Source organism: Danio aesculapii, chromosome 16 (assembly GCF_903798145.1).
Source record: "Danio aesculapii chromosome 16, fDanAes4.1, whole genome shotgun sequence".
Classification (NCBI taxonomy): Eukaryota; Metazoa; Chordata; class Actinopteri; order Cypriniformes; family Danionidae; genus Danio; species Danio aesculapii.
The window spans coordinates 28,735,868-28,807,956 of record NC_079450.1 but is presented as its reverse complement, the minus strand read 5'-3'; the positions used below and the strand labels follow the sequence as shown (position 1 = coordinate 28,807,956).

The 72,089-nt window shown below is 36.4% G+C and overlaps 3 protein-coding genes across 6 annotated transcripts in view; 2 read left to right on the top strand and 1 right to left on the bottom strand.

The window, feature by feature from the left end:
• Window positions 1–20,432, top strand: part of stx17 (syntaxin 17) — a 22,367-nt gene extending 1,935 nt beyond the window's left edge. Inside the window, exons 4-8 of the mRNA XM_056476041.1 lie at window positions 5,967–6,168; window positions 6,256–6,365; window positions 7,260–7,310; window positions 13,495–13,581; window positions 18,832–20,432. Coding sequence (XP_056332016.1) covers window positions 5,967–6,168; window positions 6,256–6,365; window positions 7,260–7,310; window positions 13,495–13,581; window positions 18,832–19,068 — 687 coding nt within the window. The 3' untranslated portion in view covers window positions 19,069–20,432. The remainder of the gene's footprint in view (window positions 1–5,966; window positions 6,169–6,255; window positions 6,366–7,259; window positions 7,311–13,494; window positions 13,582–18,831) is intronic.
• Window positions 20,433–29,986: 9,554 nt separating this feature from the next.
• Window positions 29,987–56,418, bottom strand: erp44 (endoplasmic reticulum protein 44). Of its 3 annotated transcripts, none has more exons than XM_056475450.1 (11): window positions 56,272–56,418; window positions 45,774–45,846; window positions 45,629–45,668; window positions 44,330–44,445; window positions 41,425–41,609; window positions 41,207–41,322; window positions 38,783–38,957; window positions 38,163–38,274; window positions 36,856–36,997; window positions 34,036–34,138; window positions 29,987–30,841 (listed from the first exon to the last, which is right to left on the bottom strand). In XM_056475450.1, the coding sequence occupies exons 1-11, from the start codon at window positions 56,326–56,328 to the stop codon at window positions 30,734–30,736; spliced, it is 1,227 nt and encodes a 408-aa protein (XP_056331425.1). In that variant the 5' UTR covers window positions 56,329–56,418; the 3' UTR covers window positions 29,987–30,733. The 3 variants fall into 3 exon arrangements, with proteins under 3 accessions (XP_056331425.1, XP_056331423.1, XP_056331424.1); XM_056475448.1 differs by having other exon boundaries at window positions 29,987–30,838; window positions 36,856–37,009; window positions 56,272–56,404; XM_056475449.1 differs by having other exon boundaries at window positions 29,987–30,838; window positions 56,272–56,404.
• A 2,782-nt stretch (window positions 56,419–59,200) lies between these two features.
• The window catches only part of invs (inversin), a 52,624-nt gene continuing 39,735 nt past the window's right edge, over window positions 59,201–72,089 (top strand). For both annotated transcript variants that reach the window (XM_056475991.1, XM_056475990.1), the window contains exon 1: window positions 59,201–59,303. In XM_056475991.1, the coding sequence (XP_056331966.1) occupies window positions 59,301–59,303 (3 nt within the window). In that variant the 5' untranslated portion in view covers window positions 59,201–59,300. The remainder of the gene's footprint in view (window positions 59,304–72,089) is intronic.

Sequence of the window (72,089 nt, the reverse complement as noted above, 5' to 3'; positions counted from 1 at the left end):
GACACAAAGAAAATATTTCAGAACCCTGGTTGCTGGGACCTAATGATTTCAATAGTAGCAAAAAACAATACTATAGAGGTCAATGAATTCCCAGCAACCAGCAGGTTTGAACAAGTGATGGGAGAGTAAATGATGACAATTTTTATTATTGGGTGAACTATCCATTTAAATGAAACCAAACTAATAAACTAAAAAGACCCAAAATAATGGCCCATTTAGAGCTCTATTTTAACAATCTAGGCGCAAAGTGTAAAACGCATGGCACAAAAGCATTAAGGGTGTGTCCAAATCCACTTTTGCTATTTTAAGGATGGTTTGCGCCGTGGCGCATGGTCTAACAGGGTTGTGCTTATTCTCTTAATGAGTTATGGGTGTGTTTTGAGAATAATGTGCATTAAACCAACCAGAGTCTCATCTCCCATTCCCTTAAAAAGTCATTTGCTTTGTGCCATGGCGCATTTGCTATTCACATGGCGGACTTAGTTGGAGGAAAAAAGCGAATGCTTCCCTAGCGAGAAAATAGTTAAACAAACCATCTGCAGCTTGAGGATAAAGAACGAGCCTCCTCCATTTGGCCTGTTTACTTTTTCTTTACCTTACTTTTACTCTTTAATTGACTCCTTTACTTTCGTGGATAGGGAAACGGTGTTGTACGCACTCCACTGAAGACGTTCATTAGCCTACATAATTAGTTTTGAAACGAATCTTTGCGCTTAACAAACAAATTTTTTTCTAAATTCAGTTCCAATTTCCAGCAGATGAATAAATGAACAATGATTTATTATCTCCAAACACACATACTATTTTTATGCCCCATACAAATCAAATCTAAACTTGTTTTTAAACAAATCTAAACTTGTTTTTATTAAAAGAAATATAAATATGCATATAATAAATACTGCTAATTATAATAATATTATACAAATTCAAATTGTCATGAATAAACTGAAAAAAAACGACATGAAGAAGTAATGGAGGTAATTTTGTAACATTTGAATCCTTGAATTTTTTTCATATGTAAAGATATTTACACATTAAACAATGTGTAAGCATTTTAGACTTGCACAGGTGCATAACTAACGTGCTCTGCGCTGGACTTTAGACCAGGTTTTAGTTGGTCAATGGCACACTGTATTTTAGTTCTTCAAAATACTGTAGCAACGCGCCAACAATGTGCCTTTACACACCTCCTTTTTAGACCGGAACACCCATGAATCCACAAATCCACAAAGTGGCGCACATGGATTTGCTATTTAAACAATGTGATGCAAAACGTGACAATTTTTGTTGTATAAATCGTGCCAAACATGTCTTGTGCCTTATTGCGCCGGGTGTATGGTAGGGCTCTTAAAGTGAGAACAATCACCATAATGGTATCAATTTATAAATATAAGATATAGTTTTTAAAAACATTCTAAATGTCATTCATTCATTTTCTTTTCGGCTTAGTCCCTTTATTAATCTGGGTTGCCACAGCGGAATGAATCGCCAACTTATCCAGCATATGTTTTACGCAGCGGATACCCTTCCAGCCACAACCCATCACTGGGAAACATGCATACACACTCATTCACACACATACACTATGGACAAATTTAGCTTACCCAATTCACCTGTACCACATGTCTTTGGACTGTGAGGGAAACCAGAGCACCCGGAGGAAACCCACGCGAACACGGGGGTAACATGCAAACTTCACACAGAAACGCCAACTGTACCAGCCAGAGCTTGAACCAGCGACCTTCTTGCTGTGAGGCGATCATGCTACCCACTGTGCCACCGTGCAGCCCATTCTAAATGTAATAAAACAAAACTTCACGCACTGCCTTCAAATCCAATCTTTCCAGCCAATATACGATAAAAACATTGCCAATCACCAAAATTGCAGTGCACACAAAAATAAACTGAACGATATCATCCTCTGATATGGATGCTAATATAGTTATTGTAGTCATCATGCTTGACATGACCACCCCTTTAATCTGTGCTTTCACAAATTTCCCATACCTTCACCTGTTGTGATTGAGCTGTGAGATGTGTCTATATATATTAAGTAATGTTTGACTCAGGCCTCTGGTGCACTGCATGGTGTACGTGTGATGTCTTTTCTCTACCTAATGGCCAGACAAGCGTGTAACCTGTGTGTTAATGTCTCTGAGAGTGTGTCCAGGGCTCTCGCGGGACAGCCCTGGGAGTGTGTTATGCACCGCGAGTGTGTGTGTGTGACCTCAGCACCCAGGTCTCGTTCCTCCAGAGACGCCAGAGAGCTTTCCTGTGTCCGGCACTGCAGAGAGTGAACGAAAGCCTGCAAGTGTTTCTGTGTCAGCGAGATGTGGGCGACTGACAATAGATGGAAACAAGACAGACATTGTTAAAGTAGCTCCCCGGGGATGGAGAGAAGGAGAGCAAGTGATCAAAAACCCTTAAGACTGCTCTTATAACACACCCATAGAAGGGGATTGAGAGGGGGAGAGGAGTGTGTGTTGACTAGTGCTGGGCAAAAAAAAGAGATAGTGATAATTAATACGATTTAAACTGTTGAATGCTTGATTCTGATTAGCTCATGTACATTCTAAGGTGTGTTAATATTTTCAGGGAACCACACAGATGAAGTAGCTCCAAGCAGGTCTTTACTGCATGTCAGTTCCATATCACTATGCTGAATTATATCAGTTACTTTACAGCCTACAACAGTCTAAAATGTAAGTAAACCTAAACAAAAGGCTTTAGATGAGATGCGAAAGAAACTAGTTCTACACACAGGATTGATTTGAGGACAGAAAGCTGACAAATGTCTTGAAATATAGCATCTTTAGGTATGGTAACCATTGTATAGACCATTTTGAGGGATGTAAACAAAAACAATGGTCCCAACTTATTTCCTGTTGGACATTTTTAATTTCTAAAGCTTCCGAGAATCCAAAAAGAGACACATATAAATAAATAAATAAATAAATAAATAAGCTGTTTTAACATTAATTTATGATTGAATTGCCTGTGGAGAACGATGGATGTCCATCGTGTAGAAGCTGCAGGTGTGAATAGGTCACCGGCGGATGTCCAGGCTGGCCCACAGGATCAATGTGGAGACTCCTCTGTCACTGGGGTCTTTTAGGAATCAGTCTAATGCTCTCCCCTCCTCCATAACCACCACAGCATCTGCTCAGGATATGGCCTGGTCCAGGATTATTGGAGAGCTTGCGATACGGAAAATCAGACTAACATAAGCGTAGATGCATTTCAAGTTATAATAACCGGTTGCCCACCGGTTGCCCTAATTAATGCAGTCTAACAATCCTTTAGAGGATTTGGATTTCAAAAGCAGTTGTTTTTATGTGTATGCTAATGCAAAGAGATGTGTCTTTCATTTAGTTTTAAACTGACAGAGTGTGTCTGCCTCCCAAACTGTGCTCGGAAGGCTGTTCCAGAGTTTAGGTCCCAGATATAAGATCTACCACCAGTTGATTTCGATTTTCTGGGAATAATCAATTGTCCAGAATTAATTGAGCATAATGGACATGAGGGGCTGTAATACACCTCAATGACCCATCATCAAATATTCCTTTCATACAACAAAAGGGTTCAATAAATGTTCAATATAATATTTATGTTTTAAAGCAGAACTAGACACTGTTTTTGCAAATGAAGACTATCTAGACTATCTGTTTTTGCAAATGAACTCATCAAATATTTATGGGTATTAATATTGTACCTTGTATTTGGGAATTAACAATTATCTGATTGGTTTCCACTACTTGCGCTCGGGATTAAAAATCTCTTTTTAAACTTTAAAGAAACATGAGTCATGATCATCAATTAATGATATCGTCTGATATGAAACAAAAGTCCAATAATTTGTTTAGACATCCACTCCAGCCCTACTGTTGTTGACCCAGATTTATATTATTTATATTTACCTTTGAGATCCTTAGTGCCTTCATTCTCATTGAAAAGCTAACTTCTAGTAATGTCTTTTGTGTTTTCTTTTTCTCTCTCTCTCTCTCTCTCTCTCTCTCTCTCTCTCTCTCTCTCTCTCTCTCTCTCTCTCTCTCTCTCTCTCTCTCTCTGTGCGTGTGTGTGTGATTTAGTTATGAAGGATGATTTTATGAATATGATTATTCAAAGTGTGAAATGAGTGCAGTCATGTGGAACACTTTGATTGGCTGCCTGTTAACTCTGACCTCTTTGTTCAATATGTATGAATTGATCTGTAATGACTTATAGATGTTTGCTTCTGGACATGAGTCAACAGGACCTGACAACGCACCTGTTTTTTATCTATAACTTCTGGTTCTCGTCAAGGTCTGGTTTGTAATTAATAAGAAAATAAATCATTATAGTGCTCTTCTGTGCGTAGACAACCAAGTTTTAACAGGCAATTTTCAAAAGATGATATCCAGAACTGTAACATTTATGGAATTGTAAAAAGTTCTGGGAATAATCTTGTGTGTTTTAGATTTAATTTCTTCAACTTTAAAAACAGTAGATAATTTTTTTAGGGCTGCCTGATAGTGGGAAAGCATGCAATATGCAATATTATTGTTGCATGTTGCGATATTTCTTACGATATTACTAACTTTAAGTTAAAGGGGATAAAGATAGTAAGGTCCCATCTGATTGGTTAGATTTATATAAACAACCTATCCATGCAACACACAAATGCTTGGCACATCAAATTAATTAAATTTATTGAACATCGCTGAGATATGGATATCGCATATGCTATTATCTCGATAACGATAATTTTCGATATATTGTGCAACCCTAGTTTCTATTATTAAATATCCAACAAACAATCTGACAAATTTAATGACATATTTAAATAATTTTGGGTTTCACATCTTTCTATTTTATGTTTAGGAAGTCATTTAACTTTAGAAATTTGTATTTAAAAATTTACAAAAATATACAAAAAGGCGGCAACACCAAAGCTCCAAAAATATGAATTTATTAGCTTAAAAGACTCACATTTTTATTTATTTATTTATTTTTTAGTTTAAATGGGTAAGTTCATATTTTTGGAGCTTTGGTGTTGCCGCCTTTTTGTATATTTTTGTACTTTTTTTTTTTTTGGCTGAGCACTCTTCAGATTAGAGATCTTTTATTTTTTTAGCTTTCAAAAATTTGTCTTTTTTTTTTTTTTACATTCTCTTTATTAATTTTTTCACATCAGTACAAATGAAATCTTTTACATATGTATACATTTTTTTTATTTTAAACAAGAAATTGTAAAATCATGTTAATATTATATGTAAAAGAGAACAATAAATACAGAGGAAAAAAAGGAGGGGGGGGGTTAAAACAAAAACAAAAAAATATGAGGGGGGGATTTGAGTTGTTTCTACTAGGGTGCTCTCTACTCAATCTCTGCTCTCTTGTTAAAATTCTCAATAAATAGATTCCATATTACATAGAAATTCTTAGTTTTATTTTTGAGGGAAAGTTTGAGCTTCTCAAGACATGACTGACATGACATGACATTTTTTTATCAGTGTGGAGCAACGGGGGGATCTTTTTGTTTTCAATTCAGTGAAATCAATCTGCGTGCCAAAAGAGTTATAAATCTAATCACTGTTCTTTGATTTTTAGATAGTTCTGCATCATTATTAACACCAAATAGCTAAAATAGGCCCGTGGTATATTTGTGATGTGCAAGCTTTTGTGCATATTTTCTTTGTTTAAAAATGTAGACATTTATTTAGAAATTTGTAAATGTGACAATATAGAGTTCATTTTTATAAACAGGGTCAACTAAGATTAAAATCAGAAGAGTATTTATATTTAGACTGCAGGTGCTGATTTAGACATTTGACAGTGCTAGGCCAAAATCTTTGGGTCTTTGAGTTATGCCAGAATCATTCAGAATATTCAGTCCAGTTTGTACCGAAGAAAAAATACTACATAGAGGTTTTGAATATAATCATAGATCCAGTTATAATGAAGATGTTAAATGTTTGTCCCCGCAGCAGCTGCAATCTAACCTGCGGGAGATGGAGAAGTTGTGTGGACGAGTTCGCAGCATTGATGCTGAAGCTCTGGAGAAACTCGTTCAGCCAATCAGAGATCGAGCCTCTGCTGCCGTTCAAGTGTTTCTCCAGATTCACTCGGACGCTGTCAACAGGCAAAACTTTAACGAAGCTATTACCACTGCTGCAGAAACATCACACAGTATGTGTCTCTGCTTTATGAGGATAATCAGTATGTACTTTTTAAATTTGATTTGGCAAGCATTTTGACTTTGATGTAATGGTTCAGGTAAGGATGACACAGGTGTCCCTGGTTCCCCTGTCACTCAAACACAGCTGCTCCTGCCTGAAATCCCTCCAGAACAGAACGCCGCGGAGTCCTGGGACTCTTTAGCTGAGGTAATACACGCAAACAGATATTTGGGTACTTTTACATTCACCTGTTCATTTTAACAGCTTGGTGTTTATTTTATTTTTCATTCAAATTTAAAGAAAATATACATCTTGGGTGTTTATTTTGTTACACTTTATTTGTGTCTATAAATTTCAATTACGATGCAAAATTTTAAGGCAGTTATTGAGATTTTCTCTTGTACTGAGCCTTGAATCTTCACTTGAGCAGCATTTACATACATAAAACATTACAGTTTGTTTCATATCTGTGTTCTAAATGGGATGAGTTCATACATAATTTGCCTCATTATATACAACGCTATGTTTCTGTCTGTTTAAAGTATTAACTGAATTTTGCACTTCAGAAAGCCAAAATCCCCTTTGTAAAATCCATTAACTTTAAATTAGAAAAAATGAAAATGAATATTCTGTTATTATTACTCATGCTCACGTCATTCTAATTATCTGAGACCTTCATTCATCTTCAGAACACAAATTAAGATATCTTACATGAAATCTGAGAGCTCTCTCATTCTCCATAGACAGCAATAATCCTAAGAAAATGAACTGAAAATATTGTCAAAGCATTCTAAAATGTTTTGACAATGTTTTTAGTTACTTGTCTCAACATCTCGGGACCATTTCTGTCTATGGAGGAAGAGAAATCTCTTGAATTTCATCTAAAATATCTTCACTTGCGTTGTGTAGATAATTGAAGGACTTAAATATAATAACATTATGGTCAGTAATTAATAACAGACATTTCATTTTTTGGTGAACTAACCCTTTAATGTGATCAATCATTCATATAAGTATGGTGATAACTTTTATTTCTACATTTACTGCTTGCATTTCCCTACCTGCAGTGTCTTGCATGATTGTTGTGGTTTGTTTGTTTAGGACCTGCTTGAACTGAATGGTTTAGTGAACGAGTTCTCCACTATTGTTCATGTAAGTATCCCACATCTATGGAAACAATTCATTCTTTGTTTTTTTTTTTTTAAAGAAAGACACAGCAAGGAAGTATTTATGGTGTACATGTGTTTTATAAAGGGTGGTGACCAAAGCCCTTAGGTTTGGCAGAGCTGTCAGACAAATGGCTTTGTCTCTTGAGAGCCAACAAGGTGGTATTGATCTAATCTGTGTGTATGTGTGTGAGTGTGTATATGTGTGTGTATGTGTGTGATTGAGAAGACATACAGAGATTGGTGACAGTCTGTCAGCCATGTGCTAACCAGCCAGGATTAATGAGAATCCATGCCTTATAACAGCCATTATTAGTACAGCATGCAGTTGGAAGCCAGGTGGAAAAGAGGAGATCAAGCGTATCTTCAGATTTATTTTGGATTGTATTTTAGACATACACATTGCCGGTCAAAAGTTTGGGGTCAGTGGGATTTTTAAATGTTTTAAAATAGCTTTTCCTGCTCACCAAGACTGCATTCATTTCATAAATAATACAGTACAAATGGTAAAATTGTGAAATGTTATTGAACTATAAAAGAACTGTTCAAAAGTAGTTCATAATTTCATTTAATCATTTATTCCAGTGATTTTTCAGCCTCATTGCTCCAGTCTTCAGAGTCACGTGATCCTTCAGAAATCACTGTAATATTAATTATTCGTTCATTCATTTATTTTCTTTTTGGCTTAGTCCCTTCATTAATCAGGGGTCGCCACAGCGGAATGAACCACTTATCCAGCACATGTTTTTATACAGCGGATGCCTTTCCGGCCGCAACCCGTCACTGGGAAACATGTGATGGGTTAAATGACGTTAAACAGAGCAAGGAAATTTTCACAGCATGTCTGATAATATTTTTTCTTCTGGAGAAAGTCTTATTTGTTTTATTTCGGCTAGAATAAAAGCAGTTTTAAATTTTTAAAAGCCATTTTAAGGTCAATATTATTAGCCCCTTTAAGCTATTTTTTTTTTCAATTGTCAACAAAACAAACCATCGTTATACAATAACTTGCCTAATTACCCTAACCTGCCTAGTTAACCTGATTAACCTAGTTAAGTCCCTTAAATGCCACTTTAAGCTGTATGGAAGTGTCTTGAAAAATACCTAATAAAATATTATTTACTGTCATCATGGCAAAGAAAAAATAAATCAGTTATTAGAAATGAGTTATTAAAACTATTATGTTTAGAAATGTGTTGAAAAAAATCTTCTCTCTGTTAAACAGAAATTGGGGAAAAAATAAACATCGGGGCTAATAATTCAGGGAGGCAAATAATTCTGATTTCAACTATACATAGAAACAATAGTCTATCCATCTGTTTATCTCCATCCATTCAGCTCATTCAGGCCCGCAAATACAAAAGCTTAATATCAGTAACGATTGATCTTGTCCGTCTCTATTCACTTGACACCCTGTTGCGTAGCGATGATGGGATGTGGATGATGGTAAGTATAATATGATGACAGCCAGCCTTATTAGCGCTCTCCTCTCAGTAGAGGACACCCACGGTATAGTTTATTCGGTTAACACTGAGCCTCAGATGAGCCCAGGAGGTCTGCTTGTGTGACTGTGTGCTCTCAAGGGTCTCCATGCAGCTTGTGAGCAGACGGTGCTGATTACCGTCTACTCCTGAGGGAAGGAGACAGAGAAAAGAAAGCCATCAATAGCTTTCGTAGCCGGTCATTAGTGAGCGGCTTAAAATAGCCTGTTTACAGGGTGTTTGTGGAGGACTAATGCATAAATGCTTATAGGATTCTGATTAGTTATGAGTGTTTTGGCTTGTGTTTTTTTCTGACTGAAGATTATTTCACCAACAGAAACAGCTGCTTAATTGGACTTGACATAATAATAGTAATATTGTAACACAAAAACAAGTTTCTGTCTATCCGTCTGTTTGTCCACCTTTCTGTTCTGTCTAGCTAAATATCGTTCCAGCCATTCATCCAAATATATTGTTCTATTTGTTGTTATATCTTTCTGTCATTCTGTCCAGTTAGCTTTTGATCCATCCATCCATCCATCCATATATTGGTCTATCTGTTCGATCTTTTATTCTATCCATTTAACCTTTGGTTAATTTATCTATCAATAATTCTATTATTCAATCCATCTTTTTTTCATTCATTCATACTTCCATCCATTAATTCATCCATCCATCCATGTATAGGTCTATGTTGTTCTATCTTTCATTTGCTTTATTCAATCTGTCCATCCATCTGTCTCTCTACCTAGCTATTATACTGTCTGTCCGTCCATCTGTCCTTCCATTCATCCATCCATTCGTCCACCCATATATTGTTCCATCTGTTGTTCTATTTTTCATTCTATCCATTTAACCTTTGCTCAGTTCATCAATCAATCAATCAATCAATCTGTCTTTCTTTCTGTCTAGCTGTTATTCTATCCATCCATCTATCCATCCATCCGTCCAGCCATATATTGGTCTATCCTTTGTTCTATCTTTTATTCTGTCCATTTAGCCTTTTTCATCTATCGATAAATCTATAATTCCATCCGTCCATCCATCTGTCTTTCCATCCATCTATCCATACATTCATCCATATATAGGTCTATATGTTGTTCTATTTTTCTGTCTTCATCTGTCTTTCTGCCTAGCTAATGTTATGTCTGTCCGTCCATCCGTCTGTCTTTCCATCCATCCATCCATGGATCCATATATTGGTTTATCTGTTGTTCTATCTTTTATTCTATCCATTTAACATTTGGCCAGTTCATGAATCGATCAATCTATTATCCCATCCATCCATCCATCCATCCATCCATCCATCCATCCATCCATCCATTTTTTTAAATCTTTCATTCTATCCAGTTTGCTTTTGGCTAGTCTATCTATCCATCTGTCTTTCTACCTAGCTACTTATTCTGTCTGTCCGTCCATCAGTCTGTCTTTCCATCCACTGATCCATCCATCCATCCATATATATATTGGTTTATCTGTTGTTCTATCTTTTATTCTATCCATCGATAAATGTACTATTCCATCCATCCCTCTGTCTCCATCTATCCATCCATCCATCCATCCATGCATGTATAGCTCTATCTTTCATTCTATTCAGTTTGCTTTTGGTCAATCTATCGATCCATCTGTTATACAGCCTAGCTATTATTCTGTCCTTTAATCCATCTGTCCGTCCATCCATCCATCCATACATCTATTGTTCTGTCTTTCATTCTATCCATTTACCCTTTGGTCAGTTCATCAATCGATCTGTATGTCTTTCTGTCTAGCTATTATTTCATCCATCTATCCATCCATTCATAAATAGGTCTATCTGTTGTTTTATCTTTCATTCTATCCAGTTCTCTTTTGGTCAGTTCATCAATCGATCAGTCTGTCTGTCTTTCTGTGTAGCTATTATTCCATTCATTCATACAAAATCCATCAGTCCATCCATCCATAGGTCTATCTGTTGTTCTAAGTATCTTTCATTCTATCCAGTTTTTCTATTAGTCAACCCATCCATCCAAGTGTTCATCCGTCCATCCATCTTTCTAGCCAACTATCTATCTATCATTATGTGGTTCTATCTTGGTAGTCATTCATCCTTGAGAAGTTCAACTAAACTGATTGTATATTTTCCTCCCATCCTTTCTGATACTTTCACGATTATGACAAATCAGTCTCGAAATCTATTAACATCAACATTTGTCTACATAACATTTGGTGACGTTTATATCTGCGTAGTTCACATCAGCCATGTCCAATAAATCTCCACAAAATCCACAAGACATAAGAACATGTACAGAAGATCAACACATGTAAGATTTATTGCAGTGCAGCACTGGTCAGATGAAGACGGTTTATCAACTGACCTGAAACCCTCATACATTGGCTCTGGGCCAGCAGGCCATCCTTATTGTTGAGTCCTGAGAAAGCACACTCAGGACACATGTACATACTCACAAATTATTTCAAAATGAACAGGAAGAGGAACTCCAACTTTACAGTCGCCATGAGCTGCAAAGAGCAATGCAAAAAAACAGATTTCTTTTTTACATTAACATATGCTATACAGGAGCAGGTGCCAGGCTCATGTAACTCTTTGCTGGAGAGTTAAAGAAGATTTTTCCAGCAGTCTCTATTGTGTGTGTGTTTACGTGTGCATGTGTGTGTAGTGATTACTTTGAGCTCACACTGATTTAGACAGAGAGACAGCTGCCACTCTTTGAATATTTCATAAGCTTCCGACAGACCACCCTGGTACCCCCTGACATCCAGACCCCTCCCATCAACCCTTCTGCCCCAGCACTCAAACCCCCAGCTACCCACTACCAAGATTACTGAGCTTGTCTTTGTCCACTTTTTACCATTTAAGAAGTGTTTGTGAATTCATTGGGTTAGGAATTCCATTTGTTTTGGCATTAAATCATTGTGGACACATATATGGGCATTTGATAGGATCTCACAGTTCTTTCATGCAGTTTGAATTGACATAGAAAATGATTGTAAACAGCATTTTTAAAAATGATTGTATTTAATTGTACTTATCTAGAATTTTTAATTGATAAACTACTTGGAACATTTTCATCTAAATTTAATTGTGACCACCTTCAACTTCTTTTTTTTTTCTTCTCATATATCTAAATTGCGAAATATGTTTACATTTAACTAATTAACTAATGAAATCTTTGGTTTTAATTTTTTTTTTAGTTCTGTTTTGTTTAACAGCATACATTCATTGGCCACTTTATTAGGTACGACTGTACAACTGCTTATTAATGCAAATTTCTAATCAGCCAATCACATGGCAGCAACTCAATGCATTTAGTCATGTAGACACGGTCAAGATGATGTGCTGCAGTTCAAACCAAGCATCAGAATGAAGAAGAAAGATGATTTAAGTGACTTTGAATGTGGCATGGTTATTGGTGTCAGATGGGCTGGTTTGAGTATTTCAGAAACTGCCGATCTACTGGGATTTTCACGCACCACCATATTTAGGGTTTACAGAGAATGATCCGAAAAAGAGAAAATATGCAGTGAGCGGCAGTTCTAAGGGGTGCAAATGCCTTGTTGATGCCAGAATGGTCAGACTGGTTTGAGCTAATAGAAAGACAACAGTAACTCAAATAACCACTCGTTACTACCGAGGTATGCAGAAAATCATCTCTGAACACCCAGCACGTCAAACCTTGAGGCAGATGGGCTACAGCAGCAGAAGACCACACTAGGTGCCACTCCTGTCAGCTAAGAACAGGAAGCTGAGGCTACAATTTTGGGCAATATTGGACAATTTTGGACAATAGAAGATTGCAAAAATGTTGCCTGGTCTGATGAGTCTCAATTTCTGTTGAGACATTCGGATGGTAGGTTCAGAATTTGGCATCGACAATATAAAAGCATGGATCCATCCTGCCTTGTATCAATAGTTCAGGCTGGTGGTGGTGGTGTAATTGTGTGGGGGATGTTTTCTTGGCACACTTTGGGCCCAGTTGTACCAATTGAGCATAATGTCAATGCCACAGCCTATTGTTGAATATTGTTGCTGATCATGTCCATCTCTTTATAACCACGGTGTACCCATTTTCTGATGTACTCAAAAGGCCTCCACAGTCACCAGATCTCAATTCAGTAGATGACCTATAGGATGTGGTGGAACGGGAGATTCACATCATGGTTGTGCAGTCGACAAATCTGCAGTAACTCCGTGATGCTATCATGTCAATATGGACCAAAATCTCTGAGGAATATTTTTAGTATCTTGTTGTATCTATGCCACGAAGGATTAAGGCAGTGCTGAAGGGAAAAGAGGGTCCAACACAGTACTAGTAAGGTGCACCTAATAAAGTGGCCACTGAGTGTACAAACACTTTGTTTACATACTGTAAAAGCGTATTTTAAATTATAATATTATATAATATAATATAATATATAAAATTAAAAGTTAAAAATTAAATTTCTCTAAATTTACCAGATCATTAATAATTATTTTATGCTAACAAGGTCTGATAAAATTAACAAAAACATGTGTGAAAACATGGCACTTTTTTTTCGAAATGAATAAATGTTAATAATAATACTTAATGTTAATTCTCTTGATCCATTTGTCAGTTACCCACACACATCTAAATACACATAACTGTCTGGAGTGCTATGGAGTTTCTATATGTGTGTGAACAGTCTGTAACTGGTGTCTTTCCATCTTAGGCTCAGCAGGAGAAGATTGACAGCATCGAAGCAAACGTTAGCATAGCAGCTGCAAATGTGGAGGAGGGGACCCAGAGCCTGGGGAAGGTAAGGGGAGAGGGGACACTCCTGCTAGGGGATCGATTCCACTCTACCCCCCTGCTTCACTCGGCCTACCCCACCATCAGCCCATTGATCCATCTCAGAGCGCAAGGAAACCACAATTAAGAGAGGGAAGAGAGAGGTGGCGATGGTGGCGGAAGGCATGGAGCGGAGAGGGATCGATGTGTGTTGGTTTGCCCCTCGCAGGGAGTCGATGTGTGTGTGAGTGCAGGGAAGTCTAAAGAGTGTAAAAGAGAGTCTATAAACAGCATTCGAGCTCCTGCTGCGGGTTCAATACATATACACACACACATACACATGCCGCAGAGCACCAACTTTTGACAGAAAAGCAAAGGCAAGGGTGCAACGTGGAGGCCTTGCGAGTGTGTGTTTGCGTGCGAACGAGGGGTTTGTATGTGTTTTATTGATCGAGGCTCAATTGAAATGTTTCTCTTTTTTGGAGTCGAGAGTTAATGCAGTTCTATTGAGCATTTTGTCTGATGCCCGTGTAGAAAGTGGACCCACCTCTGAGACTGCTGAAAAGGACAGAGGGTGGTCAACACACACACACACACACACACACACGCACACACACGCGCACACACACACACACACACAGCTGAAGACTAATAATAATATATTTTGACACACAGTCATAGTGATGCGCCGATCTTCAATTTTCATGGCGAATTCCGATTGCCGATATTTTAATGTTTTTATATTATTATTTTTTTAACTAGCAAATTTTTTCACTTAATTATTATTAATTGATAAAAAAATAGAAATAAATTATTATATAATTTTTATAAAAAAAAAATTAAAATAAAAAATATTTGACATAAGCTTCTTTTACACAGTAATACTGGTAAATTACTGTAAAATCACCAGAATGGTGTTACCATTAATTAAAAAGCAACTACGTTAACATCCAAAATATCGGTAAATTATTAAAATATGTAGCATCATTATACACTAATGACCCCTAAATGGCTGCGCTTGTATCTGTAAACAGGGAGGGAGTCAATTTTTTTGTTGTTGTTATTTACAGTTGGAAATTTGGCACAAAAAACTATCATTTTGACCCATACATTGTATTTTGGCTGTTGTCCTACAATACAGTCTGGTTTTGCGATCACACGAATACGTCAGACCGGAAACGCAGGGTCATGCGTTAAGTTTCGCAGGTTGCTGCGGTGCAAAGTTCAAGCTTGGTGAACTCTAACCTGCGAAATCGCATCACTTGACTGCATGAGACCAATAGAGGATCAAAACATGACCTCTCTGGACAGAAATTTAAAACATGAAGCAATCGCTGGCTTTTTAAATATCTAATCATCTTGTTTAATCCCGCCCCTTTTCGCAGCACCGCACGACAGAATTTCGCACACACAAAGCCGAGTGTGACCGTAGCTTCAGAATGAGGAAGAAATGTGATTTAAGTGATTTTGAATGGCATGGTAATTGGTGCCAGATGGGCTGGTCTGAGTATTTCAGAAACTGCTGCTCTACTGGGATTTTCACGCACAACCAAAAAAAATAGAAATAAATTATTATATAATTTTTATAAAAAAAAAATTAAAATAAAAAATATTTGACATAAGCTTCTTTTACACAGTAATACTGGTAAATTACTGTAAAATCACCAGAATGGTGTTACCATTAATTAAAAAGCAACTACGTTAACATCCAAAATATCGGTAAATTATTAAAATATGTAGCATCATTATACACTAATGACCCCTAAATGGCTGCGCTTGTATCTGTAAACAGGGAGGGAGTCAATTTTTTTGTTGTTGTTATTTACAGTTGGAAATTTGGCACAAAAAACTATCATTTTGACCCATACATTGTATTTTGGCTGTTGTCCTACAATACAGTCTGGTTTTGCGATCCAGGATCACATATACACTCACCGGCCACTTTATTAGGTACACATGTCCAACTGCTCATTAAATCAAATTCCTAATCAGCCAATCACATGGCAGCAACTCAATGCATTTAGGTATGTAGACGTGGTCAAGACGGTCTGCTGCAGCTTAAACTGAGCATCAAGCTGCAGTCACACTTGGCTTTTCCTCCCATAGACTTCCATTCATACGCACACGAATACGTCAGACCGGAAACGCAGGGTCATGCGTTAAGTTTCGCAGGTTGCTGCGGTGCAAAGTTCAAGCTTGGTGAACTCTAACCTGCGAAATCGCATCACTTGACTGCATGAGACCAATAGAGGATCAAAACATGACCTCTCTGGACAGAAATTTAAAACATGAAGCAATCGCTGGCTTTTTAAATATCTAATCATCTTGTTTAATCCCGCCCCTTTTCGCAGCACCGCACGACAGAATTTCGCACACACAAAGCCGAGTGTGACCGTAGCTTCAGAATGAGGAAGAAATGTGATTTAAGTGATTTTGAATGGCATGGTAATTGGTGCCAGATGGGCTGGTCTGAGTATTTCAGAAACTGCTGCTCTACTGGGATTTTCACGCACAACCATTACAGAGTTTACAGAGAATGGTCAGAAAAAGAGAAAATATCCAGTGAGCGGCAGTTCTGTGGGCGCAAATGCCTTGGTAATGCCAGAGGTCAGAGGAGAATGGTCAAACTGGTTTGAGCTGACAGAAAGGCAACAGTAACTCAAATAATCACTCGTTACAACCACAGAAGAGCATCTCTGAACGCACAACACGTTGAACCTTGAGGCGGATAGGCTACAGCAGCAGAAGACCACACGGGGTGCCACTCCTGTCAGCTAAGAACAGGAAACTGAGGCTCAATTTCTGCTGCGACATTTGGATGGTAGGTCAGAGTTTGATGCCGGCCTTAATGGTGTGGGGGATATTTTCTTGCCACACTTGGGCCCATTAGTACCAATTGAGCATCGTGTCAACGCCACAGCCTACCTGAGTATTGTTGCTGACCATGTCCATCCCTTTATGACCAAAGTGTGCCCATCTCTTAATGGCTACTTCCAGCAGGATAACGCACCATGAAGCGCGAATCATCTCAGGTTCTTGAACATAACAATGAGTTCACTGTACTCAAATGGCCTCCACAATCACCAGATCTCAATCCAATAGAGCACCTTTGGCATGTGGTGGAAAGGGAGATTCGTATAATGGATGAGCCGCCGACAAATCTGCAGCAACTGTGTGATGCTATCATGTCAATGTGGACCAAAATCTCTGAGGAATATTTCCAGTACCTTGTTGAATTTGTACAACAAAGGTTTAAGGGGGTCCAAGTAAGGTGTACCTAATAAAGTGTCCGTTGAGCCCAACCCAACCCTCACAGGAAACAATCCTGCGTTTCTGGATAATTTATGAATCGTTTTTCCTCAAAGAGGTCCAAGTTCAAAATTTACTGGTATTTCTATACTTATGGGGACAATTCGTTCCCACAGGGTATACGAGGTACACAGTCAAAGTGCATGTCTGAATAGCAGGAGGTGATAGTTCCTCAATCTCTCTCTCTCTCTCCAAGCATAATTAACTGTTCAGTTAACGGTTAACCCTGACTTGTGAAGATGATTAGATGACAGAGGAGGAGAGCTTGAGAAGGGCTGAAGAAGAGATGAGAAGAGAGGAAAGGTGGCATTCGATGGACGACCCTGCCTTTAAAGTTTACATATCTTCAGTGAAATTAAATCATGTGCGCGCACCGAGGGGCTTGTTACCTTGTGTTAATTAAAGAATAATCTGACTAAGGGAGTTTCTCTTTTTACCCGATATCAATTAATTTACCAGTTGTGGTTTGATCTGTGCGTTCAATTTCATCATGTTTTTTCACCCTAGATCTCTGATTATTTTGTGTTTATATATGACTCTGGGTATGTTTCTATTTCTGCTGGAAACTGGACATGAAAGAGTTTATAATTGTTTGGTTATCAGGAAAACAGCACATGAAAAGTATTAGTTCAAACGCTGTTTTGGGACATTGATGCTGCATAAATCATTCATTTCTCACCTGTCTGATGTTTTTATGCACACACACACACACACACACACTGCATGTGGGTCAGTGACACAAGGATTCTTTTTCTATACGATGTTTCAAATATATATGAGAAGAAACTACAAACGTTGACTTGGGATGCACTTTGATATGATAATCATGTTTTTTACTTTTTGGATTTTTATTTATTTATTAATACAATATTTGAATTTATTCATTTATTATCATTCTTTTTTTAAGTGTGAAGTAAAAATATCAGAATGATAACTACTGATAGAGCAGAAAAAACATTAACGTCTTAATTTCTTTTGGCTTTTATCGATTTTTTTTGGGAGTTTTTTTTAAACAGATGTTTTAAAATGCTGAATTAAAATAAAAAGATATGTTTATATTAAATAAATAAAAAACATTTATTAAAAAATGAAAAGTATGACCAGTCAAAAAATGATCTGAAGAGGATAATAATAATAATAATAATAATAATAATAATAATAATAAGCCATTGTAATTATTAAACTATAAAATGTATATAAAACTGAATTCTATCATAGTAAGATAATAATAACATTGTTTTATAACAATCGTAAATGAATTTAACATTATATAATATAACATTATTATTATATTATTGTTTTTATTCATAGTAATAGTATTTATGTTGTGTATTAAACATAAATATTAAGGATTGTGTATTAAATAGAATAACCTGTACAGTGAACATTTTCATTGACCTATGCATGTATAAATGATGTACAGTATACAGCATATATAAGTACACCCCTCACAAATCTATCTTTTAAATTCATATTTTTAATAGGAAGCTATACAATATTATATTTGTGCTTATACATTAGATTAGTCAGTACTGAAGCCAAATCTGGAGCTTATCTAACAAAATAACTTACGATAACAGTCTAAAAACTAGTACCCCCAATTTATATGTTATAGAAAAATATTAAATACAAATTTTAAATAAGAGGAAAAATCAGGAAAGAAAAAAAAATTGGAAAAAAATGTAGAAATTTTGTAGGTTGTATTTTTTTTTCAATATTTTGCTTGAATTTAATTGTATTATCTTTCAATTTCTAAATATGTTTGGTGACTAAAATATTATTTTAACAAATATATCTGTTCAATAAATCTGTTTTGTTTAAATGAACCAAAATACATTGCCTATATTCACTGAGAAATGAAGAAAAATATTCAGTTTCTAAATGGGCTGTACTCAATTATGCTGAGCACTGTATATCATTGTATATCATGATGTATATCTATCTTTAAATGTGCTCTATTTCTGTGCAGGCGGCCCGTGCGAAGCTAGCAGTGTTGCCTGTGGCAGGAGCGATGGTCGGGGGAGTGTTAGGGGGGCCGCTGGGACTCTTAGCAGGGTTTAAAGTGGCGGGGGTCGCCGCTGCCTTTGGAGGTGGACTGCTTGGTTTTGCCGGCGGAAACTTGATCCAACGCAAGAGGAAAGAAAGAATCGACTTGCAGCTACAAGAGCTTCACAGCAACAACAACAGTAAGAACGACACTCAGTGACACGTTTGTTTTCATGGAGGAATCCGCGAGACGGCAGACTTAGACGACCCACGCGTGTTCTCAAATAAACAGCAGACGCTCATGAACGTACATGCAGAAATCAACCACATCTGCACAGTAACTCCTACATGCAGTGCAAACATGCACATGCAAGTGGACCTGCTAATTTCCCTTTTGCCTTAATTCACTATGTAGTTCTATGCCAAAGCAAACAGGCCCATCTCATGTGCTGCTAAACAGCTGAGTGACCTTTGGAGCTGTAATAGAAGTGTTAGAAGTGGTTAGAGATTCTAGGTTATAGATGGTTGTACAAGGCGGGTACGATTGTGAGATTCTCATTTTAAAGTATTGTACAGTTTGATCTATGGTGAGCATCTGTGGTAGGTGACATACTCCTGTTTACAGTTATTATGTAGATTTTGTTGTGCTTAAATGATATTATCATGTATAATTCCATTATAAAACACATACAATTGTGACATAAGGCTGGGATTTTCTTTTACTTGTGTTAATGGTTATGAATAGATGATGATGGGTACTTTATAAGGTCTTATAACACTTGCCAATGCACAGTAGTGAGAAACACTTTAAGAATTAATATTATAAACTATAAACAATCATTAATAGAAATTATAAAATGAAAAATAACATTGTTTCCAGAACCTGTTGAGCCTATTGTACTCATAACGTTATATTTACTTTGCCTTAATGATATTTTGATAGATTAAACATTTCAGATAATCTCTCAGGCTGCTTTAAATCAATACAATTTCAATGTGACTTCAATGCCTTGTGATAACACTTTATAGTATATCATACTGGATAACTATAGAGAAATCAAATTATTTGTTTATATATTATTGTTATTCAATTTTGTGGCAAAACTTTCAGTTTAAGGTTACTTCAGTTATAATTGCACATTGAAGAAAACATTTCACCTCTTGGGTAATTGTTTGCGGTATCTTACTGTAACTGTGGAAATGCAAACAAAAACCTTCTTTATTTTTTATGGTCTTTTTTATTTTAAAGCAATTAATATGTATGATCCAGATGTTTCTGTTCAACATCCTTCTACGCTGGGTTTACGTGGGCTGTTTGTGTCTTTCTATGTTCTGCTGGGGTTTCTGATAGATTTAGGTGAGGTTTCCCTTTAAGGCTTTGATAACACAAGTCTCTGAGAAGCAAATCTAATACTGAAATCAATGCACTGTGAGACCTCCTTCAGCACAAACAACATTTGAATGTTATTTGATTATGGTCCCGAAGAACAGACAGAAAAGAACAATAGCCTTTTATGGTTTATTGATCCTTATTTTAGTTTGGTCAAAATGAAAAGAAGGAAATAAAATATTGTCTGTTTCAAAGTTGTTCAGTTCTTCTGCATTTGCATAGTTTTCTATCAGATCTTTTCAGTTGTCTTAGTAATGTTGTACTAGCAGCTATTAGAGTATTCGCTTATTGTCATAAACTCTATTTTGATGGTGCACAAACAGATATTATGCTGATTGTAAGTAACTTTATTAATGAAGGTCAACTTATTTTACTAGCCCTTAACCTAACCCGAACACTCTACTAGTACAAATAAGAGTTAGTTGAAATGTTATTGCAAATTTACTTTCAGTAAACAGAATGTAAATTCATGTTCACACTGGGCACACAAATATCTATAATATAATATAAGTGGTGAGGTTTGACATCTCTTTGTTGTGTCTTTTAAAACAAACAAAAAAAAAACAACAACAATAACAATCTAACATCTCATACATCTTGAATGTTGGGGTTGGGCAATTAATCAAAGGTGATTTTCATGTGCATTTTGTCAGTTAAGCTGGCTCTAGTATAACTCAAGCACATGCTTTCAGATGGAGCGGCATTTAAACTATCAAGCTATGCAAAATCATGTTTATAATTGAAATACATTTTATTGAAAGATAAGGAAATCAAGATAATGTTTTTTGCGATGATAACAATTGTTTGCATTGCTTCTCAGTGAAATATTGCCGTTGAAATAAATCCTTCTGAGATGATTCCATAGTTGTGTGTTTATTGAATCAAATGATAGCAGTTAAATCTTCTATTTATAATGCAACATTATGAGGTTTTCCTGGGTTTTTCAGGTTTGGAGTTTTTGCAAGAGAGCACCCTCTGGCCTTCGGAGATTTACTACTGAACACACAACTGTGAATCATACAAATATAGTGTTTGTAGCAAAATATGAAGGGTAACATGTATTATCACAACACCTGCTCTGTTTAGCTTCCAAAATCAGACATGCTCAGTGTGGTTGTAAACATACTAAACTGTAGACAGGTTTTTTAGTCTCGCTACTTATAGTAAGCTGCATCCAAATTCACTACTTAAGTTGGTAGTACATTTGTATATATGTATATATTTACAATATGATTGTTAGAAAAGTATGTTCTTTAAATGAATATGAATAGTATGAATGGAATGGAACTATATTCGCCAGGTTGTCATCATCACATGACCTACCCGTGTCAGTTGCGTCACTTCACTTTCATTCATAAACTCTCCTGCGTGGCCACATGGGATAGTGTAGCATCCATTGGATGTGCACTTCAAAATCTCACTGGAAGTAATAGTTCATCCAGGTACTTCTCATCTACAAACCCGATTCCAAAAAACTTTTGGACACTGTACAAATTGTGAATAAAAAAGGAAAGCAATAATTTACAAATCTCATAAATTTTTATTTTATTTACAATAGAATATAGATAACATATCAAATGTTAAAAGTGAGAAATGTTTCAATTTCAGGTCGAATGTTGGCTCATTTTGGATTTCAAGACAGCTACACATTCCAAAAAAGTTTGGACAGGTAGCAATAACAGGCTAGAAAAGTCAAATGAACATATTAGGAACAGCTGGAGGAGCAATTTTCCTCTTATTAGGTCAACTGGCAACATGATTGTGTATAAAAAGAGCCTCTTAGATTGGCAGTGTCTCCTAGAGGTCAAGATAGGCAGAGGATCACCAATTTCCCCAATACTGCGCCAAAAAAAGTGGAGCAATATTAGAAAGGAGTTTCTCAGCGAAAAATTACAAAGAGTTTGAAGTTATGACCATCTACCTGTGCATAATATCATCCAAAGATTCAGAGAATCTGGAACAATCTCTGTGCCAAGGCTGGAAAGGAAAGGGTCAAGGCTGGAAAACCATACTGAATGCCTGTGATCTTCGAGCCCTAAGACAGCACTGCATCACAAACAGGAATGCTACTATAATGGAAATCACAATATGGGCTCAGGACTGTATCCAGAAAACGTTGTCAGTGAACACAATCCACCGTGCCATTCGCCGTTACTGGCTAAAAGTCTTTAGGTCAAAAAATAAGCCATATTTAAACATGATCCAGAAGCGCAGGCGTTTTCTCTGGGCCAAGGCTCATTTAAAATGGACTGTGGGAAAGTGGACAACTGTTCTGTGGTCAGACGAATCAAGATCTGAAGTTCTTTTTGGAAAACTGGGACGCCATGTCATCCGGACTAAAGAGGACAGAGACAACCCAAGTTGTTATCAGCGCTCAGTTCAGAAGCCCGCATCTCTGATGGTATGGGGTTGCATGAGTGCGTGTGGCATGGGCAGCTTACACATCTGGAAAGGCACCATTAATGCTGAAAGGTATATCCAAGTTCTATAACAACATATGCTCCCATCCAGACGTTGTCTCTTTCAGGGAAGACCTTGCATTTTCGAACATGACAATGCCAGACCACATACTGCAGCAATTACATCATGGATGTTTTAGTAATGGTCACTAGACCTACACCAACCCTAAACCCAAACTCATGGTAACCAGTTGTTTAGGTAATGTCCACTAGACCTACACCTACCCTAAACCCAACCTCACTGTAACCTGTTGTGTTTTAGTAATGTCCACTAGACCTACACCAACACTAAACCCAACCTCACAGTAACCTGTTGTTTAAGTAATGTTCACTAGACCTACACCCACCCTAAACCCAACCTCACTGTAACCTGTTGTGTTTCATTAATGTCTACTACACCTTCACCAACCTTGAACCCAAACTCACGTTAACTAGTTGTGTTTTAGTAATGGCCACTAGACCTACACCCACCCTAAACCCAACCTCACAGTAATCAGTTGTGTTTTATTAATGTCTACTACACCTACACCAACCCTAAACCCAACCTCACAGTAACCTGTTGTGTTTTATTAATGTCTACTACACCTACACCAACACTAAACCCAACCTCACAGTAACCTGTTGTTTAAGTAATGTTCACTAGACCTACACCCACCCTAAACCCAACCTCACTGTAACCTGTTGTGTTTCATTAATGTCTACTACACCTTCACCAACCTTGAACCCAAACTCACGTTAACTAGTTGTGTTTTAGTAATGGCCACTAGACCTACACCCACCCTAAACCCAACCTCACAGTAATCAGTTGTGTTTTATTAATGTCTACTACACCTACACCAACCCTAAACCCAACCTCACAGTAACCTGTTGTGTTTTATTAATGTCTACTACACCTACACCAACACTAAACCCAACCTCACAGTAACCTGTTGTGTTTTAGTAAAGTCCATTAGACCTACACCAACCCTAAACCCAATCACACAGTAGCCTGTTGTGTTTTATTGTCTACTACACCTACCCCGACACTAAATTCAACCTCACAGTAACCAGTTTTTTTTAAACATCTAATACATCTACACCAAACCTGAACCCAACCTACATGTGGTGTAAGTCCCTCCCACTTGTAGGTCACCCCGCCTACTTGCGGTGTAATCCCTCCCACTCTGAGGTCTCCGGGCTGCAGCGATACCTACTTGAATTAGAATGCAGCATAAATCATTGACTATTGGTCGATCTCACACGACTGTCAAGTTGTGCCAGCACACACATCATCAGAGGGAGGGGGAGTTATTTTGATAAACTATAACAAGGGCACAAGGTTTAAATAATTGATGCTCACTGATAAATCATTTATAATAAACAAGCACTGTTCCATTTAAAATAATAAGAAGAACAATTGACAATATTTTCGAAAACAGAAAACTATTTTAGACGTCAACACTGCCCCCGGTCTCACGGGCTGTTTTTGGGGTGAGCAGGGGGATCCCCTTCAAAACACGGAGCCCGGTCTGAGGCCCCCACGCCTTCCTCATAACAAAACACACTGGACTTCCCCTACGAAGGGGTGAACAAACGTCTCCTGAAGCACATGCAAGCCACCGTGTGTGTGTGATGCACGAGTGAGATAGGCTGACTGCTGAGCTCTGCATGTGTTCGGCTGCGCTGGAGGGAAAGTCCCACGCGACTGACCCGCACACAGCGGCCCGGAGTGGCAGACACGCTGCACTTTCCATATTCTGAGTCTTCACACTCGCACTTAAATGGAAAATATGGCAGGCCATCTGTGGTGTGCTGTGATGTAATCTCCATAGGTGCTGTGATGTCATGGGTTCCTGCAGTGGGCGGGAAGATGTAACCTGACATCAGAGACCCTCTTTCGTGTGTCTCCTTTAAACGCCCACTTCAGATCATTTCCATTTTACTATAAAGAGGCAACTACAGATAAAAGTCATCTTTGATGTCTGGAGATAAGAGGAGGGCAGGGGGAAACCATACTCGCACTCTGTCACTAGAAGTTACAGCAAGACTCCAGTTAAAAATAAATAGGTGTAATTAAATGCTATTATAAAAAATATATAGTAAAAAAATTTGCTCTGTTATTCGAATGATGTTTTTATATAGAGCCAAATCAGTCTCAAAAATAATACATTTACAAAATATAATTCATTCATCCACAATATAATCCAAAAATATAATTCATTCATCACATTTACAAAATCCAATTTGTCAGTTCAAAACACAATTCGTAAATACACAAATCCAGTTTGTAAATTAAAACATGATTCAAAAGTGCACAAATCCAACTTGTGAATTAAAACATGATCCAAAAGTTCACAAATCCTTTTCGTAAATTCAAAACACAATTAAAAAACGCACAAATCCAATTAGGAAAATTCAAAACACAATTAAAAAAAACCTGAAATTTAATTCGTAAATTCAAAACACAATTCAAAAATACAATAGTAATGACTTGTCAATCCTGTAAGATAAATGTCAAGTTGTTCCGTTAAATCCTGTAAATCTTTGCTAAAACTTGTGATATTTGATCGTTGCTTTGACCTGTTTACGGACAGCTGCTTAATGGCCGTTGCGAGTGTGAGTTCAGCTACAACTAACATCAATTCAAAGACCAATGGTTGTGCCGAATCTGACATCAAAACTGATGTTTTTTTTCTGGTTTTATTATTGAGGCACATTGTGAGCAAAATTACAGCCATGTATTTTTACGTTTGGCACGTTGTATCATTTCAGAAATTCAAAACGTGTTTAAAATTGGTGCGTCAACCCAGTCAAACTGTGCGCATTGAGGATACATATTTAAAATTGGTATCTTAATGCGGTCGCGCATGTTCAGAAATGACGAATGTTCATCTGCACAGTTATGTACACTAGAAACAAGCTTTAAAATTCATGAATCAGTTGTCAAACTGTGCAGGATTATATTAACAAAAGAAATATTAAAGTTGGCATTAAACAGTATTTTTTCCTTATTGTGAAATATACAAATACAAATTGTATATTCAAAACACAATTCAAAAAAACAGAAATTTAATTCGTAAATTCAAAACACGATTCAAAAACACACAAATCCCATTCGTAAATTCAAAGCAAAATTCAAAAATACACAAATCCAACTCGTAAATTCAACAAAATTCGTAATATACACAAATTCAATTCATTCGGCAAAAACATTCATGATTATTACTTGCAATTTCACAGATTGTGTGTTGTATTTATGAATTATGTTTTGAATTTACAAATAGGACTTTGTAGATGTGAATTGTGTTGTACATGTATTTGTAAATATACATGCATTATTTCGTAAATGTGTTTGCTTTGGGACTGATCTGGCTCCATAATTTTTATACACCCTCTTCTCTTTTTCTGTATATACAGAAACTGTTTACTTGTTGAAAATGAGCTGAAACAACAAAATTCCTGAGGTTTTTTTGGTACAGCTTAAAGGTGCAGTATGTGATTGTCTTCAGAAACATTTTTGCTGTGCTGGTTGAAAGTCTCTTCACATTCCAATAGTAATGATTAAAGTAAATATTTATATGTATTTTTATATTCTGGCTAAGACATAAGACTAAAAATGTATATCCAATTAAAATTTGTCTGGTGATAATTCCCATAATTCTGATAAGTAGCCCAAACGGTCTGTCAACAAATGTAGATTTGTACATCTGTGCACCCCTGTTCATGCAGAGCCGCCGTTTGCACTTGCACGTATTATGAAATGTTTAATGATGCATTACAGGTAACAATATTTGATGATTGTAATGTTCAGAAATGTTAAAACCGCATTCTGAAACTGGTTGAATAGAATCCATTGATATGCACTTGATTGATAGTGTTAAAAATGAAACTTTGAGTTATACTATACACCAATGTAGCCCTAAATTGAGTTGTGTTTATGTGCATTCTGTGAAGCCTTATGTGATCTGATTTTGGGATATACTTAGTTATTAATAATGACTACTGACACATTATAAGACAGCATGACTGATCAAAGCAGGACGTTTTGAGCAATTATGTACTTTTTGAAATCATAGGCTTAGTTTCTTTTTGTTATCTTAACCCTAAAACCTTCTAATCCAAGTTTAGTCATCTAGGTCTACCCGATGTTGGCATGCAGATCAAGTATACAAGACAACAAAGCAATCAATGGTAAACTGGTTTTCATACTCTTAAAAAAGGTTTCAGGTATCTTTACAATCTTTTAATCTTTTTACCACTTAAGCTCAGCTCACACAATGTGACTTTTAATAATCCTTTGTGTTTGTATCTTGTTCAGTCTGTACAACATTAGATCTCCATGTCACACATAATATCAGGTGTTATAGTTTTAGACTGAATTACAATTAAGATGCTCCAAACACACAGACTCATCAACGCTTGTCACGTTCAGTCACCCGTGTTCTCGAATAATATTTTACAGCAAACATTAAGAATCTGTAGCATTCATTTGTATATAGGATGCCTTGATAAAAGCAGAGTATTATTATTTTTTTCAATATTTCCCCAATGTGTTTTGAAGTTCTTGTGCTGATTGTATTATAAGGTTCAACACTCCTATTGGTTCTGGTTTCAACACTCATCACAAGAGAAGTCACTCTTTAGGAAAGTGTCTGAAATCTTTTGACAGAATTTCATCGGAGGGAAAATTTGAGCCGACAAGCTGTTTGTGAACATGTCAAACCAATGATCAGAAAACATATTTTTAGACTAGGATTTTATGAATTTGTCAGGATCGTCTAAGTTTACCAGCCTGAACTCATGAGGAAATGTAAGTATTTTACCTTTTGTCAGTTTAGTGGCTAATTCATACAAAGTTCAGTCATAGAAAAATGTACGATTTTGAAAAGAAGGTATGGCACCTGAACCCAACCGTCATTGGGGGATAAGCAAATCGTACTAAATTGTGTGAATGAGATTATACGTATTCATACCAGTTAGCCACTAAATGAAGTAGTAACAAATTGGCGTGAGATTGTGTTGAAATTTACCTCAGACGATCGTTGCCGAAATCGCAGTGTCATCCAGTGTTGTTCCGTTAAATCCTGTAAATCTTTGCTAAAATTTGTGATATTTGATCGTTGCTTTGACCTGTTTACGGACAGCTGCTTAATGGCCGTTGCGAGTGTGACTTCAGCTACAACTAACATCAATTCAAAGACCAATGGTTGTGCCGAATCTGACATCAAAACAGATGTTTTTTTTTTCTTTTCTGGTTTTATTATTGAGGCACGTTGTGAGCAAAATTACAGCTCTGTATTTTTACGTTTGGCATGTTGTATCATTTCAGAAATTCAAAACGTGTTTAAAATTGGTGCGTCAACCCAGTCAAACTGTGCGCATTGAGGATACATATTTAAAATTGGTATCTCAATGCGGTCGAGCAGGTTCAGAAATTACGAATGTTCATCTGCACAGTTATGTACACTAGAAACAAGGTTTAAAATGCATGCCTCAGTTGTCAAACTGTGCAGGATTATATAAACAAAAGAAATATTAAAGTTGGCATTAAACAGTATTTTTTTTTCCTTATTGTGAAGTATAAAATGTAAGGTGTTTTGACTGTCTTTTAGGAATTTATTGGACCGTTGGGTGTTGTTAAAATGGTGGTAGATTGAATAGGAGTTACATGTATTTAAAAAAAAAAATTCAAATTGTGCCCAGATAAATCCTTTATAATAATCACTACAGTAATTCATATTAAAATAACTATATATTTTGACTTCATTGTGACCACATTAACAATGTTTATGCACATTGTTATTCTTTCGTCAACTGAAAAAAGGTTTGTTTTGGCTATCATTAGCCAGCATCTAGCTCTGTGCAACTCTCACATGGTCACCCGCTGAATTGGAGACCACATGGGAAAGCTACGTTGCTGCAGGAAGTGGTGTTAGTGAGACCAGCAAGGGGTGCTCAACCTGCAGTGGGTCATAACGCCCCAGTATATTGATGGGGACTCTATACTGTTCAGTGAGTGCTGTCTTTTGGATGAGACGTTAAACTGAGGTTCTGACTCTGTGGTCGTTAAAAATCCCAGGATGTCCTTTGAAAAAAAAAGTAGGGGTTTAACCCCGGCATCCTGGCCAACTTTGCCCACTGGCCTCTGTCCATCATATCCTCCTTACTGGCTTCATCAAAGTCTCCTCTCCAGCAATCAGCTGGTCAGTGGTTTGCGGTCTGGCACAATATGGCTGTCATCGTGTCATCCAGGTGAATGTTGACCACTGGTAGTGGACGAAGAATTATTACTATTACTTTAGTCATTGTTTGGAGTGCCGGTCCTTCTCGGTTGACGTCAGTTTAACAGCTTCAGCTACAATATTCTTAACCACGTCCCTCTCACCATTAGTTTGCTACATGGGAATCATGCCTGTGCGTTCACACTGAAAGTGGCGAGAGCATCAAAGTTCGCTCTGGTGACAACGCTGTTTGCCTTCACAGCTCCACCGGCGAGAGCGTCAAAACTTGCTACATTGATCTCATATTTAAAGGAGCATAACAGCAAATCAATTACATTCCCACATAAAAAACATGCTTTCTAGAGTGAAAATGTTGCACGCTTTTTGACATTCATTTAACTATGGAAGATCAAGTTGTTGCGTGTGGTGTGTGGCTTTGCTCCACTTATCCATTATGTGTCAATATGTCTGAAATATTCTGAAGCAGCAATACGGTTTTGTACAGTCGTTATAGTTAGCATGAGATTCCCGCTTTTTAAAGATAAACAATAGCATTAATGCACATAAACTCGCTAGTAACTTTTTAAATGCATGTTCCTGAAAGAAAACACTGAGAATAATAAAACCTTTGGGAAAAACTGTGGTCAGAACCAAAGTTCACAGGAGTGTGTTCTCTGGAATCCTCTTAAGCAGTGCACTTCAACATTCTGATTGGTTGCCGCTGAACAGCGTCGTAGCTCAATTGACTTGATTTTAACTCTCCACGATGCCCACACCCGCGAAGACGTGCTGCATGTGCTGCTTATCGCTGTCGGCTTCCACTAAAAAATGACTGACTTCCGGCTATTTTGATGCTCTCGCCGCTTTCGGTATGAACACACAATAAAGCTCCGACCCTGCTCAATATTCCATTTTAATTGGAAGTGCATCAGCATACATATAAATATACAAAAGTCCCAGCAAATTTAGGTTTACTCTGACTTTAAAAAGACTTTTAGTCCTGATCACCTTCTATACTGTAAGATCTCTTGTATACTTTCTAAACAACAACAAAAAAACCAAACGTAATAAAACACAAACAATATAGAATCTTGTAAAATGGATTTAATTTACTTTTCCTTTCCTCTTCCCCATCTGAGATGACAGATTTACAAATAATCCCCCATCCCTCTGAACCGGACCCCCAGATAACCCCGCCCCCCTGACCACGCCCCCTGCTGGAATGGGATGATATGAGACTAGCGAGTCTGGATCTTGGCGAGTGTGAATTTAAACAAGTCTGGACCAGTACAGTACATACAAATACAGACTAATAAGCACATGTAACATACATATGCGCGGACACAAACACACACTCATTCACGCACACACACACGCACACAGTTGAGGACTGGAGTGAAACAGCACAGGTTGACTGCAGGTTTGTTCTTAGACTACATTTTTTCCCATGATTCCACTTGGGCGAACTTTCAAGATCCAAGATAAACTCTATGTGCTTTCCCAACAAGGAGGACCACCAATGTACCAATGTTTTCCTACAAAAAAGGGACTCGGGTTGACAAAAATTAGGGCAAAATAAAAAAAAAAGGGGGAAAAAAAAAATCACTTTTAATTTAGACAAGACCCACAGAGCACAAACATATTTACAAGCTCCAGAAACAAAAGTAAAAACGCTCCTCTTCATTCCCCACCCCAAAAAAAGCTCAGGGGTTCACCTTCTTTTTTTAATATCTAAAATAAAATTACGAAAATAGACGTTGCGCAGGCAGCATCAGCGCCAGACAGGCACCGACTGACTGCTGGGTTCTGGGTTGGGTCTCGATGGCGAATGTGACATCACAGCTCGTCCCGGTCCCTGAGGATGGTGTAGCGTGTCTCGCTGGGCGCCAGTTTCTGAAAAGAGCTCTCTGGGGGATTACTGGGCACCTCTCTGTTCTCCTCCTGCTGGAAAACACACGCAAACAGACAAATAAACCACAAATCAGCAGCAAACAGTTCATCGTCATTATCCTAAAACCACAGACTGACAAGTGTATTTCTGTTCCCGAGGCCAGCGGGTTAATCCTGCTGCGCACGCATTCAAATGTCACCACGCGTGTTTTATTCAGTTTTAGTCTTAATAATTATACACCTGCATTAATTAGTGTAGATGAACATGTTTGGACTGGGACGTGTGCTGAACTCAGAGCCCGAGTAAAAGTGTCTGTCATCATGGGCCACTTTAATCAGTGGACAACACTGATTTTGAGCAAAATGTCATCTCGATATGCACGAGCAAAACAGAAGCTGATTATTAACTAACATGGCATGGTAATGAGCTGGTATGCATAATCAGTCTTTTGTTAACGAGACATGCAAAATTACAAGTATTGAAACTGACAATGTGCAGTTTCACAAACTGCCATTCAAAAGTTTGAAGATTTGAACGCTCCTATTCATTGCTTATATTTCACAGAAACCATGTATAATGGTGTCTACAAACTTAAGCACCACATTGGAAGAAATGATTAAGGAAGTCCATCTGGGAAAAATGAGATTCCTGCTAGTAAATAAACTGAACAACTCTGATAAGCTTTGGTCTCCTCTTCTCCTATATATTGATTCTGTAACCTACCCTAATCATTCATGCTGTGTTGACTATACCATCAGTGTGGAATGTTTAATGGCCAACTTCCACTGAGCGGTACGCTTCGGTACTCTTTTATGGACGTTTCAACTGTCAAAAGTAGGGCTGCATGATATTGGAAAAATGTAACATTGCGGTATTTTTTTATTGTGCGATATATATATTGCAATAGGTGAGTTAGTATGCATCTACAAGCATAGATCAATACAAAAAAAGAAAACTATATAAATTAAATAAACAGCATTTTATTGTTTAGAGTAGTTGAACTGTATTCAGGTATACAGTAATTGAAAAATCACATATAAAATAATACAGCATAGCCTTCGTTTTATAAACAATTGAATAAAATTAATCATTATTTGTGAAAGTTACAAACGGTAAAATTTCTTACGCCTAAATGTTTTTAAAACCTTCACACAGTAACAGACTTGAAAAAAAAAAACTTGCAAAATTATTAATTATAAGCCAGACGTGCATCTATACAGCAGCATTGTCGCTACTGGCTTGCTTTGTTTGGGACTTGTGGAGCTGTGCATCGATGGATTTGCTCTTCAGTGTTTAGACTTTCAGCAGTGATAATTAAACCACAGTGAACTGAACTAAACTGAACTTCAACTCTAAAAACTGGACTGACACAGTATCAATTTGCTAAAACGTCTATGTTAAGCTGCTTTGATCTACATTGTAAAAAAGCGCTATATATAAACATGAATTTGATTGGACATTGCGTATACTCGCGATGTGACTATTGCGAATGATCACATTGCGATATCGATGCTGAAACGATATACTGTGCAGCCCTAGTTAAAAGGTATCAAAAAGTGAACTATACTGTATCACTTTTTGGGTACCCTTTCCAAAGGGTACCTAGCACAACAAAAGGGTACCAAAGGGCAGGGCAAGACGCATAGCTGACTGCTATTGGTTTACAGAGATACATCACTAGTGCATGCATAAGCCTGGTGAATGAAAACAAAGGAAGTGCCATTTTGAAATACACAGCTGAGACATTACACCGTAATAATATATACATATAATTACAAGCCGTGGTCGACCCGACCTCAAACAAACCTTGTCATCGTTTTGATGAACAGCAACAAAGCCAAGAAGGGAGCAGAATCTGTCCTGCGTGCTGTTGTTGTTTATAAGGTCGTCTAAAAGTGCAAGTGGTTTCACTTTCTCGAGAGATTTGCATGCGCTTGCTGCACATCTATATTTGAAATAACAAACTTGAGCTGATGATAATAACGTGCGTGTTATAAAGTATAAAGTAAGAAGTGCTTCTCAACCGATGAGATCTTCGAGTGAGAATGACATTGACTGCAACTTTCTGTCGTACACTACACCTACCAAAAGGTACCATTGGTACCATCTGGCAGTGAAGACACAAGCCTGATAAAGGTGACCTGTACTGAACCTTACCATACCCTACTGTACTGTACCACTCAGTGGAAACGAAGCATTAGTCCCATATGTAGGGTAGAAGGTATGGGGTCATTCTGATTATTAGTTTGCTTGTTTTCTTTGTTTGCTGTACTTATTTGCTCTGTTTTTAATGTGAGGTTTATTTACCTTTCTTTATTTTTAATCTAACCAATCAAATGTTACAATAACTATTGGATTGCTTTATAAAACCATAATAAAAAAACTTAAACACAAATTTGAGCAATACAGCAGTCTACAAGTGTGATAATAATAAATGTTTAAGCAACAAACTGATATGAGTTCATAAGGATCATGTGACACTGAAGACTGTATGAAAATTCTGCATGAAATCTCAGCAGTAATTGATGTTAAAATATAATCAAATAGAAAACTTGTATTATTAAATTGTAAAAATCTTCATGCTTTACTGTATTGTTAAGCATTTAAATGTAGCATTTGTAAGCATAAGATTTTTTTTTATTTTTTTACATGATTTAACATGACACCAAACATATGAATGTTAGTGTAACTAGTACAAACGTTGAACAAAAAAGCTTTATATTAATAGATGAGTGGTCACAGAAAATTATTATATATATTTTTAAGTTGGCATGAGATTTAAATAGATTTTATATTGAATTAGGGAATAAAAGTAAATAAAAATAAAATAAATTATATAATTATTATATAATTTAATTAATTAAATAATTAATTAAACACTTTGATGTGTACTAGTAAATGCTTAGGGGAAAACATTTGAGCCATACAATTATGTATTTATTTTTGTCATGGATGGGTGGATGGATGGATGGATGGATGGGTAGGTGGGTGGGTGGGCAGACAGGTAGGCAGATAGGTAGACAGACAGACAGAACAGGATCAGGAAAGGTTGTCGAGTCAGCACTCAAACCTGGGATGCCACAACTTTGCTACATGTCACACTACCATTGAGACTCTCGGCATTAAAGCCATACACCTATTTTCATGATCAATCACTTCATGTTAGTGTTTTTATGCCCATTTCCAGTTAAAACTAAAGAAGCCTAAAAAAAAAACTAAGTGGCATGTGTCTGCATTGAACTCTGACCTGTCCTGGAGTGCTGTCTGTGGGGTCTGGGCCGTGGTGAAACTCTCTGTGCAACTTTCCCGAGTGCAGGTCCAATACAAACTGCCTCAGCTTTCCTGGAACCCTGTTCATACACACAAGGCATCATAAACCGGTCCAAAAACACAAACAACACCACGAGCAGCATTACTGATTTAATGAGTCAACAGATAAGACCCCGAGAGGGCCGACAGTCTCCAAAACCACAGCATTTTAACAAGATAATGGCATCATCTGTACTGCCCCAGACGCCACGGACCCCCTGGACAATCAGCTGTATCAAAGTCTGATGAGAGGCAGGCTGATAAGAGCCTTATTGGATAACAGGATAAGCAGAGTGCTTAATAAAATAAGGCATGCGCTGAATTATGATGTTTTCTGTCATAAACGGCCTCTGGTGTCATAAATTATTGCAGTGCTGTAATAGAGTAGCAGTAACATCATTATAAACATATGAAAACCCTGTTCATATATGTATTACAGCTACAGTATTAGTGAGGCATTGCTGTGTTAACTGGCTCAATGCAGGTGCAGAGCAAAGCATGTTAAAAGGATATTTCACCCCAATATTCAAATTGACTAACCATTTATTATTTTTTAAGTGTTTCCAATCTTTTCTGCTTTGTTTTTTCTTCTGTTGAACACCATAGAAATTATTTTGAACACTGATATCCATAGTAGGAAGTCAGAATACTATGGACGTTAATGCCAGAATAATATGGAAGTTAATAAAGTTAACGGTTCAAGTAAATGGTCCAACATTCTGCTAAATACCTTATTTTGTGTTAAACAGAAAAAAGAAAACATATGGAGGTTGAGTAAATGATGGCATTTTTTGTTTTTGCGTGAACTATCCCTTTAGTCCAGCCCATGCTCATTGGGAATATGTGCTTCAGCGTATATTTTGTGATATGTACTGTAAAATACGTTGAACCGAGTACATTTCGTTGCACATTTCAGATCACAAATTCACTAGAGGGCACCATCTGCATTTTTGTTCATTTGAAATGCATAACTTGGGGTACGTTTTGTTGTACGTTTCAGATACACACTCTTGTTGTACAGATCACCTGGTGTGCCTAAACTCATCCAATAGCATATTCAAAAGCAAACGATTTTAAAAATGTATCTAAGACAACATATTTTTACATCGTTTTCACATTGTTTTACGGAACAGTGCTTAACTGAATTGAATGCTTTGCATAGCAAGCACAACACCGTACAAAATGAACCACCAAGCAAACTGACTACAACAGAAAGCTTGTCTGTATGGAGACAGATACAGTTGAAGTCAGAATTATTAGCCCCCCCCCCCTGTTTATTTTTTTTCCCCCAATTTCTTCTAGAAACACATTTCTAAACATAATCGTTTTAATAACTCATTTCTAATAACTGATTTATTTTATCTTTGTCATGATGACAGTAAATAATATGTTACTAGATATTTTTCAAGACACTTCTATACAGCTTAAAGTGACATTTAAAGGCTTAACTAGGTTAATTAGGTTTACTAGGTTAGGGTAATAAGGCAAGTTATTGTATAACGATGGTTTGTTCTGTAGACTATTGTAAAAAAAATGGCTTAAAGGGACTAATTTTGTCCTTAAAATGGTGTTTAAAAAATTTAAAACTGTTTTTATTCTAGCCGAAATAAAACAAATAAGAGTATCTCCAGAAGAAAAATTATTATTTTTAATATTATACTTAAGAAAAGGAAAGGCAGTTAAATGTACAGTGTGGGAAATAAGTATTGAACATGTTTTTTCCTGGGAATAATATTTTTAAAGGAGCTGTTGACTAGGTATTGAACCGGATTTTGGTAAAAAGCCAAACAATACAAACATTAAAATAGAAGAAAACAAAACAAACAAAAAAAATCTGAAAACTTTGTTGTGTAATAAAAAAAGAATGACACAAGAAGAAAGTACTGAACAACTGGAACTTATTTAATACTTCATATAAAAGGCTTTTTTAGTAATGTCAGCTTAAAGATGCCTCTCATATGGAGAATTAAGTCACATGAATTGCTGTGAGTTTTTCACGGACTTCAAGAGAGTGTAAAAATCTTGATGGTTCTGTGAGTCTCGTCTATCAAATGTGATCTTTATTTTGTATTCTGAAGTGGTTTTAAGTCAGGTAATTGGCTGGGCCATTCTCCAGCTTGATTTTCTTTCTCTGAAAGCATTTGAGAGCTTCCTTGGCTGTGTTTTGGACAATTTCTTGCTATAATGTCCATCCTGGTTTCATCTTCATCATCCTGATAATATAAATGTTGGATGGAAGCAGCTAATATTCATTTACAATAAGGAAGGGCAGAGGGCTGCTGAATAACTATTGAGAGATTTCAGCTGCTGTCTGGCCTTTCACGGTCTTTCTACACCACAGTTTCTTCATTTGTTCAATACTTTTTCCCTGCATTATTTCATTTTATTACCCACAAATTAATTTGTAAACTAATTAGCTTTGTTTTCTTTGCATTTATGCATTTCTTCAGTTGTTATCAACATCCGGTGAAAATTTCAAGTCAGCAGCACCTTTAGAAATTTGTTTTCTTAGAAAAGTGGTGGCGTGTTCAATACTTATTTCCCCCACTGTTTGTTGAAGCACACTTTTGTGGTTTGAAAAAAATGTAGGTTGAAGCACGTATTTCCAAAGAGCATGTGTTGCTTTAAGCTTTGTCACTCTTACAGTGTGTGTTGCTGTGGCACCGAGTATACAATAACTGGTAACAAGTGTGTACGTATAGAGTGAAAGCTAAAATAATCTCTGCATTAAATATACACAGAAAAGTGCAATACTTACGCAAGGTCGCTGAATTCTGGGAAGACATACATGTGACGAAAACTATCGATGGCGATTACAGGGCAATCGGCAGGGGTTTTCTGAATATGCAGTAGAGGGTGCCGGAACTTATCGCAATCGGCATGAAGGAAATTTATAGAACCTGAGGGAGAGACTAGATTCATTTCAATATGGTCATTTAGATCTCTGAGCACTATGAGCATCAAAAGTACGTTTTGATTATGAATGTGCAAAACCACACATTTTCAAACTGTATATGTTTTTAGTCACACTACCAAACAAATTTTTATTTCATAGTGTGTTTTTAAAAATTACATTTGCCTTCAATGTTGGTGAAAGTCCAAAATGGAGAGAAAAAGATACATTTTAATAAAAATAAATAAAAAGTTTGCATGTCTTTCATATCAGGGTGCATGTTTACTATGGGAAATATGACATATTGCCATTAGAGTTAGCAGCATAATACATGAACATCATATTTCCTGTAGTAAACATGTACCCTGACCTGACACAGAAGGCACAGGTGAACACAGTCATTTTCACAGTTTTTCTGGTGCACAAAAGGGTTTTTGGAGCTTCATATGATTATTGCTGTACCGATTTCTATGGTTCAGCAGTAATCATATGAAGCTCCAAAAACTCTTTGGAATGATTTAACAATGTTTTTGCTTCCTTTCTTTGTATGTTACATGAACATTGCTGTCTATGGAGGATAAGAGAGCCCTCTGATTCTCTGAGTTTTTGGGCCCTTTTCTGGACTTCAGAATGTCTCAGTACCATTTCGGTCTATGGAAAATAATCTACTCTCTACTCAAAAAAAGTGTTTTTGCCACAAAATTGACAAGATTGCATTAGGGCTTGGCGATAAAGGTGATATCGATATTTTTTCACCGAACACCATTGTCAACATTGATTAGAAAAAGATTTGGTATAAAGTTTCGGCATGGAGGCTATAGTTTTATTAAAATGTGGCTGCTAAGCACGCGCCTTGGAAGCAATGCCAATAAGCTAAGGGTTTAAGTTTGTCATTTCCAATGAAGGCACACGACTAGTCGCACATGATGTGCAAGCGGTGCACAAGTGACGAGTGGATGTAAAAAAGGACGTAAGGATGTCGCCAGAGTGGCTTTTGGTTTCCTTTCTTGTGCATCCCAGTCACTAGCACCCCATCTGAAGGAGTTTTTAACATAGGGGTAATGTAGTGATTCAACTATGTTGCAATATGTGTGAATAATGATGATTGGTTCCTTTAATATTCCTAAATGTATTGTTAAAAATATTCAATAATTATTGATATCGAACGATACCTTTTTCACTAATAAGCTGACGAGCCACTTCTTGCTGAAATTTCTCCAAACTCTCTGTGTCATCCTTCTGATGGAAGAGGATCAGGAATGGGATTCCCTCCTCTGTCAGTTCCTTCACACACACAAAAGAAAACAAATTCTTAATCATATCAAGCACAGACAAGAAGCACCCTGTGAAAAGTCCCAGTGATGTTACACAACAGTATCACAGATAGAAAAGTAAATGCCGTATAATGAGTTTTGAGAGTGTGTAGGATGGCAGGGTGAAGTGCGGTTGGGCAGAGGTGGGTCAGTAGAGCAGATTGTGGAGAATCTGCCCTATCACCAAGCAACAAAGACAGAAATATTCAAAACATGCGGTCAAGTAAATCAAAGGAAAAACCCACACCCGCTAAAGGACATGGCATGCGGACGTCTTTAAAACACAAACACATGCTCTGGTGTGGGAAAAGTACACTGAGGGGGAGGGGACTTTTCTTATGCAAATGACGAACACACTGTTCAGCTCGACTGTTCGATGTACACAAATACCAACGCAGACAAAGTGAAAATAAAGTACATGTGATGGTTCATATGCACTACACACACACAAAAGATATTTTGAGAAAGGAAAGTCATACCTCTCCGTTTTCAAATGTGATTTCTCGGACTAGCGGTACACACTTGTCTTGCGTCCAGGCGTAACTGAGGTCAAAATTTGTAAGCGAGCCCATGTAGACCATATCAGGAGCGTTTTCTCCTAATGGTTTATAAATAATGTTATCACCACTAAACCGCTCAGGCTTAGAAACCTCCCTAAGATTAAAAAAAAGAGGAAAAGATTAGAAATTTAAATGTCACTTTTCGAAAACATGCCATTTAACACACTCAAACAATAATCGCTGAATAAACTGTATTTTGTATAATACAAAAACTATGTATAATACTAATTCCAGTAACAGTCCATTTGATGACATGCGAGTAGTTTTAGTGAGTAGACATACGAGTAGTTTTCTAAAGCTTAAATTTAACAGTAGTTGTTGTAAACCATAGGTCTAAAACTCGATTCATGGAGGGCCACAGCTTTGCACTGTTTTGCTTCAACCTTAATCAAACACAGCTGATGCAACTTATAAAGGTGTACTACTAGACTACTAGAGACTATTAAGCAGGTTTGAGTTGGAGGTGGTTGGAGCTAAACTAGGCAGAGCTGCAGTCCTCCAGGAATGGAGTTTGAGACCATTGTTGTAACGTAAAGAGTTTAGTAAAGTAAGTTTATTTATATAGCACCTTTTACAAACATTAAGCCACAAAGTGCTTTGCAGTAAAAGAAAACATATCAAAACTAGTTAAAAATCCTACAGTACAGATAATATCAAAGCAAAGATTGTGAAGATTTTCAAAAACTGTATGTTCAATAGTAAAAAAAATTGAATAACATAAAATAATGTGAGTAACCATCTCTTTAAAGGTCCAAAATATCTTGATTCTATCTACACTGATTGGAAGGGGCAGATCTGAATGTGAGACTACAGTTGATCAATGCTTGCCAAATTGGCAAACTAAAACTAGCCCAATTGCAAAATAAGGGTACTCTTAAAATACATACTTTAGTTTAGGGCTGCACAATATATCGTTTCAGCATCGGTATCACAATGTGATCATTCGCAATAGTCACGCTGCGAGCATTTAAAATTAAATTTTTTATTTTGTAAGTGTTTTGAGGCCTTTGACTGTGTGAGAGTTTAAAAAGCATTCAGGCCTAAGAAATTGGACCATTTGTAACTTTGACAAATTAATAATGATTAAAGACTACGCAGTATTATTTTACAATTGATCGTTGCCATTTGAGTACAGTGAACTCATTGTGATGTTCAAGAAACCAGTCTGAGATGATTCGCGCTTTATGACATGGCGTGTTATCCTGCTGGAAGTAGCCATCAAAAGATGGGTACACTGTGGTCATAAAGGGATGGACATGGTCAGCAACAATACTCAGGTAAGCTGTGGCGTTGACACGATGCTCAATTGGTACTAATGGGCCCAAAGTGTGCCAAGAAAATATCGCCCACACCATTACACCACCACCACCAGCCTGAACCGTTGATACAAGGCAGGATGGATCCATGATTTCAAGTTGTTGATGCCAAATTCTGACCCTACCATCCAAATGCCGCAGCAGAAATCAAGACTCATCAGACCAGGCAACAATTTTACAATCTTCTATTGTCCAATTTTGGTGAGCCTGTGCAAACTGTAGCCTCAGTTTCCTGTTCTTAGTTTACAGAAGTGGCACCCGGTGTGGTCTTTTGCTGCTGTAGCCCATCCGCCTCAAGGTTGGATGTGTTGTGCGTTCAGAGACGTCCATCTGCATACCTCGGTTGAAAAGAGTGGTTATTTGAGTTACTGTTTCCTTTCTATTAGCTGGAACCAGTCTGGCCATTCTCTGACCACTGGCATCAACAAAGCATTTGCGCCCACAGAACTGCTGCTCACTGGATTTTTTCTCTTTTTCAGACCATTCTCTGTAAACCCTAGAGATGGTTGTGCCTGAAACCCCCAGCAGATCAGCAGTTTCTGAAATACTCAAAGCAGCCCGTCTGGCACCAACAACCCTGCCACATTCAAAATCACTTAAATCAACTTTCTTTCCCATTCTGATGCTTGGTTTAAACTGCAGCAGATCGTCTTTACCATGTTTACATGCCTCAATGCATTGAGTTGCTGCTATGTGATTGGCTGATTAGAAATTTGCGATAACGAGTAGTTGTACAGGTGTACCTAATAAAGTAGCCGGTGAATGTATATGACAGAATCAAAAAAACTGTCGCAATGTTCGATTTTTCCAGTATCGTGCAGCCCTACTTTAGTTATTATTATGCATTATACACAATTTAAAATACTTTAAAATCCCAAATACATCACAAACATCATAATGGTTCTCAAAGGCCCTTACATTTCCTCTCAAAAACCATTAGCTAGAGCACAGCTTTATCAAAGGTAGGATGAAAATGAGTAAAATATAAGCCATTTCTGATGCTGACTGGAAGTACAGTATCTCCTACCCAAAAGCTGCCAGGAAAGCACAGTCGTCTCTCAGGATGTTGGCCACTTTCTCATAAGTACGGTAATTGTCAGAGTCCCTTTTTTCAAAGTAACCAATGATGGTGCGTCTGCTCCTCTGAAAGAGATGAGGGGACATGAAGATGACACAGCAGGGGAAATCTCCACATCATTCATACTCGTTGTACAGCTGTGTCTTTTGTCATCATGAAACACTCACATCTATAGTGCTGATTTCTTCCAGATTTTCGATCTCTTTGATTGGATCCACTTTCTGCTGGCGGATGAAGTCGGCGATGGCGGTCACTGACCTTTGACCTCTGTACTCTCGCTTCATCATCATGCCATTCCTAAACAGCTTCAATGTGGGATATTTGCTTATCCTGTAGCGCTGCGCTAGATCAGCTATCAGAAGAAACAAAAATATATCAACTACACTGCTTTAATAAAATAGGGTTGGTAACTTTTCAAGTTTTCAAAGAAAATAGAAAATAGAAATAATATTTACTGTTATTACAGTTTAAGAAGTCTTAAGATTTAATTTAAATGTATGATGTTTTATTGCATTTTGAAAGATGTAGGTAAAAGAAACCTCTCTAAGAACTGGTGCAAGTAAAATCTTGAAAAACACAGCCTGCAAAATGCTTTGGCCTAATTCGGTGTCTGATTAGATTATTAATTAGATTATGTAGGAGGTACTAGGAAAAATTGGTATGCATGATTCATATAGATTCTTTTAACAGGGATTTTTAATTATTATATTATTATTATAAATTTTAATGGCTCAATCCAACTTACAAATTTTGCTGTGATAACAATAACTGGTAAACGGCTGTTTATTTTTCAAACCTTATACTGTTTATTCATCAATTTTAGTCATACTCTTAAGCAGTGTTTCTCGACCACGTTCCTGGAGAACCACCAGCACTGTATTTTTTGGATGTCATCTGTCACACCCATTACAGATCTTTTAGTCTCCGCTAATGAGCTAATGATCTCAATCAAGTGTGTTTGGTTAAGGAGACCTGGAAAATGTGCAGAGCTAGTGGTCCTCCACGAATGTGGTTGAGAAACACTGCTCTTAAGTATACTAATACTAAAGATAAAAAACACAATTTCTTACTTTAGATTTTGTCTTGTTTCTAGTTCAAATATATGAACATTTTTTAAATCATGAAGCGTTCTCTAAACAGACACGTCTTACAAGTCTTCTCTATATAAGTCTTTTTTTTCTTTAAAACAATCAAAATAATTTGCCAATCATACCGAGTGTACACTGCTGGCAGATTCTTTTGGTTGTTTTAAGAAGAAAATCAATTAATTTTGACTTGGTTTTTTTTCTGAAAACAAGAGATTTTTTTGTTGTTTTTTAGTCATTCTTGAATGCTTCTTGATTTAAGTTTTTATTAATATTTGGAACAGAAACAAGACAAAAACTAAGTTATCATTTTTTTCCAGTGTATCATAAGTATAGTATGGAGACCCGGAAGGGACGTGATGGTGGGGAAAAAAAATAGGGGGAAGAAAAAAAGTGAGTGGGAGAAAAAAAAAAACAGTGATAGGAAAATATTTATTTTTTTAAGTTTTTGCCGAGGTGTCACTTTAAATGGCGTCTACAGAAGCTGATCTGGTATCAGTTTATCATACGGAGCGCATCCGTATACATTCATTCACTAACTCAGAGGTTGCATATGAAGGGCGGTGATCGAAGCACAGCTTTGATGGAAAGAAAGTAAATGCAGACATTTTTATATTCATTTCAGTGTGCTTTCAAGATTAAAAATACACGAGAAATAGGGGAAAATACTTATTGATAGGATGATAAAGAATGGTAAAATACAGGAGAATCCCTGCAAAAACGGGAGAGTTGACGAGTATGAAGTGAACAGAAAGTGTTTGTGGAAAAACCGTTTAGCGAGATAACGCAAAACATCTTTGCGAGGGAACACAAAAGCTTTAAAAAATACATATTTTCCTATCACAGTTTTTTTTGTCCCACTCAGTTTTTTTTCTTCCACCCATTTTTTCCCCCCACCATCACGTCCCTTCCGGGTTTCCGTAGAATTGTGAGATAATTTTTTTCTGGAACTAGGTAAATTTTCTTTAAGAACAATACTAACAAATAAATAAACAAACAAACAATAATATGTAGAACAACAATAATAACAAAAATGTATTGGGTAGCATGGCCAAACAAGTCGATAACCACGATCTTAAAATGCTATTTATTTCAGTTTTTTCAGTATCACTATGCCATTCTTCAGTTACAAGATCCTTTAAAAAAATCATTCTAAAATGTTGATTTGCTGCTAAAGAACATTGTCAATGTTTAAAAAAAAAATGTGCTCTTTAATTTTTTTATGGAAATTGTAATCAGCTTCTCAGAATTCTTTAACATACGTAGAAGGTGCCAAAAACATGATTTATTAGAATCATAAATCTTTTGAAACAGACATATAAAATGTCTGTATTGTCACTTTGATCAATTTAATCTTTGTTAAATAAAATTACTTGAAAAACAAGAAATACTGACGCCAAACTTATCTAAAGCTTAAATCAATTTTCATTAAAATCTATAAAATCCAACAAATTGTTTGTTGACGTGACATTACAGCTCACACTTGTTTGGCTGGTAATTAAAAAGCAGCAATTTTGGGATGGAAATGGAGCTCGCTTTAAACTTCAAGAAAAAAAATATGGGTCAATCCACGAATGTTTTTTACATTATGAGAAGGAGAGATCAAAAGGTCAGAAATCAGATAGGTCTCATTTAAAAATAAAAAAGCTGGACACCAGTCAAATTATACAGCTATCAAAAGATGAAGAAAAAGGGGAAGAACTAAAGAAAGTGGAGGAAAGAGAAAGAGAGAGTGCAAGGAGGAAAGGCAGAGGGTGGAGACATGAAAGTGAGCTGGTGTGGGGGGTAAATACTCCAAAAGCGTGTGCGCTCACACACATATACACACACGCTGTGGGGTCTCTTTGAGCCGCCTTGACTTCACAGAAGATGCAGTTTTGTCATTAAACCATCAAACACTTTACAAGACATCAATAATTCTGTTTAATTTGCTTTATCTCAAAGGCTAAACCAATATGTGTGTGCGTGTGTGTGTGTGTAAACTCACAGTGTTGGTCACAGTCGACCCGGGCGAACACCACCTGTGTAGCGTCTGGATATTCCTCGCGCACTATATTTGACGCCTCCTCAAAGATGGGGTGCAGCATCTGACTGAAACGACACCTGCCGAAAAATAGATCATGTGCTGAAAACAGGCTGTGGATTCTATAGAGTGTCAGATGCAGGGGAGTGTTTTATTTTTAATGTTGACATAAATAGGTTGAATATTTCTGGTCCTTTTATTTGATGTTTATTTAATGTATTTGTTAATTAGCAATGGAATAAAAAAATTTTAATAAGATTTTCCACTTTGCTTTTGGAGTTCAAGTCACCTTTTTAAGTCTACATTTTAAATTCTACAAATTTTCATTATATTCTAAATGGTAACTCATAATATAATTTCAATCATTTTTTAAATATATATTTAAACTATTTTAAATAGTTATGTGCAGTGACAAACATTTATAACACATTATTAAAGTGGTATAATAAATAATAATTATAATAATAATAATTATTATTATTATTATAGTAGTAAAAAATCTATGCGAGAACAAGTAATATTTTTATTTTACAGCAATAAATAAGCATTAGCAATAATATAATAATAATAATAATAATTATTATTTTTTTTATTAATTCTACTACTACTACTACAACTATTTATTACAGAAATTATTTGTAATAATAATAATAATAATAATAACAACAACAATAATTATTATAACTACTATTTATAACAGAAATAAATTATCATTAGCAACAACAATAATAATAATAACAATAATAATAATAATAACAACAATATTTTTTTATTTTTATTGTTATTATTATTACTACTGCTTTTTATTACAGAAATAGATTAGCGTTGGTAAACAACAACAATAATAATAATAATTATTATTTTTTTATTTATTATTATTACAACTACTACTAATAATTTTATTACATAAATAAATTAGCATTAGTAATAATAATAATTATTGTTAAGTTGCTAATAATTTTAGGACTGAATGCATGAAGCATTGGTAAATATAAAAGAAAAGAAGAAAAGACTAAAAATAAAAATTGGTTATTAAACATTAAATCAATTATAAGCATTATAAAACAATGCTGTACATTTTCAATAATTTTTAATAGATATTTTGCATAGTCTCTCTTTGAATAAAATTTATAATAACTTATTAAAACTACTTGATAATCATCATTTGAATGACCTTGATATTGGAACAGTAAAGCAGTCAGAAATGAATAGATCTCGTGATGGTTTTTTGTGGAGGTGTTATAAAGTGACACAGACACTCACCAGTCTGCATAGAAGTTGACTAGAGCCACACCTGCTCCGTCTGTGGAGAGAAACTGTGCTTTAATGTCATTTCATCTACAACAATGACAAAGCAGCATCAGAAGACTCACACCCACACAAACACACACACGTGCAAACAACTCACTGAGGATGTCATCGATGTTTCCAGTGTCCAGACTGGTTATTTCTCCTCGTCCTGGATTATACAGTCCCGTTACCTGCCAACAACAGAGGTGTGTGGGTAATGACAAAAACAGGGTTCAAACATCATCACTGGACGATCATACTCGCACTCAAAACAAATATTTTGCTGCTTGTTCAAACTCAATTCTTGAGATCTTTTTGGGCCAACTTAATTGTTTCAAGTTCAATCCACTTAAGTCTGTTAAGTTAACTTAATCTGTTTGTGTTGAGACAACCTGAATGAATATTATGGAACCGTACATTCTGCACAACTTATACACAAGTGCATAATCTAGAATTAAAATAAACAAACAAACAAACAAACAAACACTTACATGTAGGGCTGCACGATTCTGGCAAAAATGTGAATCACAATTTTTTTTGCTTAAAATCAAGATCGCGATTTTTCTCACGATTCTGTAAATGTAAAATAAAGGTTAATATGATTAGCCTATTAAAATATTAATTCTCAAACACATGGTAAAACAACAATAATAACGTTAGGCTTATGTGTAGGTCTACTGTTGCTTAAAATGCTACATTTTGTATAGACATTATGGTGGACTTAAACAGACTTGCAATATGTCCTGTTTGTTAATTCACAGTAAAATGATGACATCAGAATATAACTATTCATAATAATAATGTTGATTTATTATGTTTAAGACATGTTCTTGCCATCTGCCATTGACAGCATTATTAGACCAATTGTTTTCACTGGTAAAAATAGAATTTTGTCATTATCAGATTTCTTCTTGCATTATATTCAACATTATATATAGGCTATATATAGGCTATACTGACACAGTAAACATTTATTTTCATGCACAACACTGTGTTCGCTTTGAAAGAAAAAACATATCAAATGCTTGTCGTAATCATAACTCTAAAATGCCATATGATCATTTAAATTTGCAAACAGGTTTCACTTTTACTTCCTAGTGCGGCTCATGGCCGCCGTCACTGTGAGGAAACAAACAAATACATGCAAATCAAACCTCCCGCACGGCCCTCGAACGATCTCTCTGTGCAACAAACTGAGCGTTATTTACAACTTTATTACGTGTTATTTACAGCCTATGCAGGTTCTGTTCACTAAAGTAGGTGTCATAGATGGGCACGCGCGTTCTTGGAAGCAAACAGCTGGTGGTCAGCTCACGGGTGTGATTTCCCGGTCGCGAATACATCATTACATGAAGACAGAAATGACATTTTTGGGTGAATTATACCTTATAAATACAGTTTGTGACACTTTTAACGCCATTTGAAGGTGTCAATGTTGCTGTGAAGACTTGTGCGACTGCCTTGCTTCTCTTCTGACCTTAAATTATAATTGGCTGAATCGTAGAAAAAGCTGAATTAAGATTGTTTGTAGGGTCGAATCCAGATTGTGATCTTTTATCGATTAATCGTGCAGCCCTACTTACATGCATACAAAAAAATGCTGGATGGTTTAAACCCAATTTTTAGACAAATCAAACTGTTGAGCTAAATGTTTTCAAATTAATTTTAGACCATAGGGTGCAAAATTGAAAAATTGAAAAAAATTTTCAAGCCATAACTTTTATCTGATCTTTTGTTATGTTTTTAAGTGGTTAAAAAAGAAACCATCAACTAAATTCAGGGGTCTCAAACTCAAATTAGCGGGGGGCTATATCAGTGACTGACAATTCATAGGAGGGCCGCTTTAACATTCTAGCACACGAAAAAAGTGGAAATCTGATGTAATTGATGCACTCAGACATTCTTCCCCAGAGAATATGCAGTCAAAGCTCTGTTTTGTTTCTTGTTGTGCATATTGAAGGGGTAGTAATTGATATGAAAATACTACAATTTAATAATAGGCATAATAATAATGATAATTATTATGTCCCAAATCAACTGTTTCATAATCAAAAGTTGAACTGATAGCGTAAGACAGCAGAAAGCAGCTTGGGTAACTTTAGTGACTTTACTAGCAATTGTTCTTCTCAATATCTTTCTTTTTTTATAAAACTACAACAAACAGGGGAAAAGTATGTACATATTCACAATTACTTTTACAAGTTCAATTCAGCCAGCAGTAAAACTTTACTAATGCTCCTTTTTTATACAAATCTTAATATGCATATGAGGAAAATCTATTAAATGAGACCATTTGAATTAAATATTAAAAAAAATTATCATATTTACACCACCAGCATAATGTGTAAGCCATAAAGAAGTGCTTGTACAACAAAATACAGGTGGTAAAAACTGATTAAAATCAAATGACCCTGGAATATTTTCAAAAATAGAGCTTTAGTAAAAATAATGCACTTACGAACATATATTTCAAGGTTTAAATCAGCCGCAGAAATAATCTGCATGTGCATTACTCTCGACCACACACTGAGAGAAAACGAAAGTAACCTAAACATACAGTACTTTAAATGTCCAGTAGGTGGGGGGGTCAAAACCCACAAGTCGCTATAAGCGACTGCACAACAATGATGGTGATTCAAAATATATATTTTGGTGGGCCGAATCTTGTTATATTTTGACGTCAGTTAAACAACGACAACATCTGTGATCGAATGCGTGAATTAAGCGCTTAAAGAATCATTTGAGTCACAGCATACAGCTCTCCAGGATCTGACAATTAACTAGGGAGGTACTATTGATACTATTGATGATAACTATTACATAATATTCTGCCATATTCACCAGCAGTCCGTTGCCTAAAAGATTATATTGGCAGAGTCGACTCGTAAGAGAAAAACTTGCATCACTTATCAACAATAGATAATTGGGACTTTCACCCAAGATGGCCTTTGTTAACAAATTATTTTCTTTATTACTAATTTCATGTTTTTTGTTCCCTAAACAGTCCCCTTTTAATGGCAATGTACATTACACTGTTTCTTTGGGTGAATTCACACTTGTCATGTTTGCTTTGACAGAATTGAACTCAAGTTTGTTTCCCCATTTGATGCTGATATTCTAGGTAGGTGTGAATACAGCATACTCTGGTGCGCAGCAAACACCTGCACAATATTTATTTTAGACTATTTGTTTACAATGACTAAACAGAAATATTACATTTTATATATATATATATATATATATATATATATATATATATATATATATATATATATATATATATATATATATATATATATATATATATATATATTTACATATTAAAAAATCTTAATCTGCCCAGTGCTTAATGCTTACACTGGAAGAACATGACATGAATAAAAGCACACAATTGATTTGTTCATACTAATTACCTTACTACAGTTTCCCTTTGAAAGTATTGTTAGTCTGCCTGATTCCAGTTGCTTGAATTAATTTGGTTAATATATGCTTGTGTTATTACTCTGAGATCAGCATATCCAAACCAAAGTTCATTGATGGCATGTAACGTGGCTATCTATCTAATATAAGTGATAAATCCCAAAGAAACCCTGGGCAGAGTTTAGCAGTGCCAGCCACGTGCTAAACTAGAGCTGTTGGATGAGCCTGCCCTTTACATCCTGTTTGACACACAGTCAGAGACAGCCTGAGGACAGGTGTAGTGCTGCACGATCAACGCCTTCACCCGGCCTTCAATAAACACTGTGAGACACTTATGACCAGTTTTATCAATGACGAGACTGACTGTGATTATATGATGCACACCTACAGATCTGAAAGGGACAGATCAAGAAAAAATGAACATCCAGTCATCATTTACGCCCTCAAGTGCTATCAAACATTTACAAGTTTTTCTTCTGTTGAATGCAAAAGAAGGTATTTTGAAGAATTCTGGAAACCAATAGAGTCACACTATTAATCAAATGTTATTTTCATGTACATTTTGTACAGTTCTGTAATCAGCTATAAATTTCCAGCACATGCTTTCAGATGGAGCAGCGTTTACTACACAGAGCCAAAGTTAACTGACAAAGCTACGATAAGATAATCATTCTGCGATTTTGTTTGCGTCGCTTCTCTGTGAACTACATCTCAAAGCAGGTACAAATAGCATATTTAATAACATGTTTTTAACTCATTTCACATAACTTCAGAAGAGGGTCTGAAATCAATTACTCTGAGGGATGATTTAGTAGTTGTGTGTTTATTATTAGTCATGCTGAATCAATAAAATCAGCTAAGTCCTCTATTTGATTCTCTAGGCCTTTTCTTTTGCATATTTGCAGTTTTCCCACAAGAGCGCGCCCTCTGTTCTTCTGAGATTTACTACTGATCACAGAGCTGCGCTTCCCTGACAAGATGCACATAAGAAATCTCAGCTTTTGCTACCAAACAAAGTTATGCAAACTGTGTGCTAGTTTAAAGGTCCGAGGTTGTACACCGGGGATAATATGCACGCACAATGGATTAACTATGGCTGAGGCTTTTAACTTTGCGCATGGATATTGGGAATGATGCACGGCGCGACACGCTCATGATTGCAGTATCCAGGAATACCTAGTTATCAGTAGGCTTGTGCCGGTAATCGGTAATGCGATAAATCACGGTAATGAATATGCACGATATTGTTATCGCAGGCACTTCAAATACCGTGAAAAATAATAGATCCGAATTTATATTCTTAGAACGCGCCTTAGCTTATTTCCATCAACCGCTTGAAGAAACACTGCGTATATGCTGCGCAGAACTGATGCGCACTCTGATGTAAACAATCCCCGCATGTAGAAGCACTGTGTGCACGCAGTGCGCGCCGCCGCTGCCACCGCACTATAATCCTCACACGAAGAAGAAGCATGACGGAAGGAGGAACGCTGCCGACAATTTATCCCCCTTCAGCTTATTTTCCATCAACCGCTTGAAGAAACACTGCGTATATGCTGCGCAGAACTGATGCGCATTCTGATGTAAACAATCCCCACATGTAGAAGCACTGTGGGCACGCAGTGCGCGCCGCCGCTGCCACCGCTCTCTAATCCTCACATGAAGAAGAAGCATGGCGGAAGGAGGAACGCTGCCGACAATTTATCTCCTTTCAAAAAGGGTAAAGTCAGAGGTTTGGAAATATTTTGGGTTCAAAAAAAATGCAGAGGGATTGCTGATCGAAGACGGTTTCCCTTTGCACATTCACTTTGATTTAAATGCTCAAGTTTACTTTTATATTGTGTATTGTTTTATTTATATTTATTTGTATTTAAATGTTTGAAGTACTTTTAGTTAATTAAAAAGTTATTAAAGTTACTAAGTTGACGAAACTGAAGTTTTTTGTGTTTTTTTACCTGTTTCTCTAGTAAAATTACAATATCGTGATAATACCGTATACCGTGATAAAAGCTCAATCAATTAATCGCAGCATGAAAATGTGATACCGGCACATGCCTAGTTGAAAGAAAGCCGCGAGTCACGTGTCAAGAACTAACCGATTAGCTTCCTACTTTGTATTGAATATACACATTTCGACTCCAAAAAGAAAACAATATATAAAAGAAAAATACCAAACACATTTGTAATATAGTTGATCAAAAGTGCCTTTCAGACAGAGGTTCAGCAGCCTTTGACTACATTTATTATCTTTAAAAGGGAAACACTTAGCTAATGTTTAGCTTAGATTTACATTAGAAAAATAAAAAATTTTATTTATTTATTGTTCTGTCGTTTATTTTCAGTGTAAAATTATTACTTATGTTTAAAGCCAAAAACATTTTTTCATCTATTTTTAAGTCCAAAGAGAAATGTACTATTGTTTGTTTCTATTATTATTTTTTGCTGAGTTAATTGGTTACTGAGCAGCAATAAATGACACTTTAAACCATAAAGATTTTTCACATTATTTTCTAAATTAGTAGTGTTAGAAATTAATGAATGCATAATAATCATGATAACCATAAAACCGTGATTATTTCTGACTATAATCATACAACCAAACTCTATAATCGTTGCATCCCGAATTTTGATATATTGTCCAGTACCATACCAGCAGCCACTGACTTCCATAGTAGGGAAATAAGTCAATGGCTACTGGTTTCCAACAGTCATCAAAACATCTCCTTTTGTGGTTGAGAAATAAAAGAAAAATCAAACAGCTTTGAAACAAACGGAGGGTGAGAAAATTATGACAGAATTGTAATTGTTGGGTGAACTATCTCTTTAATGCTCATTTAAAAAGCAAAAAGAGTCACACAGACTGAAATATCAAACACACACACACACACACACACACACACACTGAGGCATATGTGATTCTCTTCAGAAAAATTGGCAGCTGCTAAAATCAACTGGCTAATTTCACAGAGAACTCAAGTCTCCAACTGTCACAACACAACTAGAGAAACCAAACAAACACACGGCTCCACATGGGCTGATCTGCACCGCTAAGATCACATAGTACAAAAATCACAGCTAGACCCAACATATGGCTGATAAACATGCATATTCATTTCTTACTAACAAACACAAAGAGCATCTCAGCCCTAATATGGGGAGAGTCTATGCAGATTAACAAATTTGACCAGTACAAAAAGAAAAATCTTCATTCATTGGTGAAACATTAATCAATCTATGGACCAACGGACATCAATGCTGGGTTCAGACTTGGCAAAATTAACCTGATCATTTTGACATTGGTGTCATGATATTCATTTGCGATGGGATGGTTTATGAAAAATAAAACACTGTTTGGTTCTCTTGTTTTTTTTTTTAACAGTTTGATAGGGAACTGAGCGTTTTGGTATCTGACTAGAATATGTGATCCCACAATATGAAAACTGGTCGACTGCAGCGCTTTTTCTCTCTATCTCTCTCATATCAAGGAGTTTGTTGGTGTATTAATATGGTTTCAACCTACCGCAGTCTATTCTGTCCATCACGGTTTAACTTAGATTATTTCTCAGCGCTCACAAGTGCTTTTTTAAATTAAGCATCATCTTGTGTTGCAACATATAGGCAGATTGCATGTGCATAATGTCAGAATACCCATATTTAACAGTTGGCTATGTCTGAATCTAAAGTGAAAGTATACATACGTAGGAGAATTTATTTTGATAACAGCAGCAAAAAATTTACGCACTTTCGTCATAAATCATTACGTTATTGTTAATCAACAACAAAAGACTAATATAAAACTCTGAAATTATAATACATGACCTACCTATATCTATCTATATATTTATATCTATCTATATCTATATCTATAAATATGGATATATATATGGATAGATATAGATATAAATATATAGATAGATATATAGATATATATATATATATATATATTTATAGATAGATAGATAGATAGAGAGAGAGAGAGAGAGAGAGAGAGAGAGAGAGAGAGAGAGAGAGAGAGAGAGAGAGAGAGAGAGAGAGAGAGAGAGAGAGAGAGAGAGAGAGAGAGAGAGAGAGAGAGAGAGAGAGAGAGAGAGAGAGAGAGAGACTAAACAGTATTTTTAAATACTAGACAGCAAAGCTCACAACTTCGGTGGTAATTTTAGTTACGTTCTTCTTTCTGAAAGTTAGTCGCTATTTCCCCTGATGACATCACACAGATAAAGATGGTTAGTGATGATAGGTCAGAAAGCAGAGTTTAGCTTGAAATTACTTTCCCATGACGCAACAAGAATTTACAGGTCAAAATAGCATAATCTGAAACGACAACCAATAGTCAAAAATGTTGTTGGAATACTCTGCATAACAATCTGTTTATTATGAACACTTCATTTCATACCATCTGCTCTCTAAAGTCAAATCAGTTCTGACTGGTAATTTATTTATTTTTGTTATCAGATGGAATATTATGTATCTATTAATCTGGTATTCTCACAGAATTAGAAACATTTTTGCACCCTTTATTCTTATAGTTACCACTTACTTGTGTACATTTTTAAACTACAGGCTGCTGAATGCCTGATTCTGATTGGATGGTGCATGTGCCAATTATTGTAAATATGGCTTTCTTTATACTTTAAAATGTTTTGCTGTTTTGGCTGTATTCTTTATGTAATCTTGTTTTGCCATTAAAGTGCATATTTAAATATATTAAGAATGATAATTTGAAGAATATTTTATTTGTTAATTTGTTTTAAAATTAGAACGTCACATGATATTTTCCATTAACAGGAAAATCACAGCACTGTTCATAAGTTAAACTTAAACTTTCACTATTAGATAAGACGCTGCTACCAAACACTGTTAAAAAAACCCACAGGTAATCCACAATCTTTATCTCTCTATCACCCTCATATCAATGGCTCAAGACTGTAAAATGACGTTTAAGAATTCAAAATGGAGGCTAAGGGATGAGATGTCCAATTGAATCTCAAATGACTAAGAAATTTACCTAAATAAATAATACCTTTGCATCTATTAAATGTATTGTTTGGGTCACCACTTTATGTACATTTATAATACTTTGACAATCAATAATTCATAATAAAAACCTTGCAAAGTTTAATCTAAATATTTCTTTACAGAAAGAATAAAGATCCATACTTCTTGACGCATGAAAGACTTAAATCAGTTAGTCTGGTTAAAGCCACCCAATCTCAAAATCCACTCATCAACTAATGCTAAGATTAGGGCTGCACAATATTTCATTTCAGCATAGATATCAAAATGAGCGCATCTTCAATCTTCCTATCACAGAATCTGCAATGCCGAGTTGGGATTATATCTGACTAGAAACTACAGTTCAAAACCCTTTGGAGTGTCATGGCAAAATTTAATAGAGTAAAGGTTTTTCATTTGCTTGTTTTTAAGGCTTGTGAACGTAGCAAGCAAACTCAAACCATTTGTGGATAAGAAATGATAACCTTTGTAGCCTTAAAGTTTAATTGTATTCATTTTTATCCAATGCAGACTATACAGTGTTGTTTATTTTCATTTGATTATTCAGTTTCTGAACCTGAATACAGATAGACTTTCCAGAAAACCATAATGCACTACTTTTCCCTTTTTCTATTTATATATGCTTATAATTTGTTTATTATATTTAATGCAGATGCACTGCCTTACAAAATCATCCCAATCAGTTTAAAATGATCAAGTGTTTCCAAATGGAGCTATTCAAGTCATCTGGTGAAATGACATTCTTATCAAAATAATTGTATTTCAGAAAAACCAAACACTGCAATGTCAGTTTTTTCCCAAAATCGTGCAGCCCTGGCTCAGATGTACCTCACAATACTACAGACAAGGCTTTAAATACCTTCACCAAAATTGTGTTGAAATATTAACAAAACCTGTTTGAAATCAATATTGCTTATCACTGCAATTGACTCTAATCCAACCAAAATCAGTTTATATTAATATTACTGTATTTAAGAATGAACTGTTTCACACAAGCATCCACCAAGATATTAAATGAATCTGAATACAAGGATTTTAAGTCATGCTACTGAAATGCTCATTAAAAACAGAGCTAAACGCCTAAATGTCAATGGCTACCACTGCTATAGGACGATATTTATAAGTCTCACAAAAGAAAAGAAAAAGTATTTAAGAGCATATGCCAACAAGCTAACAAAATACAACCAAAAAGCAACTGAAAGCTGGTTAAAAAGTATCACATTTGCAGCAAAGCCACCGCTGCTGTGGCTTTCACATCATGTTCAGCTGAACGAGTCATTTCCGCGTTGACAGCCAATAGGATTCGGCCACAACAGAGTAGTTCACCAACCGGTTCCTTCACTGTGAAGTCGGAAGAAATGAGTCTTCAAATATCCCTCTCTTTACTTTAGGACTATAAAGATCACTGCTGACAGCTGGATACTGTTTGTCTTCTATTGTAAAAAATGATTTCAAGCGCTTCATTCACTTGTTAAAGGACTTTCCGTTTTAAATAGGCTCTTTATGAACAACTTTGCAGCATTGAATGAGAACCACACATGTCAGCGCTACAATCACTTGTTCGCAATATAAACAAGTTGCATTTAACGTGTAAAAACTCCAACATGATTCAAACACTTGACTGTTGACTGTATTTGTATTCATACACAACTATATCTGCGTTGTTATTATATAAATTAGGGTCAAACATCTCCTAGCCTCTTGAACTTAAGTTTAAAAGTTATAAAGATTAAAGTTTGTATGATTCGGTGGCTCACAGTTTGATTGAGAAAAATCTAAATCACGATGTCCGTTGGCATGTTTATATACAAATGTGGCTTTGTATTAAATCTGAATGGTTCTCCCACAGCCTATAAACTCTCTAAACGTCCCATACTTTGAGCTGTATCATGACTACAACTCTAATAGCTGGTTAGCCACATTAGCCAGATCTCTTGCACTTTCTCTGGCTAACCTACATTCAGCACAGCCCAATAGATCCACGGTGACATTCAGAAGTGACAGTTACGGTCGTCCGTTGTTCCAAAAAAGTAGACCTTCCCGTGAATAACGATGGAAACCAAGAGCATCACATCCAAGTGCATTAACCCTGTTAAATTGCTAGCGTTATATGAGCTAGCTATCACAAGTAAACCTGCGAGAAGTGTGTTACTGAAAGAGCGCGCGATTTTTCAGTCACATACCAGCAGGAGGGTGAAGTAGTGCAGTTCGGGAACGGGTATTATTGATGATAATTTCATTGTATAGTGGTGTTGGTTGAGGTTGCGATGTTGTTGAATCTTGCCAGTCTCTCGACACCACCTCCTTCTCCTCTGCTGCAGGAAACAGGCTGTACATACGGCCAGGACTACGGGAACTGGAATTCCGGGTTTGTTGGAGTTTATGGGAAATGTAGTTTCGGAGTGGCACTGATTGCGTTGTGACTAATGGGTCTTGTTTATTATAAAACTACAAATCCCTCAATGAACTCCTTGGTGGAAATGTGGTCCTTGGTCTTTGTAGTTTTATTTGTCTACGTGCCCAGATGTGTTTGCGGATTCAAGATGTTGGAGTATCAGTGGCCACAGAGGGGCTGAAGTCCCCCAAAAGTACGAAAACAGCGAAAACACTGCAATGCGTAAAAACTTTTGTGGTAACGTCAGAGATGGAAGTATAAGGTTAATTGTGTTTCACCTTGAATGTGGTAAGTTGCATCATCGCTTCCAACAGTATAACGGGGATTTTTGTAATATTTAGCAACCAAGCTACATTCAAACTCATCCGAATGAGGCAATTGTGAATTATTTATATGTCACTGACATAGTCACTAGTTGTTGTTAAAGTATTACAGACGTTGTGTAACTATGTTTGCATTTGTTATAACTGTTTAATTATTTGCAGACAGTGTTCATGAAGATGTCAGTGAACTTTGTAACTGATTCTTATGCATTGTTTTGCTTTAGTGGTTTGTTTACCTAAACAAACGCATAAAGCACACCCTAAAAAACTGTCAGCACGGTTATTAAGACAAAGTGAACATTCGTTTAGAAAATGTTTACAAGTTATTAACATTCTGAAAAACTGTGTTTGGCTGTTTTTATATGTTAAAATCAATCAAACAAACAAACATAGGCTTAAAAATAATATGAGAAACAATTTGTCTTATTTAGTTTCAGAAGCTTTATAATGGTGGTGGTCAGACTTGCCAAAGTACCAACATCTGAGATTAATATAACAAAATGTATATTTAAATGTCTAAAATGTAATAAATCAGGTGTGTGTTATCCAGATTAATCAGCATTGTGGTAAATTAGTTCAATATCTGACTAGTAATTATTAACAAAGTTACTAATTTAATGAAATACAACTGAGAATTCCCTCAAAAACCTGTGAAAAAGAAATCAGTGAGTGGTACATTTATTGACTCTTTTGTTTGATGGTTATTTGACTAAATAAAAATAATGTTTAAAAAACTCTAGTTTATTAAGGTCATATATATCATCCTTAAACTTATTTACACATCAGTGTATGTTAAAAAAAATAATTCAAGTAGTCGGGTGGCTCAGTGGTTAACACTGTCGCCTCACCGAAAGAAGATCACTGGTTTGAGTCCTGACTGGTCCAGTTGTCATTTCTGTGTGGAGCTTGCATGTTCTCCCCGTGTTCGTGTGGGTTTCCCCCACAGTTCAAAGACATGGGCTATAAGTGAATTGGATAAACTACTTTGGCCGTAGTGTATGAGCCGGAGAGTGTATGGGTGTTTCCCAGTACTAGGTTGTGACTGAAAGGGCATCCGCTGCATAAAACAAATGCCAGAATAGTTGGCAGTTAATTCCACTGTGGCGATCCCTGATAAATAAGGGACTAAGCCGTAGGAAAATGAGGAAATTATTGAATTCAAAAGTCAATAGCATCCTTCTATGCAAGACTTCATTGCTGTTTGAGCACAGTGCTTAGATGTATATATTACTTATTTATTACATATGTATGTACATTGTTTTGCTTTAGTGGTTTGTTTACCTAAACAAACGCATAAAGCACACCCTAAAAAACTGTCAGCACGGTTATTAAGACAAAGTGAACATTCGTTTAGAAATTGTTTACAAGTTATTAACATTCTGAAAAACTGTGTTTGGTTGTTTTTATATGTTAAAAACAAACAAACAAACAAACAAACAAACAAACAAACAAACAAACAAACAAACATAGGCTTAAAAATAATATGAGAAACAATTTGTCTGATTTAGTTTCAGAAGCTTTATAATGATGGTGGTCAGACTTGCCAAAGTACCAACATCTGAGATTAATATAACAAAATGTATATTTAAACGTATAAAATGTAATAAATCAGGTGTGTGTTATTCAGATTAATCAGCATTGTGGTAAATTAGGTCAATATCTGACTAGTAATTATTAACAAAGTTACTAATTTAATGAAATACAACTGAGAATTCCCTCAAAAACCTGTGAAAAAGAAATCAGTGAGTGGTACATTTATTGACTCTTTTGTTTGATGGTTATTTGACTAAATAAAAATAATGTTTAAAGAACTCTAGTTTATTAAGGACGTATATATCATCCTAAAACTTATTTACACATCAGTGTATGTTAAAAAAAAGAATTCAAGTAGTCGGGTGGCTCAGTGGTTAACACTGTCGCCTCACAGAAAGAAGGTCACTGGTTTGAGTCCTGACTGGTCCAGTTGTCATTTCTGTGTGGAGCTTGCATGTTCTCCCAGTGTCCATGTGTGTTTCCCTCACAGTTCAAAGACATGGGCTATAAGTGAATTGGATAAACTACTTTGGCCGTAGTGTATGAGCCGGAGAGTGTATGGGTGTTTCCCAGTACTAGGTTGTGGCTGAAAGGGCATCCGCTGCATAAAACAAATGCCAGAATAGTTGGCAGTAAATTCCACTGTGGTAACCCCTGATAAATAAGGGACTAAGCCAAAGGAAAATTATTGAATTCAAAAGTCAATAGCATCCTTCTATGCAAGACTTCATTGCTGTTTGAGCACACTGCTATAAGTCTGTCCTGGCATTGAGCACTGGTAATGTTTGGCACAGTGGGTCAGAGCAGGTGGTTTGTGCTCTGTGTGTGAGTGATCCGCTCTCTCTCCTGCAGAACCTAAGTCAGAGCTGCAAGGGGGGACCTGCGGCCACGCCAAGCCCCAGCAAGGCTTCACTTAGCTGTGTAACATCTGCTGAGGCCTCCCCGCCTCCAAGACATCACTATGGTAAGACTCTGTGCTGAGATTTTGAAGAGGTTATGAGTATTGTATTATGTATGTATCAGGAACTTGACAGGTATTTTTGCAGACTTTATGTGGCATTTAAGGCTATAAATGAAGTAATGTATGTACACTCACCGGCCACTTTATTAAGTACACCTGTCCAACTGCTAGTTAACGCAAATTTCTAATCAGCCAATCATGTGGCATCAACTCAATCCATTTAGGCATGTAGACATGGTCAAGACGATCTACTGCAGTTCAAATCGAGCTTTAGAATGGGGAAGAAAGGTGATTTAAGTGACTTTAAACATGGCATGGTTGTTGGTGCCAGGCGGGCTGAGCTGAGTATTTCAGAAACTGCTGATCAACTGGGATTTTCACGCACAACCATCTCTAGGGTTTACAGAGTATACTCCGCAAAGAGAAAATATCCAGTGAGTGGCAGTTCTGTTGGTGCAAATACCTAGTTGATGTCAGAGGAGAATGGCCAGACTGGTTCCAGCTGATAAACAACAGTAACTCAAATAATCACTTGTTAAAACTGAGGTATGCAGAAGAGCATCTTTGAACACAACACGTCCAACCTTGACACAGATGGGCTACAGCAGAAGACTACACCGGGTGCCACTTCTGTCAGCTAAGAACAGGAACCTGAGGCTACAATTTGCACAGGCTCACCAAAATTGGACAATAAAAGACTCGAAAAACATTGCCTGGTCTGATGAGTCTCGATTTCTGCTGCGACGTTCGATGGTAGGGTCAGAATTTGGCATCAACAACATAAAAGCATGTTTCCATCCTGCCTTGTATCAACGGTTCAGGTTGGTGGTGGTAGTGGTGTAATGGTGTGAAGGATATTATCTTGGCACACTTTGGGGCCATTAGTACCAATTAAGCATCGTGTCAACGCCACAGCCTACCTGAGTATTGTTGATGACCACGTCCATCTCTTTATGATCATAGTATACTAGGAACAGGATGATAACCATTGTAAGGTATACCGCGGTTTGAAAAAGTCAGGGTTTTAAAACCGCCTAGATTTTCTGTAAAAACGTTTCTAAGGTATGTGTAAGGTTTTTTATTTACATTTTTGTTTGTTTTTAGGACAATGGTTCCTCCAGCAGAAAAAAATATGCAAAGATACCATTTGAAATTGTAAATAAATCTGTGTTTTTGAAACAAATGAAGACAGCAGAAGTCAATGATTTATTTAATTAACTATTTAGCCTGACATGTTTACTGCTCCAAAATATCATAAATCTTTCAAAAAATAAAATATTTTGTATTCAAAGTGGAGCAATAGAGCACATTTGGGATGTGGTGGAACAGGAGATTTGCATCATGGATGTGCAGCCGACAAATCTCCAGCAACTGTGTGATGCTATCATGTCAATATGGACCAAAACCTCTGAGGAATATTTCCAGTACCTTGTTGAACCTATGCGCCGAAGGATTAAGGCAGGTCTAAAGGCAAAAGGGGTCCAACCTGGTACTGATAAGGTGTACCTAATAAAGTGGCTGGTGAGTGTATGTACTTTTTGTGTGTGTGTGTATATATATATATACATATACATTACAGGATGCATTTCAAACAGTAAAATTAAGTAGCAGATGTAAATGTGGAATGGAATTAAAAAGGTGTTAATTATAAGCTTATGATGCATATGAGAGCCAGAAGCTCTTCAGCTTTGTACAAATTTTCACTAATCGCCTGTAATTTCTGTCATTTCTAACGCTGGTGTTTTAATTCTAAATCGGATACGCACAGTTCTCACAAAAATATTGTAATAATTCTTAACGCATATAAACATGTACTACATATAATCCAGTAAAATACATGTAAAATGATCAAAATTGCTTCATGTCTTCAAGATAAGATGGATAATATGATTCTGTGCAATTGAAGTAAATTATTAACTTGTATAACTGTGATGGTGATTGTTGCATGTTCAAATAAATGATGAGTGTCAGTTTGTAGCATTTTTAATAACACTATGAAATTGATATATTTACAATTATATAACATTTTATATATTTGAAAGATTTGTAATATACAGTTTAAGTCAGAATTTTTAACCCCTCTTTGAATTTTTTTTTTTTAAATATTTCCCAAATGATGTTTAACAGAGCAAGAAAATTTTCACAGTATGTCTGATAATATTTTTTCTTCTGGAGAAAATCTTATTTGTTTTATTTTGGCTAGAATAAAAACAGTTTTTAATTTTTTAAAAATCATTTTAAGGTCAAAATTATTAGCCCTTTTAAGCTATATTTATTTAGATAGTCTACAGAACAAACCATTGTTATACAATAACTGGTCTAATTACCCAAACCTGCCTAGTTAACCTAATTAACCTAGTTAAGCCTTTAAATGTCACTTTAAGCTGTATAGAAGTGTCTTGAAAAATATTTAGTAAAATATTTTTTACTGTCATCATGGCGAAGATAAAATAAATCAGTTATTAGAAATGAGTTATTAAAACTATTATGTTTAGAAATGTGTTGAGAAAATCTTCTCTTCGTTAAACAGAAAATGTAGAAAAAAATAAACGGGGGCTAATAATTCTGACTTCAATTGTATAAAATAATACGACAACAAATGTATGACAAAAATACTAAGATGAGCATTAAATATATACAGCACACATTAAAATACTTAACTATATTCAGTGCATGATGTGCTCATCTGCTTAGATGTATATATTACTTATTTATTACACATGTATGTACATATAGAAATACATCCACTGAAATAGACCATGACCTCAGTGACGGTGACAGTCCACCTCAGTCTGACCCTTACGCCGATTCACCCTCAGCGCGTACAGTATGAATGAGAACAATCCTCCGTGTTGAATGTGACCCTTGTATTAATATTTAATGAAGTGAAGAGTAAGTGAATGTTTCTGAGGGAAGCTTGGCTCTCTCCAGGGTTAAGTGAGCTGTTAATAATTGATGATGTGCTGATTTTTTATGGTTCTTTGAGCGTGTTAATAGAATAATGTACTTACTGACTGCGCGGAGAGAATAATGCAGTTAACGCGCGTGTCTGTGTGTTTGAGAATAATGTAATTAGCATGCGTTCAAGAGGTCATTGCTGAGGGATACACACATCTACATGATCCGTTATGTTTAGGGAACGCCGTATGTGTGTCGCTTGTTGCTTTCTAACCTTATAAACACCCAGCTGATCCAAATCTTGTTTCATCGTTTTCATTTCCGCTCTCTCTCTCTCTCCTTCTCTTTTCCTCCCTCTCTCGCTCTCTCGCATTGATTTTCTGTTTGTTTTTCAATCACATTATTTCCCTCGCACAGCGGTGTAGCCAGCGGCTAAATGGCCCCTCTCTTACTAATTGGACGTTTAATTAGATCACAGATTTGGCCCAATTAGTCGCTGTAGGGAGGAGAGGCAATGGCCTGTGGGGCTGTGTGTGTCTTTGCGTGCGTGTTTATGTGAGTAGATGGTGAAGGGAAAGCGAGGAAGGAGATACGGAGAAGGGGGAGTGAGTGAAAGAGAGAGAATGAAAGGGTGGAAGAGAGATATCTCTCTCTAGGCTGCCTCATTAGAGATGTCAGAAAGGGTCTGCCATAATACGTCCCCCTCACTCCGAGTCCAGCCCCATGAGACCTATCAGAGCAACCCAGCCCCAAGTGTGCTCCAGGTATTCGCAGTCACAGTTCACCTAAGAGAGAGCCATCACCATCAAAAATTACTAATATCTATACTGACTTACTTATTATTATTATTATTATTATTATTATTATTATTATTATTAATAAGGTCACTGGTTCGAGCCTTGGCTGGGTCAGTTGGCATTTCTGGAGTTTGCATGTTCTCCCCGTGTTGGTGTGAATTTTCTCCGGGTGCTCCGGTTTCCTCCACAGTCCAAAGACATGCAGTTTAGGTGAATTGGGTAATTAAATTGGCCGTAGTGTATGAGTATTTGTGTGAATGAGTGTGTATGGGTGTTTCCCAGTACCAGGTTGCAGCTGGAAGGGCATCCACTGCGTAAAACATGTGCTGGAAGTTGGCGGGCCATTCCACTGCGGCGAACCCTGATGAATAAAGGCACTAAACCCAAGGAAATTGAATAAATTATTATTATAATTAATTTGCAAGATGGCATAAAGTAATTGAGAACATCAAAGTGGCAGTTACCTATATATATGTAAGCGCGAATATATCCACTATCCACTAATGCAGTGTTTCCCAATCCTGTTCCTGGAGGCAAACCAACAGTACATATTTTTGATGTCTCCCTTATCTGACCCATTAACTTCAGGTTTTGGAGTCTGTTCTAATGTTCTAATGAGTTGATTCAGGTGTGTTTGATTAGGAAGAGGTTGAAAATGTGTACTGTTGATGTGCCTTCAGGAACAGGGTTGGGAAACAGTGCACTTAATGGACCCTTTTCACAAGACTGTTATGATGCATTTAACGGTCTTCAGCATCTTAAATCCTTGAAAGTTTTGTATATTTTGATTTTCTTTAAATGAACATTTATGTGTATTTATGTACACTGTAGTAGGCATCACAGTGGTGCAGTGTAGCACGATCGCCTCACAACAAAAAGGTCGCTGGTTCGAGCCTCGGCTGGGTCAGTTGGCAATTCTGTGTGGAGTTTACATGTTCTCCCTGTGATCGTGTGGGTTTCCTCCGCGTGCTCCGGTTTCCCCCACCGTCCAAAGACATGCGGTATAGGTCAGTTGGGTGATACAAATTGCTTGTTGTGTATGTGTGTGAATGAGTGTGTGTGAGTGTTTATCAGTGATGGGTTGCAGCTGGAAGGGCATAAAACATATGCTTGATAAGTTGGCAGTTCATTCCGCTGTGGTGATTCCAGATTAATAAAGGGACTAAGCTGAAAAGAAAATGAATGATTGTACTAATAAGAGTTGGTCTAAACAAAAGCAGACACAAACAATATTTGCACATATCCGAGCAACACTGCAATATTCAGTTCTAGAATTAATCCTTTTTTGACAAATCATTTGAACCAGTAATTCAGTCATCCATGTGATGACTGAAAAAGACAATCACTTGCTTCCCTGTAAAAAAAAATCTGGCTTCCGCACAATCAATTTGTGTCAAAGTCCCTTTATAGCAAGTTAGTTCACTCGGTGGCCATCTTTGAAATGCCTCTTGGACAGTATGCTTGGGCTTTCTGTATTAATGGGGAAACATAAAATTCTTCAAAACTGTTTGCCAAGCTTGCGATTACATTACATATTTGAAATCACCAATTAAATTAAACAACAACTGTTTCATAAGTTTAGTTTCCAAACGTGCAAATCAAACAAAATCGGCATATTTTCAGGTTGCCCAAGCTAATGCGCATGCGCACTCAAAAGGACTGAGATCACGACACCAACCTCATTTATGGCCGTTCTACACATTATCCTCTGGATAATGGTCCTCTGATCCTGCTGCTCTTCTAAAGTAATCCACAACTTGGTATTGATGGTGAATCTCCTCCAGAAATGGCGGCGACTCTTTGTTTACAAGTTTGTGGGTGTTTGAGTAATTGCTGCTGTCATGTGATGTGCGTTTGACAGGCCGTCACGTTTATTTCATACAGATTGCAAAAACAAAAAACTTTTTTTTCAAGTGTAGTTGGTTCATTTAAAGATTTCAAGCTTTGTGTGGATATATTTCTTATGTCTGTTAAGCAAGTATTCGCTGAGAATCCAGTGTGTTTGTTAACCACCAAACTGTTGTGAAAACACACGTCTTGTCTGTGCTTTTCCCCGGAGTCCCTAGAGAAAATTCACTCGCGATCGATGATTGGCTGTACTAGTAGGCTTCATTCGCCATACTTACCATTACACTTTTCCCCATTGAAAAATATATGAGTGACACGTCTTGTGTACTCTATAGTCTTTGTTTGTGTTGGGACAACATAAAGAAATTAACTTATTAATTTTTACAAATTTAAGTGACAATTAAGTTGTCGTAAAAAAACTCACATATTGTATTTTTTCAGCTCATTTGAAATAAGTAAAGTTTGAACAAACAGTAAACCGCATTTTGTGAGTGTTGGTTTCTAAATCAATCAAGCGTTTTGAACAAATCATTTGACTGAATGATTCAGTAAAGTAGTTGTATAAACAGAGACTTGCGACCAACTATTGTTGGTTTTAATGTTATAATTGTATACCCATGAAAGGTCTAAACCAGCCAACCCAGGCTCATTCTGAAAACGTAGTCTTATGAACGTTTCTGGAGACTGTAAAATACGCCCTGGGAGGTACGTATTTTTGCAGTTTTTGTTTTCGAGAAAATACGAGAGGCCCTGTGTGCATTTTCAGATCTCAAATTTCTCTCGCTAGTGCCGTTCGCGCCCGCTGTTCTCGCGTAAACCCACCAGAGGCTGCTACTGACTGACTGACTGACTGACTGACTGTCTGTCTGTCTGTCTGTCTGAATGACTGACTGGCCGACCGACCAATCGACTGACCCACCCTCCTCCTTCCCTAAATTTTATAGATTGACCCGGCCACTCACTTACTTCCCTAAACCCAACTAGCGATTTACAAAAGCCGTCCAGAAAAAGAAAAACCCTCGTCTGATTTTTACCTTGTTTTCGGATTTTACCACATTCTCACCCTGTTATTCACTTGTTCATTTTATTTTTTGGATTCTGTTTTTGTCTTACCTGATTTCTGGAACCGCTCTTCCCCGGACTCGAACCCCATTGTTGTCAACGTTGTGGTCAACTCCTCTCTGCGTCTTAAGTCCGACGACGTACACGACAAGCTAACTATACAAACTGGTTGCAACAGGAAAGCCTTCCACATGAAGGTAAGCGGTTAGCTGGTAAGCGCTAAAAGGAACGGCGTCATACTGCCTCGTATCGTTCGTTTAAAAAATGAAATACAGCCATATGTACCTCAGGCTACATAATCGTCCATCTCCAGAAATGTTAATGGGGCTACGTTTTCAGAATGAGCCTGTGTTGCAACAAGCAAAGATTTAATTCTCATTTTTTAAATTTCATATATTTTCTTATTTATATACATGCAAAATTTGCATTGAACAGCAACACCAAACTGCTTCAGACCCCCCTTTCTATAGTTTGATTTCAGTGATGAAAGGAAAGCTTGTGTTTGATATTGCATTAGCGTGTGTATGTGCACATTTCAAAAGTATCAATTACAAATTTCTACCACACACTGTTCGTTTATTGAGTGTGGTGTGTTTTATGTCACACATTAGATAGTGTGTGTTATCTCACAGTTTAACAGCACATATGTTTTTCACTTGTTGTGACTGACACCTTTGGAGCTCCATAATTGCATTACTTTGCCCACTGGAAGCCACACCTCCTTCACCAGAGGGGCTCATTTGTCGCTCGGCATTATGGGAGACCACAGCTAATGAGGCACAAGGTGATCATGTCAGTCAAGACACACTATGGATGGCATCCGCTGGGATCACCGCATGCATACACAGCATGGAGCCCTTTCTCCTTGGAGAAAGTATGGAGGATTTACCCTCTGGGCATTAGATGAAAGAACCGATGTCTCTCAGCGAGATACTTAGAAGAGATTTAGGAAAAAAAGAAAGAGGTGTTTTTTGGAAAAGCAGTGGTGAATATGAATGCTTTACTCACAAATGTGCACTCAGCTCAACTTCTGACCCTGTGGTTTGTTCTTCATTATTCCTTCTTTTTTTCCTCTCTTTTTTGTCTGTCTTTCTCCCTAATTCCTGACTCAGCTGGTTGTTCAATAAGATGCTGGTGGGGAGTCATTTGGCTGGGCTAGACAAGCTGGATGCTTGCCCACACACAACCGCACACACACACATACGCTTACACGGGCACACACAAACACACACATACACGTGCTAACACATTTCAGATGAAGTGCTCTCATTTTCCTGAACATTGAATAAATCCTTAAGGTATTCCAGAGGTTTTTTTTGTGTTATTTTTTTATATCACATTTTTCCACTTTATATTAATATATATATGCAGCAGATTTTCACTTGAACTTTTCTCTGAGGCTTAAAGACAGATTTACTATGACAGATGCTGTATATGTTCAAATCATTATGTTTAAATGTGAATTATAGCTATATTGAAATGATTTACACTTCAATTTGAAGCTGTAATAATTTATTGTAGCAAAGATTGTTAATTAAATTAGTTGAAAATGAGTTTGCACCATTCGGTTGATCATCAAGATAATGTCACTGTAATTTAATTTTGATTTTCCCTCTTTGTTTTTAGTTTTGATGCAAGACACATGATTAGCATGATTAAAATGATCTGCTTTGGACCAACTTTATATTAATTGTCATCAATTATTAAACAATTTAAACATTTTTCAACTTTTATTTTATTGTAAGTTTTTGCACAAAGGTTTCGATATAAAATGCATGCATGGAATAGAGTCAGATGAAGTTAACCCTTGTGCACTGTTCAAATTTACTACCTTTTATTATGTTTGGGATGAAAACATCCACTGAATTAAACTGCTGTAAAACTGCATCAGATAAATATTTTTTTCAATTGTTTTTGCATAAATCTGTTAATCAACCTTAGGCCTGAACAATACTACTAAATTGCTTAGAAAATGACAGGATTTTAACTCTTTAATTGTCAAGATTTGGGGGAAAAAACACACACAATGACATATTTTCAATATAAAAAGTAATTGTGGACTGGATTTTTTTTTACCTTTCATCACAGTCTTGGACGTGATGCATTGATGCATTGTTAGATGTTAATTTTTTCTCCTTAATTTACTGTTGGTTGCTGTTTTGCCCTATTGACCTCCATTATAACATTATATATAATGTTTTTATTTACTCCATGTAGTTCTGAGAGCTGAAATGCATATTTTGATTTTTCTCAGACACATCAAGGTAAGTGCGTAAAGATCACACACATAGACACACATACACACTTTAATTTTTTTTTCTGTTATACTCCATAAAAAATCCATAAACTAAGCTCTTTTTTTGCACAGGCCTATCTAAAGGGCCTATCTAAAGGTGGCAACTGATGATCATCAGTAAAAATTGCAAATTTAACCTCTTCCCAACAGGGAAAACCACCAACAATCTAAATTGCATGGTTATATGCTGCCATGGATTTGTAATCCAAAAAAGTGGTTTTAATGGAAGTCAATGGGGCAAAAACAGCTACCAACAGTTAGGGAGAAAAATTTAAATCAATCAAAGGCAATGTTGTTTCACAAGTCCAAGACTGTGATAAAAGGTTAAAATCCAGCCCACAGTTACTTTTTATATTGAAAATAAGTCATTTTGTGTCTTTTTTTTAACCAAATCAGTGACATTATTTATGATTTAGACAATCAAAGAGTTAAAATCCTGTAATTTTCTAAACAATTTAGTATTTTTGATCAGGATTGAGGTTGATTAACATATTTATGGAAAAAACTATTTAAAAAAATATTTATCTGATGTGTTTTTACAGCAGTTTAATTCACTGGAGGTTTTCATCCCGAACATAACAAAAGGGTAGTAAGTTTGCCCAGAGTGTATTGTTGAGGTTTTTATTTTTAATTCAAAGCATTTTCTCAAAATATGTGTCAAAATAAGATTTGTCACCAAAAATAATTCTGCTAGCTGAAACTCAGAAAAAGTTTTAAACACAGTACATTTAATGTTAGAATATATATATAATACAATAATAGCACAGAGGTAATGAGGTACTTCACACAAAGATTCTCAAAACACAATCATCAAGTCAATATTGTTGTTTATTTGCATGTGTGTCATTTTAAGTACAGAAAATTAACTCCAGATGTAATAAAACAATTACTACTAACAACAAAAGCAACAATAAAACAGTGTAAACACAACTGGAAGAGAGTTTAAAGAACAAAATCTACAGCTTTGGCAAATAGTCGGTCTGGAACATGAGTTTTTTGTTGCATGAGGATGTGTTTAAATGTGTGCAAACTCACGCAACTGTTTTGTTTGTAGGATGCAGCATCCAGAATGCGCACAGATATCATTTTGATGAACAGTACAGTACTTGTGTCCTCCCTTGCCATTGTAAACAAAGATAATCATCAGCTCATGTGTGAATTTGCACCCACATATGTCATTTTGCTACAGGAAGCTTGCACACCAGGCCGAGAACAATTAATGCTATTCATGTTGTAAATAAGGTTTAGTTTCTTGCACAATGGGGTTGTTTAACTTTATAAGACATTGTGTTGTCATGGGTACCAATTGTGCTTTGCTTTTCTTTTCAAAGAGTTGTTAACATTCATTTTATGAATCACTAAAGATCACATTTTGAGTTAAAAATGTGTTTTATGTTCTACTGAAAGAAAAAAAAAAGGTCATCTACAGCTTGGAAATTAAAGTTGGTGTGATCTGAAAGTAGCTGCAAACTTTTATTTCTGTAGGACGACACACTTCCAACTGAAACAGAGGGCTCTAGCATACTGTACACCCAGCATAATAAGGCGCAAGATGTGTTTTGGGTGATTTGTTGCTATTTTCTGACCAGCGCATCCCTAATCTTCACGTTTTGCACCATATTGTTTAAATAGCAAATTCATTTGCGCCACTTTGTGGACTCATGGGTGTGCTGGTGTAAAAAAGAGATGTGTTAAGGTGCATTGTTGGCGTGTTGCTATATTGATAAACTGAAATAAACTGTGACATTGACCATTTAAAAAGCAGGTCTAAAGTCCAGCGCAGAGCGTGTTTGTTATGCGCCTAGGGTTCAATTGCTAACACATTACTTAATACACACAAGATGTACAGAAATACACAAAAACCTTTACATATAAAAAAAAATTAAAGATTGAAATGTTAAAAAAATTATAATTTTTTACATAAATATAAAACCACTACCTCCATGCATTCTCCATGCCTCCATGCTTTTTTTCAGTTCATTGATGACAATTTGCATTTGTAAAATGTTATTATCAGTATTATTTATTATATTCAATTAAATTTACTTTTATTTGTATAGCGCTTTTACAATGTAGATTGTGTCAAAGCAGCTTCACATAGAAGATCATAGTAAATTGAAACAGTGTAGTTCATATTTATATATATTTGTATATAAATATGCATATTTATATTTCTTTTAATTTAAAATAAGTTTAGATTTGTCCCCCTGTCTGGTTTTGGAGACGTATGTGTCACTATATGGGGCATAGGAATAGGACGCGTGTTTGGATTTTTGACCAGACTTCGTTATTATTGTTCATTTATTTGTTTGCTGGAAATTAGAACTGAATTTGGAAATAGTTTTGAAACAAATCTTAACAAACTAAATTAATATGAAGGCTAATGATTGTCTTCAGTGGAGTGTGTACCACACTGTTTCCTTATCCATGAAAGTAAAGGAGTAAAGTGGAATAAAAGTAAAATAAAGAGAAAGTAAAGAGAGCGAATGGAGGAGACTCGTTCTTTATCCTCTTGCAGATTGTTTGTTTAAATGTTTTCTCGCTAGTGAAGCGTTTAGTTTTTCCACTTGCAAAGTCGCCATGTACAGTAAATAGCAAATGCGCCATGGTGTGACTCTTAAAGGGAATGGGAGATGAGACTCTGATTGGTTTATTGCACCCATAACCCATTAAGAGAATAAGTGCCACCCTGTTAGACCATGCATCAGGGTGAAGAATGTATTTTTCCGTCTTTAAAATAGCAAAAGAGGATTCGGACACAACCTTAATGCTTTTGCGCCATGCATTTTAGACTTTGTGCCTAAATCCTTAAAATAGAGCCCGGAATATTGAGTGGGGGGGCAATCATCAGAGAAAGACTGCCTTTTCAGAGTGGAAGTAAATGGTTAGATTTTGATTAAAGATTAACAAAACTAAAAAATTTCAGTTGATTTAAATTGCACTAGTTCACGTGGGTTTCCTCGGGGTGCTCCGGTTTCCGGTTTCATGCAGTATAGGAGAACTAAAACAACTAAATTGGCCATAGTGTATGTGTGTGAATGAGTGTGTATGGGTGTTACTCAGAACTGGGTTGCAGCTAGAAGGGCATCTGCTGTGGAAAACATATGCTTAATAAGTTGGTGGTTCACTTCGCTGTGGCGACCTCTGATGAATAAATGGACTAAAGGCTGATTTATACCTCTGCGTCAAGTGATCAACGTGACCCATGGCACCTACATTGCGTGTAGTCGTGCATTTATACTTCTGCGTGCTGTTTGTGTTGTTCTGCAATAACACTTTCGAAACGCTAGCTGGCAGTAGGTTTTATGTAGTGTAAACACTCACTCCATCAGGCTCTCGGCTCCCAGAACCGCCCACACTCGTCACCGGTACCTAGTCCACCAATCACAGAGCTTGCGCAACGCGTCATTGCGACATGTCACATTTTTCGAGAGGTGCGCATCAGCGTCATCGTCAGCCATGGTGAGGGCTATGGCTGTTTCTCAATTCCAAAAATGCAGAGAACAGACTTGTGTTCTTGTAAAGATCGGTTTTGCTAGGTCACCTCAGAAGAATGAATTTGAGAGACTGCAAGAACATATAACACATCCTGTGAGAAATGGGATGCTACGTTCTTTCTGATGGTCACATGACCACCTTCACGCGTTTTAAATGGAAAATTATTTAAACATTACAGCATTCATACACGTTGCACAATATAAATAAAACATTTTAATACGAATTTCAGCAAATAAACGCCCTTTATATTTTTATGCCTTTATTAAGATTATCATGGTAATGTTTATATTCACTGTTTCATTTAGGGAAACTCCTGAGATAAATAAGTTTTATATCTCCGAACTTTAATAATAAACCTATACTTCCCACCTCCAGTCGCACCTCCACAAT

Excerpts from the sequence above, each read along its gene's own strand:
- erp44 (XM_056475448.1), bottom strand. The coding sequence starts at position 56,328 with ATGAAATTATCATCAATAATACCCGTTCCCGAACTGCACTACTTCACC. Across the intron at positions 38,275-38,782 it reads TCACATTTGAAAACGGAGAG|GAACTGACAGAGGAGGGAAT; the intron begins GTATGACTTTCC and ends GTGTGTGTGAAG. Across the intron at positions 37,010-38,162 it reads TCAGCTTATTAGTGAAAAAG|TCTCTCCCTCAGGTTCTATA; the intron begins GTATCGTTCGAT and ends AAATGAATCTAG.